Source organism: Podarcis filfolensis (genome assembly GCF_964270895.1).
Source record: "Podarcis filfolensis genome assembly, chromosome: 16".
NCBI lineage: Eukaryota > Metazoa > Chordata > Lepidosauria > Squamata > Lacertidae > Podarcis > Podarcis filfolensis.
The window spans coordinates 4,090,807-4,162,035 of NC_139620.1; the positions used below are offsets into that span (position 1 = coordinate 4,090,807).

The 71,229-nt window shown below is 46.7% G+C and overlaps 1 protein-coding gene and 4 long non-coding RNA genes across 6 annotated transcripts in view; 3 read left to right on the forward strand and 2 right to left on the reverse strand.

Moving 5' to 3' along the window:
- The first annotated feature begins 5,639 nt into the window (after positions 1–5,639).
- Positions 5,640–46,724, forward strand: LOC310751970. The gene is made up of 4 exons (XR_014542740.1): positions 5,640–6,262; positions 7,484–9,081; positions 44,485–46,196; positions 46,574–46,724. It is a non-coding gene; the product is annotated as an uncharacterized lncRNA (long non-coding RNA).
- LOC310752043 lies at positions 9,365–10,302 on the reverse strand. The gene is made up of 2 exons (XR_014542818.1): positions 10,259–10,302; positions 9,365–9,456 (listed from the first exon to the last, which is right to left on the reverse strand). It is a non-coding gene; the product is annotated as an uncharacterized lncRNA (long non-coding RNA).
- LOC310752005 lies at positions 16,205–33,775 on the forward strand. Its single transcript, XR_014542781.1, has 2 exons — positions 16,205–16,264; positions 33,658–33,775. It is a non-coding gene; the product is annotated as an uncharacterized lncRNA (long non-coding RNA).
- Positions 39,937–43,554, reverse strand: LOC310752020. The gene is made up of 3 exons (XR_014542795.1): positions 43,054–43,554; positions 41,983–43,001; positions 39,937–40,459 (listed from the first exon to the last, which is right to left on the reverse strand). It is a non-coding gene; the product is annotated as an uncharacterized lncRNA (long non-coding RNA).
- Positions 46,725–65,357: 18,633 nt separating the features above from the next.
- The window catches only part of TNFAIP8L2 (TNF alpha induced protein 8 like 2), a 10,701-nt gene continuing 4,829 nt past the window's right edge, over positions 65,358–71,229 (forward strand). Inside the window, exon 1 of one of the 2 annotated variants that reach the window (XM_083591595.1) lies at positions 65,358–65,753. The gene's annotated coding sequence lies outside the window, so the exon portion shown is untranslated. Of the gene's footprint in view, positions 65,754–70,174; positions 70,687–71,229 lie in introns of those variants that run through there. The other variant, XM_083591596.1, reaches the window with a different exon arrangement.

The following is a 71,229-nucleotide window of genomic DNA, read 5'->3' on the forward strand; positions in this document are numbered from 1 at the left end:
AACCCGTGGGAAAAACTGAGACCAGGATTTGGAGACCCCGTGTGCTTTGCATGGACTTCCAGGGAGTTTATCTTTGGGGATGTCACTGATGGGTACAGGACATGAGTAACTGACACACCACAGCACGTGGGTTTGGGGATTTTGGCAGCAGTGGACCAAGATCCAGGAAGGCAGAAGAAAAGTGAACAAGACACATCTGTGATGCTGCACTGAAGCTTTAATAGAGAAGCAGAAATGAGTGAACATTCTCTGTGATGAGCAGTTTAAGTGGGAGAAGAAAAATAAAAAGATCCCATTCCGAGTAAAGAGCACATTCGCTATTGAGATGATGCCGATTATGAGAAAACAAAATATCTAGCATAGTTTGACTCTGTTCTGTGTGAAAAAGTCCTTTCTGTCCAAATAACTGCCCCATAGTCAATCAGTTGCAAACCTCTTTGCTCCAGTAATCAATTTACTTAAAAGGAGCTTACCAAAAGCTGAAAAAGCTGAGCAGCCAAAGAGAAGAGATCTTCAAAATCACTGCGGGGAAAGCCCTACGCGCTGAGCCCTGTTATGCCGGTTCTCTCTGCACTTGGAGCGAATATCTTGGTTCAGCACCACTAATTTGGCTAAGTATAGCCCACATCCACTTTTTGGCCTGAATGTTCCTAGCCACTAAGTGCCCAATTAATTTTTGAATGGTCCTTGCCACTAAGTGACCAATAACCTTTTGAATGTTCCTTGCCACTAAGTGACCAATAACTTTTTGGAACACATTACATTGCAGTCGGATGGAGTCTCAGTGTCTAGGAACAGTCTGGCCAAAAAGTGGAGGTGGTCTATAGAGCCTGTGGGAATAAAGGTGCAGGGAGGTGGAGACCAGGAAAAACTGGAGGGAACAGACCAGGATTTGGAGACCCTGTTTGTTATTTATACTCATTTGGGGAAGATCAGAAGAAGGGAGCCAGGGGCTGAGGTGGTCTGAGAGGGTGCCCCCTGTGAAGGTCTGACAAGAGAAAGGTGACATAAGTGAGCTGAAGTGTCCAAGCAGCCAGGAGTACAGGGACAAGAAGTAATCCAGGCCCCTCTCATTTAAATAAAGTCCTTCCCTCTCTATCTACTCAAAGGCCTGCTCACCAATAATCTCTGCTACAAATGTAACAGCATAAAGGCCTTGAAAGGTTGACAGTCCCAGTCTATGGACAATCACGGAACATTGTCCTCCAAAGAATTCTGGGAAATGTAGCTCACCCCTCACAGAGCTATGATTCCCAGCACCCTTAGCTATCTATAGGGACCGGAGTCTTTTCAGGCAGAAAATGTGCTTCACCTGTGATTGCAACATCCAGTGTGTTCGTAGGTGCAAATTGAAGCCAAGTTAAAAGAAAGCAAAGTAGAGTCTGTGATGAAGGGGCCAGAGCACGGAGATCCCATCAGGTACTTCCTTCTCCCATAGCCACGTCATCACTAGAGTCAAAAGGAAATCAAACATGTTCCCAAGTGTGGCTCTGACCCTGGGTTCAGCTTGCTGCATTTTACAGGCTGCAACCTTTCTGCAAGAACTCAGTCCTCGACTCAGCTCTGTTCTCCATCTCAAATTCTCCTTTGTCTTCAAAACTGACTCTGGGTCCCATTTTCTGTGTGGCACAGTCTCCCCTCTCCCTGGCTTTCCTGATGTACCACAGGCCCTGATTGGCCGGAGGTTGCAGGTACTAGGGGGGAGAGTCAGCTGAGAGGAGTCTGTGGGAATAAAGGAAGTTGATGAGGAAGGTACAGGGAGGAGGAGACCAGGAAAAACCCGTGGGAGAAACTGAGACCAGGATTTGGAGACCCCGTGTGCTTTGCATTGACTTCCAGGGAGTTTATCTTTGGGGATGTCACTGATGGGTGCAGGACATGAGTAACTGACACACCACAGGACATGGGTTTGGGGATTTTGGCAGCGGTGGACCAAGATCCAGGAAGGCAGAAGAAAAGTGAACAAGACGCATCTGTGATGCTGCACTGAAGCTTTAACAGAGAAGCAGAAATGAGTGAACGTTCTCTGTGATGAGCAGTTTAAGTGGGAGAAGAAAAATAAAAAGATCCTATTCCGAGTAAAGAGCACATTCACTGTTGAGATGATGCCGATTATGAGAAAACAAAATATCTATAAACAGAGGGCTTTGTATTGGACAAGCACAAGTAAGGAAGGAAAGAAGTTGGTTTTCTCTAGACCTCCCTTTTGTCCTGGCCCAGCTTGCTAAGAAGTTCTCAGTTAGGAACTCCCTGGAAGATGTGCAGATCCTGAGGTTCTCCTTATTCAGACTCAGAGAACTGAGGGTTGCTGGGCATAAATGGAGGAGAGATAGCAGAGGAAGATGGGCAAGAAAACAGTAAAGGGACGGGGAATGTGGGCGATTCTCAGTAGGGTCCATATTGTGAGTGATATTGAAACTCTGCCTTCTCTGCAGAACATGAGGACATGAGCATCCATTGAAGCAGCAGGGACTGGGCAGAGGAGGGGGAGGAGTGGTAGAGACGGCCTCCCCATCTTGACCCTTCCAGGGAGAAGGAAGAGGAAGATGGTCTAGTTTTACAACAGGGGTTTGCGGGAGGTGAAAGCTCAGAGGCAGACAGTTTCTCTCTGCACTTGGAACAAATATCTTAGCTCATAGAATTAATTAGCCAAATTAGTGGTGCTGAAGCAAGATATTTGCTGCAGGTGCAGAGAGAACCGGCATAAAAGGGCTCAGCGCGTAGGGCTTTTCCACCAGCGCTTTTGAAGATCTCCTCTCTTCGGCTGCTCAGCTTCTTCAGCTTTTGGTAAGCTCCTTTTAAGTAAATTGATTACCAGAGCAAAGAAGTTTGCAACAGATTGACTATGGGGCAGTTATTTACTGGGGTTTCCCCCCAACATGCCTTCCTTCTTAGTTTCACATGGAAATCAGATTGGGGAAGAGACCTTCAGGTCTTTACTTGCAATTCCCTGTGCCACTGGCAGTGTTTTGGGCTCAGACAGAAATCCCACTTCTAATAGGACTTCTGAAATGTGGAGCTGGGCCCTCTCTGGGATGGAGTTAGAAGAGGGTGATCCTCCTAAGAGATCAGAACTGACAAGGGAAAGACGTCCCGTTCAGGATCTGGTTGTGCTTTGTTTGAAAGAGCAGCTCTGTGTAATGGGAAGATCCCTGGACCCATTTCCCCTCCTCTGGGAATCTCAGGCCAGTGCCCCATCCTCCTCTTCCTCTGAGAAAGGTGCTGTGCCATTGTCACAGGATGTGCCCACGTTGCATCTCAACGGGAGGACTGAGGAGCACTTTAGGCAGGGATGACACTTGCCTTTTCTTGGGTGAGGCAGGTCCGACAGGGAAAGAGGCTCAGCTGAACTCCTGGGACGTCAGTCCAACTCACAGCTTAGCAGGGCTGGGGAACCTGTGGTCCTCCAGATGTAAAACAACTCCCACCCCCTCTGGCCTTGGCCAATGTTGGCTGCTAGGGCTGCTGGGAGTTGTAGTTCCACAAGCTCTGGAAGGCTAACCCTCCCCATCCCTGCTGTAGAAACAACACTCCACTAGGGGGACCAAGAGTCTGACCCCAGAAGAGGAAGGATCCTGCAGGGCCAGAGTGTGAGAGAAGTCTCTCAAATTTCAGAGGGAGAGGGAGAAGGGTCAGAGAGACACAACTTGTCAAAAGGGGGAGGGGTCAGCATTTTAATGTTTTACCATCATTCACCTTACTGTACCAGGCCTATTTGCAACAATTTAAAAACTAATATTAAATTAATCTTGCATTTCTTTGGTTATCTGAGAGATAATGTCTGATTTCCCCCATTTTCATGTGCTTCTGAAAGCATCCTTGAAAATGTATCATTTCAGATTATCCATGAGTCTTGCAAGTGACGATTATGATGATGATGACTATGCGATGATGCAGCTACTTCTTCACTTACGAGTTGTTGACGAATATGGTAACGTTGGATAACGTTATACCCTTCGCAATGTAAAGCCCCAAACTGACACCTGAGTCAAGAAACCTGCGTATGGTTTGTGCTCTTGAGGGCCAGGAAGTCCGAAATGCTGAGCACCCACTACGCAAAACTATCTACGGCTGCCGACATGTCATCTTTGCTCTGTAACACATTCTTTCTCCTTGCAAATCTTCCTTCCTTCTCTGCTGAGTGTATCCTACATTTATGCCAAGCAAGCCTCAGTTCACTGAGTCAGAATTGGCAGAATATCTGCACATCTTCCACCAAGAGGCTCTTGCCTGGGGCCTTTTTGGCAGCCTGTGAACAATTTTATGAGTGTTTTGCTTTCCTTTAATCTCTTAATGTTGAATCTCTTCTCCTGCTTGACCTGTTGATCCCAGAGAATGTTCCCTCCTTCCTTGCTAACCATTAAAGCTTCACTGCAGCATCACAGAGGCCTCTTGCGTGTTTTTCTCCTGCTTTACTGGTTCTCAGCTCACCTTTCGTGAAGTGCAACTGGCAATCACAAATATGTCTCCTTGATATGTGTCTGATCCTGTCCAACACCCCTCTGTGCTGACCCCTATTAGCTTCTCCTGCCTGAAAGTCCCTGCCAAGACAGACACCGCTCAGTTGGAAGGAGGGATTCCCAGCTACTCCTTGGAAGCTCTTTCTGCAGTTCCAAGGTGTCCAGTCGTGATGAAGTCAGCAGAAAGAGGACTCTTCTGAGAGTACTTTTTACCCTTGCCAGGAATGGGGTTAGGGGGGTTGAGTTTAGTTTGCATTTAAAGGTGAATCTCTCCAATTCACAATTTACAAATTGACATAATAGCCCAAATATGTCACCCTTCAAAATACACACTTGTATGAAGGTGTGATGCTGTTCCCCAAGCAAGCAATATTTTGAAAGAAAGAAAAACCCATATGTCAAGATGAAAGAGTGCATAAAATGAAGAGATTAGTGAATTAGCTTAACATACAAATGTGGATTATATCAGTGGACTTTGATTGCAAAATTCCATGCTGAAATGTGGGGAATTGGGAGAATTTTTCACTGATGCCTATGAATTTTCACAAGGCTTAAAAAATAAATAAATCACAAACTGCTGTAGACATGAAGCGAGCTGAATTCACGTTTAGAAACAGTGAGAAACTGGGATATCTAAAATTGACAGGTTGAAGGGACAAGCATTCCTAAGCTGTTACCACAAGACCAGGACAATATTCAACCTCCACATACTATGTTCCGAAAGGTATTTTGCAGGTCAGGTTACAGCTTGGCTCGGGAAGCTGCTTTGCTTAATTTGGGCTCAGCTTCACCTTGGATGATGTTCTCTGTGTTCCTTTTAATGGCGTTCAGGGTGTTCTCTTGACTCCTTCAGGCTTCAGAAGCATCATCTGTGGAGCATAACCTACATACGGACGACTTCTTTTAAACACATCTGAAGCATCTTTTCCCCTTCATAGGACTCTGGGCACTGTAGACTCTTAGGGATGTTGGGAACGGCAGCACTGTGAGGGCAAAATGTTGTGTGACCATGGGAGAGACTGTCACAATATGACTCTGTTCTGAGTGAAGAAGTCCTTTCTGTCCAAATAACTGCCCCATAGACAATCAGTTGCAAACTTCTTTGCTCTAGCAATCAATTTACTTATTAAGAGCTTACCAAAAGCTGAAGAAGCTGAGGGGAAGAAGGGAGATCTTCAAAAGCGCTGGTGGAAAAGCCCTACGGGCTCAGCCCTTTTACGCAGTTTCTCTCTGCAGCTGAAGCAAATATCTTGCTTCAGCACCACTAATTTGGCTAATCATAGCTCATAGCGGAAATCACAGAATGTTTTCCTCCCAAAGAAATCTGGGAGATGTAGCTTACCCCTCATAGAGCTATGATTCTCAGCACCCATAGCCATCTATAGGTACAGAGTCCTATGGGGCAGAAAATGGGCTTCATATGCGATTGCGACAACGAGTGTGTTCATAGCTGCAAAGGCGTGAGCAGGGCTGAGTCAAGTAAATGCCCCAAATTACATTTAAAAGGAACACAATGAACATTACCCAAATTGAAGCTGGGTCAAAAGAAAGCCAAGCAGGAGGCTGACATGACCAATAACTTCTTGGAACACATTACATTGCAGGCGGATGGAGTTCCAATGGCTAGGGATAGTGGCCAAAAAGTGGGGGTGGGCTATACTTTGCCAAATTAGTGATGCTGCACCAAAGTATTTGCTCCAATTGCAGAGAGAACCTGCATAAAAGGGCTCAGCGCGTAGGGCTTTTCCACCAGCGCTTTTGAAGATCTCCTCTCTTCGGCTGCTCAGCTTCTTCAGCTTTTGGTAAGCTCCTTTTAAGTAAATTAATTACTAGAGCAAAGAATATAGCAACAGATTGACAATGGGGCAGTTAATTACCGGGTTTTTCCCCCCAAGATGCCTTCCTTCTTAGTTTCACATGGAAATCAGATTGGGGAAGAGACCTTCAGGTCTTTACTTGCAATTCCCTGTGCCACTGGCAGTGTTTTGGGCTCAGACAGAAATCCCACTTCTAATAGGACTTCTGAAATGTGGAGCTGGGCCCTCTCTGGGATGGAGTTCGATGAGGGTGAAAAGGGGGGTCTCTTCCTCCTAAGAGATCAGAACTGGCGAGGGAAAGACGTCCTGTTCAGGATCTGGTTGTGCTTTGTTTGAAAGAGCAGCTCTGTGTAATGGGAAGATCCCTGGACCCATTTTCCCTCCTCTGGGAATCTCTGGCCAGTCCCCCATCCTCATCTTCTTCTGAGAAAGGTGCTGTGCCATTGTCACAGGATGTGCCCACGTTGCATCTCAACGGGAGGACTGAGGAGCACTTAGGCAGGGCTGCTTTGCTCCACAAACACTTGCCTTTTCTTGGGTGAGGCAGGTCCGACAGGGAAAGAGGCTCAGCTGAACTCCTGGGACGTCAGTCCAACTCACAGCTTAGCAGGGCTGGGGAACCTGTGGTCCTCCAGATGTAAAACAACTCCCACCCCCTCTGGCCTTGGCCGATGTTGGCTGCTAGGGCTGCTGGGAGTTGTAGTTCCACAAGTTCTGGAAGGCTAACCCTCCCCATCCCTGCTGTAGAAATAACACTCAACTAGGGGGACCAAGAGTCTGACCCCAGAAGAGGAAGGATCCTGCAGGGCCAGAGTGTGAGAGAAGTCTCTCAAATTTCAGAGGGAGAGGGAGAAGGGTCAGAGAGACACAACCTGTCAAATGGGGATGGGAATCATTGAGACTTTTCCATTTTAAAATCACTGTTTTAATGTTTTACCATCATTCAACTTACTGTCCCAGGCCTGGCTGCAACAATTAAAAATCAACATTAAAGTAATCTTTTATAACTCTCGTTATCTGAACTGTCTCCTTCCTGGAGATGCATTCTTTAAGTCATTATAAAGGAATCTCAATATAAAAGCTGAAAAGTAAGGGGAACTGCCTCCTCCCTGTCTGACAAATATTTCTCTGGTTATGAGAGATAATGTCTGATTTCCCCTGTTTTCACGTGTTTCTGAAAGTATCCTTGAAAACGTATCATTTCAGAGTATCCAAGATTCTTGCAAGATGTCCAGTGTCAACAATGGAACTCCCTCTTCAGAGATGCCAGAGGAACCCCCCCGAATAGAGGATATTATAGCTATAATACAAAAATTCAGAGTCCATATCCAGCGGCCACAATTCCGTCGTTGAGGATTCACTTCTGCTGCTTCCTTTGTTACTTTGGATGGTCTCACATTTTGAACAGAATGCAAGGCAGTCATGTCACTCACCAGATGCGCCCAGTTGAGAATCATCTGCTTTTCTGATCCTAATGTAAAGCCCCAAAATGACACCTGAGTCAAGAAACCTGCGTATGGTTTGTGCTCTTGACGGCCAGGAAGTCCTAAATGCTGAGTGCCCACTACGCAAACTATCCATGGCTGCCAACATGTCATCTTTGCTCTGTAACACATTCTTTCCCCTTGCAAATCTTCCTTCCGCCTCTGCTGAGTGTATCCTACATTTATGCCAAACAAACCTCAGTTCACTGAGTCAGAATTGGCAGAATATCTGCACATCTTCCACCAAGAGGCTCTTGCCTGGGGCCTTTTTGGCCGCCTGTGAACACTTTTATGAGTGTTTTGCTTTCCTTTAATCTCTTAATGTTGAATCTCTTCTCCTGCTTGACCTGTTGATCCCAGAGAATGTTCCCTCCTTCCTTGCTAGCCATTAAAGCTTCACTGCAGCATCACAGAGGCCTCTTGCGTGTTTTTCTCCTGCTTTACTGGTTCTCAGCTCACCTTTCGTGAAGTGCAACTCGCAATCACAAATATGTCTCCTTGATATGTGTCTGATCCTGTCCGACACCCCTCTGTGCTGACCCCTATTAGCTTCTCCTGCCTGAAAGTCCCTGCCAAGACAGGCACCGCTCAGTTGGAAGGAGGGATTCCCAGCTACTCCTTGGAAGCTCTTTCTGCAGTTCCAAGGTGTCCAGTCGTGATGAAGTCAGCAGAAAGAGGACTCTTCTGAGAGTACTTTTTACCCTTGCCAGGAATAGAGTTAGGGCTGTTGAGTTGAGTTTGCATTTAAAGGTGAATCTCTCCAATTCACAATTTGCAAATTGACATAATAGCCAAAACATGTCACCCTTCGAAATACACACTTGTATGAAGGTGTGATGCTGTTCCCCAAGCAAGCAATATTTTGAAAGAAAGAAAAACCCATATGTCAAGATGAAAGAGTGCATAAAATGAAGAGATTAGTGAATTAGCTTAAAGTAGAAATGTGAATTATATCAGTGGACTTTGGTTGCAAAATTCCATGCTGAAATGTGGGGAATTGGGAGAATTTTTCACTGATGCTTATGAATTTTCACAAGGCTTAAAAAATAAATAAATCACAAACTGCTGCAGACACGAAGGGAGCTGAATTCACATTTGGAAACAGCGAGAAACTGGAATATCTAAAATTGACAGGTTGAAGGAACAAGCATTCCTAAGCTGTTACCACAAGACCAGGACAATATTCAACCTCCACATACTATGTTCCGAAAGGTATCTTGCAGGTCAGGTTACAGCTTGGCTCGGGAAGCTGCTTTGCTTAATTTGGGCTCAGCTTCACCTTGGATGAAGTTCTCTGTGTTCCTTTTAATGGAATTCAGGGTGTTTTCTTGACTCCTTCATGCTTCTGAAGCATCATCTGTGCAGCATAACCTACATATGAATGACTTCTTTTAAACACATCTGAAGCATCTTTTCCCCTTCATACAACTCTGGGCACTGTAGACTCTTAGGGATGTTGGGAACGGCAGCATTGTGAGGGCAAAATGTTGTGTGACCACCAGTATTATTGTGTGTGATTGTGTGCGGTAGAAGTCCTTGGTGAGATGTCCTGTGAATGCAGGGAGAGAGGAATGCACTGAGAATCGATTAAGCAGGGCCAGAATCAGGTCCGTGGATCTTCATTGCTCTTTGTGACCACAGACCCTTTTGGCTGGAAGTTCCAGGTACTTGGGGGCAGAGTCAGCTGAGAGGAGTCTGTGGGAATAAAGGAAGTCAATGAGGATTGTGCAGGGAGGAAGAGACCAGGAAAAACTGGAGGAAACAGACCAGGATTTGGAGACCCCGTTAGTTACTTATACTCATTTGGGGAAGATCAGAAGAAGGGAGCCAGGGGCTGAGGTGGTCTGAGAGGGTGTCCCCTGTGAAGGTCTGACAAGAGGAAGGTGACACAAGTGAGCTGAGGTGTCCAAGCAGCCAGGAGTACAGGGACAAGAAGTAATCCAGGCCCCTCTCATTTAAATAAAGTCCTTCCCTCTCTATCTACTCAAAGGCCTGCTCACCAGTAATCTCTGCTACAAACACTTGCAGGGTCATTGTAACAGCATAAAGGCCTCAAACGCTGACAGTCCCAGGAATCATGGAACATTGTCCTCCCCAAGAATTCTGGGAAATGTAGCTCAACCCTCACAGAACTATGATTCCCAGCACCCTTAGCCAGCTATAGGGACCGGAGTCTTTTAAGGCAGAAAATGTGCTTCGCCTGTGATTGCAACATCCAGTGTGTTCGTAGGTGCAAATTGAAGCCGAGTCAAAAGAAAGCAAAGCAGCGTCTTGCGCGAAGGAGGAGGCTGGCAGGACCAATAACTTCTTGGAACACATTACCTCTCCTAACTTTTAAGGCTCGACAGGTTCTGAGAAATGGAGAGTCTGGAATCCTTCTACTGATATGTCAGCCAGCTGCTGACCAGGAAACATCCCAGTCAGTGCACCTCTGCCTGTATGGCTAAATTCCTGCTTTCTGCACCAGACAAAGGAATTGCGTATATGCAGGGCTCACCTAAATATTGTTGCATGCCACTTCAATCTCGGAGCAGTGCCAGATTCAAAGGGGTATAAGCACTGAACTAGGGACCGTGTTTCCTTTGGAAATGAAGGACAGTGGAGACTTTATGACATATGGTTAATTTGCACATATATACCACCTGAGCTGATGATGGAGGGGCCTACAGTACAGACATCCCAACAGGTTCTTCCTTCTCCCATAGCCACATCATCGCTAGAGTGAAACAGAAATCAATCATGTTCCCAATTGTGGCTCTGACCCTGGGTCCAGCTTGCTGCATTTTACAGGCTGCAACCTTTCTGCAAAAACTCAGTCCTAAACTCAGCTCTGTACTCCATCTCAAATTCTTCTTTGTCTTCAAAACTAACTCTGGGTCCCATTTTCTGTGTGGCACAGTCTCCCCTCTCCCTGGCTATCCTGATGTACCACAGGTCCTGATTGGCCGGAGGTTGCAGGTACTAGGGGGGAGAGTCAGCTGAGAGGAGTCAGAGAGGAGGAGACAAGGAAAAACTGGAGGAAACTGACCATTTGGAGACCACATTTGTTCATACTCATTTGGGGAAGATCAGAAGAAGGGAGCCAGGGGCTGAGGTGGTCTGAGAGGGTGCCCCCTGTGAAGGTCTGACAAGAGAAAGGTGACATAAGTGAGCTGAAGTGTCCAAGCAGCCAGGATTACAGGGACAAGAAGTAATCCAGGCCCCTCTCATTTAAAGAAAGTCCTTCCCTCTCTATCTACTCAAAGGCCTGCTCACCAATAATCTCTGCTACAAACAATTACAGGGTCATTGTAACAGCCTAAAGGCCTCAAACGTTGACAGTTCCAGGAATCATGGAACATTGTCCTCCAAAGAATTCTGGGAAATGTAGCCCCTCACAGAGCTATGATTCCCAGCACCTTTAGCCATCTATAGGAACCAGAGTCTTTTCAGGCAGAATATGTGCTTCACCTGCGATTGCAACATCCAGTGTGTTCGTAGGTGCAAATTGAAGCCAAGTCAAAAGAAAGCAAAGCAGGAGGCTGGAATGACCAATAACGTCTTGGAACACATAACCTTAGAGTCGGATGGAGTCCCAGTGGCTAGGGGCAGTCTGGCAAAACCGTGTTTCAGTGATCTTGACCGGACCATCAGCCTCTGCGTTGATTTGTGTTCCTTGTGGCTAAGGATTCACTTCTGGAATACTACAAGGGCTACTCATGTTTTGAGAAAAATTCCTATACCTGATTTTGCAGACCCTACTGTAAAGAGTCCAACATATTTATCCTAAAAGAAGGGCCCCAATCTGAAATGTAATGTGGAAAACCTGGATAGAGATTGTGATCTCAGGGGCCAAAAAGTCAGAAATGCTCAGCATTCATGATCCAGATCCATCTTTTCTGATGTCCAGGGCTGCCAATGCTGAAACTTTCTTCTGCAACACATGACTCGGTCGTTCTTCCTCTGCTGCCTGTGTATGTTCCCTGTGCTGATGCCAAGCCTCCGTCTGTTTGATGAGTCAGAATTGGGGGACCCTCAAGGTCTGCCTTTTTAGCCAGCTGGGCTAAAGGAAAGGTCTGGGGAGAAACTTCCAGCCTTCCACTTTTCCAATACAACCACCTCCATTTATGGGTTCATTGGTTTCCCCGCATATCTCCCCTTTGAATGTGGAATTTCCCCTTCCTTAGTTTGGAATGTATTTGTTTCTCTTCTCCTACCTGAACTGTTGATCCCAGAGAATGTTCTCTCCTTCCTTCCTAGCCATTAAAGCTTCACTGCAGCATCACAGAGGCCTCTTGCGTGTTTTTCTCAAAGCTTACTATGTCTTCCTCCTCATTTCGTGAAATGCCCCTGGCCAGTCTCAAAGTTCCAGTGTGTCCAGTCCTGATGAAATCAAGAGAAAGAGGACTCTTCTGAGAATACTTTTTGCCCTTGCCAGAGATGAAGGGGTGGATCAATTTACCAGTAGCTTGCATTTCAAGGTGAATCTATGAAACTCACATTTTCCAAAATGATATCAGAACTGAAACACACTGCCCTCTGAAATGCACACTGGGTTTGCACGGCAAGGTCCCAGACTCTCCCGGGAAGTGGAATAAAGACACATGAAACAGTATTTTTGGTTAATGGGCGAAAAAGGCCACAACTTTATTGGTTACAGAATGTGAGTGGTATTGGCTTAGGCATTGGAAACCACATGACTATATCTGACTCCTGCCTGTCTGCAGGCGTCTTGGAAGGGTTAACCTCCAGTAGGGGGAGCCCTACTGATCCAGGGTCACTGCTAGGGGTCATGCCATGGCCCTAGCCCCCCATCTGGGGCTTCAGATGGAGACCACGCCCCCCGGATTCCTTTAACGGAATACCCTTGAATTAGGAGGGGTAGGTGATGGCCACTACCTCCCTTCACCTTCAACCGAATACTCCAATGCCTAATTGCCACTCAAGCCAAATGCTCACCTCCAATACCCTCACTCCTGCAACCAATTCCTAATACCCTCAGTCACACTGGCCAACCACACATCGTTTCCGTGATTGGAAAGATGCACGCCATTTTCTCGGTATAGGGTCACGTCGCTGGCTTTTATGGTGGGGTGCTCAATCACCCGACCCTTCAGCGCCACCACTCTTTGAGCAACCGCTCAGTTCACAAGTTTCCTGGCCCTGTTAACAGCAGCTGGGCGATGACTGTTGCACCATACGTGCCTCTCCAAAAGGGCCGACCGAAAGAATGTAATGTCCGGGAAAAGGGAGGCCAGCTCATCAAAGTCCTTAAGGATATTCCAAATCAAGTCCATGCCTTTTCGAAAGGCCAAATCATTCTCGCCCAGCTGCACAACCAACGCCTTGGGAGGACCAATCAAAGCGGCTCTTGCTTTCACTGTTGGCAAGAACTTGTCCCAACGCATTCCCCTCCGTACGATCCAGGAAACTCTTCCATCTTTGGGTAATCCTAATCGGTACCCCAGGGAATGGGAAACGGCTTTAGCAGTGTAAAAATGCAGATCCAACCAGCTGTCAGGTTTGGTAGTCTCTCCCACACAAGACGCAGCCTCTGAAAGTTTTATTACTTCGGTTTTATTCAGCAATTCAAGGGTTCAGCGGTCTGAGCTTCATTAACTCATTCGTCACCCTCAGAGTCAGTTGACGGAACTAGTTTCTTTTTCCGGGTGAAGCAAGTTACAGTGGACGCTCGGGTTGCGAACGTGATCCGTGCGGGATGCACGTTCGCAACCCGCAACATTCGCAACCCACGTCTGCACATGCGCAGGTTGCGATTCGGCGCTTCTGCGCATGTGCAAAGCGCGATTTAGCACTTCTGCGCATGCATGACCGCCGGAACCTGGAAGTAACCATTTCTGGTACTTCCGGGTTTCGGCAGTCCGCAAGCCAAAAAAACGCAACCTGAAGCGGCTGTAACCTGAGGTATGACTGTATTCTCCACCTCTTCTCCCTCCTTTTTCCTGTCATGCGCTTTTCTGCTAAATGACTCAATCACCAACTTTTCGGAGTCTCTGGTCCTACTTTCTCCTCTCTCTCCTCTGTTGCATCCTGTTCTTTCAGCTCTGTGTTACTTTCAGAACTGCCAGGCTGCATTCCTGAGTGAGATAGCCTTATCTCACTTTCACTGGGCAAAGGAATCAGGTTCCTACTACTCTCTGGCTCTTCCCCCTCCCCTTGTGATGATTCCTCTCCCTCTGTCAGAAAGGGAACGTCTCTGACACCAGCTTCCCATGTTCAGGAAATCACCTGGGAACTCAGCCATTAGCCAAAGAGGAACAGAAAATGCTGGTACCCCAGGAAAGCCAGAGAGAGCGAGGCCTCCGTGCCAAATGGAAAGCGGGAGGGACCCCTCCCTCAACCCAGGGTTAGTTTTGAAGACAGAGGAGAATTTGAGATGAAGTATAGAGTTGAGGGACGCGGGTGGCGCTGTGGGCTAAACCACTGAGCCTCTTGGGCTTGTCGATCAGAAGGTTGGCGGTTCGAATCCCCGCGAAGGGGTGAGCTCCCGTTGCTCGGTCCCTGCTCCTACCAACCTAGCAGCTCGAAAGCACCTCAAAATGCAAGTAGATAAATAGGTACCGCTCCAGCGGGAAGATAAACGGCGTTTCCATGCGCTGCTCTGGTTCTCCAGAAGCAGCTTAGTCATGCTGGCCACATGACCCAGAAGCTGTACGCCGGCTCCCTTGGCCAATAAAGCGAGATGAGCACCGCAACCCCAGAGTCAGTCACAACTGGACCTAATGGTCAGGGGTCCCTTTACCTTTTATAGAGTCGAGGACTGAGTTTTTGCAAAAAGGTTGCAGTCTGTAAAATGCAGCAGGCTGGACAGAGGGTCAGAGCCACACTTAGGAGCATGTTTGAATTGAGCGGTGATGTAGCTATGGGAGAAGGAAGAACCTGTTGGGATGTCTGTGCTGTAGGCCCCTCCATCATCGGCTCAGGTGGTATATATGTGCAAATAAACCATATGTCATAAAGACACTGCAGTCTCCACTGTCCCTCGTTTCCAAAGGAAACACAGTCCCTAGTTCAGCGCTTGTACCCCTTTGAATCTGGTGCCGCTTAGAAATTGTAATGCCATGCAACAATATTTAGGTGAGCCCTGCATATACGCAATTCCTGAGTTTGGTCCAGAAAGCAGGAATTTAGCCATGCAGGCAGAGGTGCTCCTGCCTGGGACGTGTCCTGGTCCTCAGGTGGGTTTTGAAGCAGCCGGGTCATGGCAAAGTGATGTCTTTGCCCCCAGAAGTGCTCAATGTCTTAAAGAACTGCCAAGGTGACTGCAGATCCCAGAAGAAGGTTGCAAGAGAGGCTATATTGGGCATTGAGGCTGCTGCTCAGGTGCAGAGGAGACACAGGGAGCCCACCTCTCAAGCTCGCTGCTGCCCCAAAACCCACTCCCATCCTGCGCATTACACAAGGGCAATATGCTGTACTTTTGGCCCAGGAAAACTGGTTGAGTTTAATCTGTCGAATTTGCTTCTCTCTGTTCCCCATTCTTTTAAAATGAAAATCCGGCTCCCTACAGGTCTGCAGCAGTTTTCAATTTTTATAAACCTCCTTGTGAAATTTGCAGATTTCTCCTGCAAGTAAAAACATTTTGACTAATATACAAAATTCCCCTGGTACAATACATTATTGTATGCTATCTGTGTTGAAAGGTCTCTTTAAATTCGAAGGTTCATTATTGTTCCACAAGATGTGTATTTCTTTAAGGGCCAGAGCAAATAACGTGACCTAGTTTTACAGCTGTGAAGCAGTATAGCAGGTGCTGTTAAGTTATGTTAATTAAGCTGTTGGGTATAGTATATAAAGAGCAGCACCTAGCTCTCTCAGTACTCATGTTTATTGATATATTGTAAAAGGAGTTTGTGTTTTTGTTATTAAAACCTAGCAAAAGTTATTTTTGCGTTCCTTGTAATGTGTGGTCTTCCCAACATGCCTTCTGCATCGCAAGATGCACTAATCTGCACTAATACTTATCCCTTAACAGGTGCTCTTTTTTAAATAAATAATGTTTGGATGGGGAACTGCATCACAGATTCAAATAAGTGCAAATTCCGGAGGGTGGCTGTGAGTTAGATAGATTCGCTTTTAAATACAAACTGAAATGACCTTCTGCCTTATTCCCAGTTACGGTTAAAAGTACTCTTTGGGTTGAGCTCAACAGGACTTCAGAGCCTGGAATGGCACAAACGGTGGCTGGGAATTCCTCCATCTCAAGCGCTGCCTGCTTGGCATGGACTTCCTGGGAGCTGGTCTTTAGGGATATCACAGATGGGGGGTCAGGACACGGGTCATTCGCACGTCACAGGACACGGGTTTGGGGTGAGGCTTTGGGGGTTTTGGCGACGGTGGACCAAGCTCCAGGAAGGCAGAAGACAAGACACATCTGGGATGCTGCAATGAAGCTTTAATAGAGGAGAAGAAAGGAGGGAACCTTCTCTGTAGTCAGCAGTTTAAGCGGGAGAAGAAAAATAAATAGATCCCATTCTGAGTAAAGAGCACATTCACTATTGAGGTGATACAGATTGTGAGAAAACAAAATATCTCTAAAGAGAGGTGGTCAAGCACAAGCAAGGAAGGAAGGAAGGAAGGGTGGTTGGTTCTCCCCAGACTTTCCTTTTGTCCCGGCCCAGATGGCTAAAAAGTTCCCATTTAGGAACTCCCTGGAAGATGTGCAGATCCTGAGGCTCTCCTTATTCAGAGAACGGAGGGTTGCTGGGCATAAATGGAGGAGAGACAGCAGAGGAAGAAGGGAGATGTGCAAAGGAACAGTCAAGGCCAACTGAGCAAAGGTGAGGCATTGGCAGCTGCAGGTGTCAGAAAAGATGAGCACCTGAGACCATCTTTGCTTTGGATCCCAGATGCTCATCATTCCTGACTTCCTGCCCTGAAAAGAAAGCAAATCATATCCAGGTTTGTCATCTCAGTTTTCCGCTTGGAGCTTCCCTTTAGGATGGGGAATGTGGACGATTCTCAGCTGGGTCCGTATTGTGAGTGAAACTGAAACTCTGCCTTCCCTTCAGAACATGAGGTCACCTGGAGCATCCAAGGAGGCAGCAGAAGGGAATCCTCAGAGAGGAAGAGGTTAAACCCGGATAACGTATGTTCCTGTTGGAGATATGACAGTAATAGTAACAGTTCCATCCATGGGTGGCAATTGCTGCAGCAGAGAGGGGCTGATACTGAACATCTTGGAGGAAGCTTTGAAATCTGAAATGAGACATTTTCATAGAATGAAAATATGTGGATTCTTAAGGGAATAAGAGTTTGAATTAACGTTGTATAATTGCTGTAGCCTGGCCTGGGACATTAGGGTGAATGAGGCATAATAAATTCAATAAGGATTTTGAAATTGGAAATGCTAAAAGATTCTACCTCCCCTCCCCGCCATTTTGACCCTTCTTCGCTTTTCTTCTCAACTAAAAATTCCCCCAAACTGCAAACATTCTGCAATTTTTTGAGGTTAGGAGACCAGATCTGTACCCAGCATTACATTCAGAAGACAGGGAGCTCCTTTTAATGCGTCTGACCATCTAGCAGAGGGTTGTCCAGTGTGGTGTAGTGGTTAAGGGCAGTAGTCTCGTAATCTGGGGAACCGGGTTCGTGTCTCCGCTCCTCCACCTGCAGCTGCTGGGTGACCTTGGGCCAGTCACACTTCTTTGAAGTCTCTCAGCCCCACTCACCTCACAGAGTGTTTGTTGTGGGGGAGGAAGGGAAAGGAGAATGTTAGCCGCTTTGAGACTCCTTCGGGTAGTGATAAAGCGGGATATAAAATCCAAACTCCTCCTCCTCGTCGTCCCTCAAGCAGGAATGGGGAACGCTTTGAATCTGAACTACAAATCTCAGCAGCTGCAGGAAGCAGAGGAGACGAGGGCTGTAGTTTGGCAATGTCTGGAGGGCCAGAGGTTCCCCACCTCTCTTCACCAGAAAGAAGGATTCCCTTTCCAGGGTTTCAGGGGAGCACCTGGCTCTGCCAGACCTGCCTCATGCAAGAAAGGGTCAGTGTGGCCGGAACAAGGCAGCCCTGAGTCTCAGTAATCCAGTCGAGATGCAACAGGGGCAGCAGGTCTGACCATGGCCAGAGCAGTTTTCTCCGGAAAGACAGGGAACAGGGACTGAAATATACTCAGAGTCGCAAAGTGATTTCATGCTCTTTATTCAGCTCATAGTGGTGAGGAGGATGAATGAAAGTCCCCTCAAAGTATCTGCTTTATATACATTACTTACACAATGGGCTGCACATGATTAGCTAATTCCGGAATTCTACTGTAAGCCAATCAGGTTGTGGATTCACTTCTATCTGGAGCATGATTGGGTGGTTCCTGCCAACCAATCATACTGCTGCATTGTTCTAGGACCAATCAGACTGCTGCATTCTGAATCCTATTGTTCTAGGACCAATCAGACTGCTGCAGTTTGGATCCTATTCAACTCAATATATAACAGGGACACTAGGCAAGGTTTTGCAAAACCACTCAGGATCACGGCTGCTGACTATCTGTTTTTCCTGAGCTGGCTCCATAATAATAATAGGAAGAAGAATAATTTAGTATTTGTACCCCGCCCATCTGGCTGGGCTTCCCCAGCCACCCTGGGCGGCTTCCAACAAAGATTAAAAATAGATTAAAATGTCACACATTAAAAGCTTCCCTGAACAGGGCTGCCTTCAGATGTCTTCTAAATGTTACGTAGTTGTTTCTCTCTTTGACATCTGATGGGAGGGCGTTCCACAGGGCGGGCGCCACTACCGAGAAGGCCCTCTGCCTGGTTCCCTGTAGCTTTGCTTCTCGCAATGAGGGAACCGCCAGAAGGCCCTCAGAACTGGACCTCCAGCCATGAAAGTACCCAGTTTCGCATTTCTAAAAGCCCCAATACAACTCTAGGTTAAAATTTTCTGTTGAGCCCTAAACAATCCCAGTAGCACAACTCCTTGGATGTAGAGATTTGAGTTCTTCTTCCCAAAACTGCTTCTTGTCTCTCAATTGACAGCTAATTGAGTCAAACCAAATTTCAAAATTATTCTGTTCCATAATCAAACACTTCCTTCCTTCTCTCCTCTAAGAAGAAATTCAGTTAAAGACAACTTACCAAGTGATGGAGAAGCCGAGCAGCGGAAGACAGGAGATGTTTCAAGGCCCTGGTGGAAAAGCCTTTTATACAGTTTCCCTCTGGACTTTTCGGGCAACAGTTTGGCATGGCGTCACTAATTTGGCTAAGTATACCCCACCTCAGTCAAGTCTAGACTTTACTAGAATGCTCCAGGCCACCCTCTCAGACCATGTAACCCAATTGTAAGATGTTATCTTTCATGTCAGGCGACATCTTGGCTCACAAACGTAAATATAAAGATCTGATTAAAAAGAAAAAGCTTCAGGCCCCAAGGGGGGAGTGGCAACGTTTATTAGAGGCCTCTTGAAGGAAAGACTCAGCCACTTTTTGGAAAATAGTTGCGAAAAGTTGGCAAGACTCCCCGATTGAAATTGATTATACTATACCAGTTGGGATTGGGGAGACTTCCTTTCTATCCTTATATACATCAAATCAACATCTGCAGGCCACGCCCCCAGCTCCGAGTGATATTGGCGCCGAATGGCCCCCAGTAGCAACAGAAGAGATCTATAGGCTCATCCAATCCCTTAAACCTGGAAAAGCACCCGGCGTAGACAATCTTACACCGGAACTCCTTAAGGCTAATGTTGAATGGTGGGCCCCTGTGCTAGCTGCCCTATTTACCAGCATAGATCAATCGGCCACTTTCGCTGAGGACTGGGGACTAGCAATCATCATCCCTTTATTTAAGAAAGGGAACCGATCAGATCCGGCTAATTACAGGCCAATCAGCCTCCTAAGTATCATTAGCAAATTGTACGCTGCCCACCTATGCGACAAATTAGTGAACTGGTTGGAACAAGACCACATTCTTTCAGAAGCGCAGGCTGGTTTTAGGGCAAATCGGTCAACTTTAGACCAGGGCCTTGTTCTCCAACATCTTGCGGAGAAATATACATCAAGAAAAGGAGGTTCCCTATACGTGGCCTTTATAGATTTCAAATCTGCTTTTGATTTAATACCGAGGGACAGGCTTTGGGGAAAGCTAAGCGCCGCAAATATAAACAAACGCCTACTGTATCTCATCCACAGTCTATATGAAAATACACGGATCCAGGTAAGGTGTGACCGACAGGACCATCTATCCAAGGAAATCCAAATCCACCAGGGGGTCAGGCAAGGGTGTGTCCTTGCGCCTACTCTATTTAACTTCTATATCAACTCGCTAGTAGGAAATATGGAGAAAGAAAATGCCCATCCCCCCAAATTGGCTGGTACGCCCCTCCCAGTCCTTTTATATGCGGATGACACAGTCTTAATGTCTTTTTCTTGTGTTGGATTAAGAAAACGTTTGAGATCTCTTACCAAATATTGCAGCATCGAACAACTAACCATTAACTACAACAAATCCAAAGTTATGGTGTTCTCTAAAAAAAGGAGGAGGCATAAATGGAGAATAGACAATCGCTCAATAGAACAGGTAGCAACCTTTAAATACCTGGGTGTAATCTTCCAAGAAAGGGGCTCCTGGCGCTTTCAGATTAATAATACTATTGCAAATGCAGAAAGATCTACCAAAGCGTTAATAAGATTCTTCTATGGGAAAGGGGGCCAACACATACCGGCAGCCTCCCAGGTCTTTGCTGCCAAAATACTATCACAATTGTTATATGGATCCCAGATCTGCAGCTTTAAAAACCTTGCTCTCTTAGAGGCATTCCAAACTAAGTTTTTCGGCAGCCTGCTGGGGATCCCCTCTTGTGTATCCAACATAGCGGTCCGTTTGGAGGTTGGACAAATTCCTATCAGTACTCGGATATGGATATTGAAGATCCACTATTGGCTAAAGCTTATTTTCTTCCTGGTTGGGCTGGCACCTTTAACCTTACTAGATACCTACCAATCCAAATGGAAAGCTACACTGCTGGAAAAGCTTAAAGGCCTGGGGATCCCACAGCAGACCCTGATAGCGACAGGCTTCGAGAAAGCTAGGACTACAATTCGCCAGCGTATTTGGGATGTAGAATTACAATGCCACATGAGCGAAATGATTAAACATCCAGCAATAAGGGACCATGGGAGAGGTTTCTCTCCAGCTAACTATCTGTCAGGTCTTCAGGTACCTAAATACAGACGGTCTTTTACCCTCGCCAGATTCAACGTTCTCCCTTCTGCCTTACTTCAGGGCAGATTTGAGGGTAAACCATACACAGCACGGGTCTGCCCTTGTGGCTCGTTGGAAGTTGAAACTGCTTCACATGTACTATTACGTTGTCGTTTCTATGAGGATATACGTTTGACTTTTATTACACCTGTTTTGCAAAAGTCCAGGAAAGAATCGGAACACCATAGTTTAAAACTACTGCTAGAGGACAAGAATCCCAAGACTACATTAAATGTAGCTAAATTCTGTGCGTCTGCAATCAATCGCAGGAAGCAAGTGGTATTCCATAGTGACTAAACCCCTAAATGTTATTTACGCTAATAATTAATTTTAATTTTTATATTTAAATCCTTGTTATATTCATATTGTCTTTTGTATTTCTGATATATATTTTTATGATCTGTGATATTGTGTGTGTTGATGCCGGTCTGTGACCGTATTAATAAATTCATTCATTCATTCATCTTGGCTCAGGAAACTGCTTTGCTTTGTTTTGGCTCAGCTTCTTCTTGGAAGTTCTTCGTGTTCCTCTTTATGGGATTTGGGGTTCCTCCTTCTCCTCATGGCCTGTGAAGGCATCCCTGCCCTGGACTGGCCAAGAGGGAGGGAGGGAGCACTCTGAGGAGGACAATGTATGGAAGGCACCTGCCTCTCCTGCTGCATCTTCCTCACGTTGCCTTCTCCCACCCTAGGCCCACCAACACGCACCCATCTTGGGCACCAGGGAGACACGCTCCGCCACTGCTCTTGAGGCTTCGTAAACTCACAGGAACTGCCATGATGGCCACAGCATAAGTATCCACCTTCCTTTTGGAACATATTATCCCTTGAATGGGACGCGGGTGGCGCTGTGGGTTAAACCACAGAGCCTAGGGCTTGCCAATCAGAAGGTTGGCTGTTCGAATCCCCGCCACAGGGTGAGCTCCTGTTGCTCGGTCCCTCTCCTGCCAACCTAGCAGTTCGAAAGCACGTCAAAGTGCAAGTAGATGTATAGGTACCACTCTGGCAGGAAGGTAAACGGTGTTTCCGTGCACTGCTCTGGTTTGCCAGAAGCGGCTTAGTCATGCTGGCCACATGACCCGGAAGCTGTACGCCGGCTCCCTCGGCCAGTAAAGCGAGATGAGCGCCGCAACCCCAGAGTCTGCCACGACTGGATCTAATGGTCAGGGGTCCCTTTACCTTTACCTATCCCTTGAATAGATCAGAATCTTAGTTCAACGTTCATCGTGCCTCTGTCATTGAGATTCAGCTCACGGGCGTCTCGCCCATAGAGGCAAGTGGCGCGGGGCACCAGGGCACCAAGTTCTGGAGGGCGCCAGGGAAGAGGCAGAGGCTGGGCACGGCGCCTCCAGGCATGAGCTCGCTGCCCTTGCCCGCCTCACTGAAGCAGCGCCATGCCCAGAACCTCGGCCACTTCCCCACCGGAGGAGTTGCCCTCCAGCCACTGCCGGCCTCTTCCAGCCGCACAAAGCTGCCGACAGTGCTGTAAAAAGGTTGGCAACTCTGGGAAAGGGGGGTGGGGTGTGCCGAAGGGATCTTTGTCCAAACAGGACAAATAGCTAAACCTGGCTTTACAAATGTGAGGCTGAGGAGTCAGGTACCCTTGAATGAGATGAATCACATGCCTCACAGAATCCACATACAGTGGTACCTCAGGTTAAGTACTTAATTCATTCTGGAGGTCCGTTCTTAACCTGAAACTGTTCTTAACCTGAAGCACCACTTTAGCTAATGGGGCCTCCTGCTGCTGCCGCGCCACCAGAGCACAATTTCTGTTCTCATCCTGAAGCAAAGTTCTTAACCCAAAGTACTATTTCTGGGTTAGAAGCACATGTAACCTGAAGCGTATGTAACCTGAGGTACCACTGTAGTGTAATCTACTGTAGCTGGAAGTGCCTGACATTCATGAATCTCTATATAAGTATGAACTTAAGTTGATGGGCTCCTGCTGCTTTGAACCAAAAGCCTTTGCAAAAGCAGGAAAGCCAAAGCCTTATTGCGCTGTTGGAGAAAATGTCTTGAGGGCTTTAAGTGCAAAGGTGGAATGTTCTGGAGCAGGCGGTTTGCCTTCAGGAGAGTCGATGGAGAACATTCCCTACTTGGAGCCAATTAACTCCCTTTCATTTCAGGTAATTAAAAGGCTAAGGGCGGCCACCCTGTTGCAATTAGGAATTAGGACTAGAAGTTATGGCTTCTAAAATGTCGTCATCATCAGGCCCAACAACAGCAACACAACATTTTAGAACTTGTACCATCACTTCTGTATGGAAGAAACAAATCTGGGTAACAGGATCGGACAACAAATGGTCAGGGTATCTGTTGGACTTCAACCTTCAACAAATTAAATGTCATCCTATTTATCAAAACCATTTCAAATAAAAATAATAATAATGGGATAAAGGTACCAGCTTAAAAGGCTGTTTAGAAAAGGAGCTTCTGCTCTAAAACGGCATGTAGTTTCCCCCTTGTTGTTGTTGTTGTTTAGTCATTTAGTCGTGTCCGACTCTTTGTGACCCTGGACCAGAGCATGCCAGGCACTCCTGTCTTCCACTGCCTCTCGCAGTTTGGTCAAACTCATGCTGGTAGCTTCGAGAACACTGTCCCACCATCTCGTCCTCTGTCGTCCCCTTCTCCTTGTGCCCTCCATCTTTCCCAACATCAGGGTCTGTTCCAGGGAGTTTTCTCTTCTCATGAGGTGGCCAAAGTATTGGAGCCTCAGCTTCAGGATCTGTCCTTCCAGTGAGCACTCAGGGCTGATTTCCTTAAGAATGGATAGGTTTGATCTTCTTGCAGTCCATGGGACTCTCAAGAGACTCCTCCAGCACCAGAATTCAAAAGCATCAATTCTTCGGCGATCGGTCTTCTTTATGGTCCAGCTCTCACTTCCATACATCACTACTGGGAAAGCCATAGCTTTTACTATACGGACCTTTGTTGGCAAGGTAGTTTCCCTTCATGGATCACTCCCCTTCATGGATCACTGCCTGGCCATGGTGAAGGGGCTTGAATATCTCAGAGAAGCTATGAGCTCTGCCGTGCAGGGCCACCCAAGATGGACAGGTCATAGTGGAGAGTTTTGACCAAACGTGATCCACCTGGAGGAGGAACCGGCAAGCCACTCCAGTATCCCTGCCAAGAAAACTCCATGGACAAAGACAACAGTTTCCTTCTTACAGAACTATAATTCCCAGCACCCTTATCAATCTAGAGTTCTTTCGGGGGTGAAATCTGCTTGAAAGGTGTAGTGTGCATGTAACTGTCATGACATCACCTCCAAATGTGGCGCTTCAGAAGCATGAAGGATTTTGGGACGGGTGCGGGGTAACTAAATCCCATTGAAAGGAACTCAAATTACATCCCAGATGAAGCTGAGCCAAAATAAATCAAAGCAGCTGCTTGTGCCAAGGAGGAGCCTGGCATGAAAGATAACATCTCTGAAAACATTACATCAAGAGGTGTCTTAATGGCTAGGAACATTCTGGCCAAATTCTGAGCTGTGGTTGGGTATACTTAGCCAGATAACTACCGCCATGCCAAACTATTAGCTTCCAGAGCCAAGAGGAACCATAGAGAAGGGGTCACCTCCTGGCTGGGCCCCTGGGACTCCTTTGCGCCCAGAAGGAATTTCACTCAAATTTGAGCTTGCACTTCTCATTAGACTCTGAGAAACGTGCAGCTGGCTACACTAATGTAGCATATGTCCATAACCAACAGTCCGCTTGGACTACTGCAATGTGCTCTACGTGGGGCTACCTTTGAAGGTGACCCGGAAACTTTTGGAGAACTAAGAATCCCTTGGGTAGAGAGGGAACCTTCTTCTCTGAAGCCAAAATGACATGGACAAGAATTGACCAAATCTGGATTACTAGAGGACTGGCACCTAAGACTCGAAAAGTGGAAATTTGCCCTAAAACTTGCTCCGACCATAACGCTGTGAAAATGGAGATGAAATTAACACCAACCGGTTCCTTCAGATGGAGGATGAATGACACCTTGTTTAGAGATCAAGAGGTTATCAAGAAGGCCCAAAAAACCTTGAGAGACTATTTTGAGATAAATTTGAACACCACCATTGAAAAAAGAGTAATCTGGGACGCAAGCAAAGCAGTTATGAGGGGGTTTCTGATTCAACAGAATGCAATAAAGAAGAGAGCTCAAAATGAGAAAAAAGATAAAATTTTGGAAAAAATAAAAGAGGGTGAGAAGAAACTGAGAGCGAAACCAAAGTCACAAGAGATTCTGAGAGATATAAAGTTATATCAAGTGCAATATATGAAGATGATGAATCAGGAAATCGAATGGAAAATTAAACAAATGAGACAAAGGACATTTGAATCGGCTAATAAATGTGGAAAATTGTTAGCCTGGCAAATGAAAAAAAGGCAAAAGCTCAACACTATTACTAATTTGGAAGTGGAAGGAAAGAACATTCAGAATCCAGTGGAAATTAGAAAATGCTTCCAGAGGTACTTTAAACAGTTATATACACAAGGGCCACAGAAAGAGTTTGATATAGACCAATTTTAAAAAACAAATGGACTACAAAAAATCTCTCAAGAAAATAAGTTAATGCTGAACTATAAAATAACAGTTACAGATAGGTAGCCGTGTTGGTCTGCCATAGTCAAAACAAAACAAAAAATTTTCCTTCCAGTAGCACCTTAAAGACCAACTAAAGTTGGTCTTTAAGGTGCTACTGGAAGGGGAAAAAAAATTTTTGTTATAAAATAACAGAACAGGAGGTGGAAGGTGCCATCCAGAATATGCAGTTGGGCAAATCTCCAGGGCCGGATGGCTTAACCTCAAAATATTATAGATCCTTGAAGGATTGGATAATGCAACCACTAAAGGAGGTCTGTAACGAAATTTTGGAGAGGGGAAAAGCGCCAGAGTCGTGGAAGGAAGCTTATATTACACTTATACCGAAAACTGAGTCTGAAAAGACACAACTTAATAACTACCGCCCCATATCCCTGCTCAATGTGGATTACAAAATATTTGCTGATATTTTGGCTAAAAGATTAAAAAAAGTATTAGTGGAAGAGATACATAAAGACCAAGCCGGCTTTCTCCCAGGTAGACACTTGTCTGACAACACGAGGAATATAATTAACATTTTGGAGAAGTTGCAAGTGAACATTAATACTAAAGCAGTTTTAATCTTTGTAGATGCGGAGAAAGCCTTTGATAATATTTCTTGAAGTTTTATGAAGAAAAATCTTCAGGGGATGGGGGTTGGTCAAGGGTTTGAAAATGGTATAAGTGCAATTTACTCAGAACAAAAGGCTAAATTAATTGTTAACAATGTGGTGACAGAGGGATTCAAGATAGAGAAAGGTACACGACAAGGCTGCCCAATTTCCCCATTGCTTTTTATTTTGGTCCTGGAGGTTTTGCTAAATATGATTAGAAGGGACCGTCTGATTAAAGGTGTACAGGTCGGAGCCAAACAATACAAACTGAAAGCTTTTGCAGATGACTTAGTTTTGACGTTACAGGAGCCAGAATCTAGTACTAAAAGAGTATTAGAATTGATTCAAGAATTTGGTCATGTGGCAGGATTTAAGTTGAACAAGTTAAAAACTAAAGTTCTTGGAAAAAAACTTAACACCGTTTGAGAAAGAGAGGTTTCAGAAGGAGACAGGCTCAACATTGGTTAAGAAAGTAAAATACCTGGGGGTTAATATGACTGCTAAGAACTTAAACTTATTTAAAGACAACTATGAGAAATGTTGGTCAGAAGTGAAAAAGGACTTAGAAATATGGTCGAATTTGAAGCTTTCCTTGTTGGGTCGAATTGCTGTTATAAAGATGAATGTATTGCCAAGAATGTTATTTTTGTTCCAATCATTGCAAATTTTGGACAAAATGGATTGTTTCAAGAAGTGGCAGAGAGACATTTCTAGATTTGTCTGGCAGGGCAAGAAGCCCAGAATAAAATTTAAAATACTAACTGATGTAAAGGAAAGAGGTGGATTTGCCCTGCCAGACCTTAAACTTTATTATGAATCAGCAGCATTCTGCTGGATGAAAGAATGGCTGCTTCTTGAGAACACAGACATTTTGGATTTAGAAGGCTTTAATAACGTTTTTGGATGGCATGCATATCTGTGGTATGACAAGGTCAAAGCACATAAAGCGTTTAAAAACCATATTGTCAGGAAAGCATTGTTTAATGTCTGGATAAGATATAAAGACTTACTTGAAAATAAAACCCCAAGGTGGTTGTCACCGATGGAAGCAAAGGCTCAGAAAAAGCTCAATATGGAGGCCAAATGGCCGAAATATTTGGAAATTTTGGAGAAAGAAGGAGACAAATTGAAATTGCAGAGTTTTGAGAGTTTTGAGAAATTAAAAGATAAAGTGTGAGACTGGCTTCACTATTATCAAATAAGGGAGGCTTACAATTTGGACAAAAAAATTGGCTTCCAGGTGGAAAAATCAAAATTGGAAACAGAACTGTTAGATCCCAAAACAAAGATACTTTCTAGAATGTATAACTTGCTGTTAAAATGGAACACTCAGGATCAAACGGTTAAATCTGCTATGATTAAATGGGCACAAGATGTTGGACATAATATTATGTTCACTGACTGGGAACGGTTGTGGACCACAGGTATGAAATTTACGGCATGTAATGCCCTAAGAGAGAATATTATGAAAATGATATACAGGTGGTACATGACACCAGTCAAGCTTGCAAAAATCTATCATTTGCCTGATAATAAATGTTGGAAATGTAAAGAAAACGAAGGTACATTCTTTCATCTTTGGTGGACGTGCCCAAAGATTAAGGCTTTCTGGGAGATGATCTATAATGAAATGAAAAAGGTATTTAAATATACCTTCCTGAAGAAACCAGAGGCCTTTCTCCTGGGCATAGTCGGCCAATTGGTGCCAAAGAAGGATAGAACTTTCTTTATGTATGCTACAACAGCAGCAAGAATACTCATTGCAAAGTATTGGAAGACACAAGATTTACCCACCCTGGAAGAGTGGCAGATGAAGGTGATGGACTATATGGAACTGGCGGAAATGACTGGCAGAATCCGAGACCAGGGAGAAGAGTTGGTGGAAGAAGATTGGAAGAAATTTAAAGACTATTTGCGGAAACATTGTAAAATTAATGATTGTTAAAATGATGTTGGATTGAAATTAAGTGGCATTAGCAACAAGGTTAATAAGAATATGTAAAAATGGATTGATAACGGATGAAAATATATAGTTACAATATGTTGAGATATAGAGTTAAGATAAATGAAAGAGGGTAAGGATTTGCTGAACTGGCTATGTGAACGGGAATACAAAAAAGGGAGGTGCGAGGAGGTCAGGGAAATAAGCAAATGAAATCCAAGATATGAAAAAAATTGATTTGTTTTTAATTTTTCCTATTTACTTTTTCTGTATTTTGTATTTTCTTTTTTTTCTATGTATTTTTGTATTTTTTGTATTTTTCTTTTTTCTCTTGTTCTCTTTTTATTTTGTAAATTTTTGCTTTTTGTAAAATTCTAATAAATATCTTATAAAAAAACAAAAGGAAGGTGACCTGGAAACTACAACTAATCCAGAATGCGGCAGCTAGACTGGTGACTGGTGACGGCTGCCGAGACCACATAACACCGGTCTTGAAAGACCTACATTGGCTCCCAGTATGTTTCCGAGCACAATTCAAAGTGTTGGTGTTGACCTTTAAAGTCCTAAATGGCCCAGTATACCTGAAGGAGCGTCTCCACAACCATTGTTCTGCCTGGACACTGAAGTTCAGCACCGAGGGCCCTCTGGTGGTTCCCTCATTGCGAGAAGCAAAACTACAGGGAACCAGGCAGAGGGCCTTCTCAGTGGTGGCGCCCGCCCTGTGGAACGCCCTCCCATCAGATGTCAAAGAGATAAACAACTACCTGACATTCAGAAGACATCTGAAGGCAGCCCTGTTCAGGGAAGTTTTTAATGTGTGACATCTTAGTGTATTTTTGGTCTTTGTGGAAGCCGCCCAGAGTGGCTGGGGAAACCCAGCCAGATGGGCGGGGTACAAATAATAAATTACTTTTATTATTATTATTATTTCTTGTCTGTGTCAGGGACTGGAGTGTCTTCCCTCCCCTTCAAAGCCAGGAGGCCCCTTTGATACGTGGACTACCCCATGGGCCTCTTGTGAAGATCAAAAGAGGAGCTGAAGGAAACGTACACACGGGAAACCCGTGCACGTTAAGGAAAGCCATTCAAGAGCTGATTCCTCACGATGCAGCTGCAAGGCACTTTGTGACTGCCTTGGCAGTGTTGCTGGGCAGAACTGGCACAGTCAGGCTGGGTAGGTAAGGGGCTCAGAGTACAGCATTCAAGGGCAGAGAGCGTAGAGCACTCTGGAGAGAAGCATTGGAGCTGAGGCCTTTGAGGAAGAGTTGCAGGACTCCATTGCAAGAGAATTGCAAGAGAACTCTTGCCTTGCAGACTTTGGCGCAGCAAGGGCTTCGTAAGCAAAGAAACCGTCCAGGCTCAGAGAGGGAAAGCTGGTTGTAACATCTTGTAAATAAATGCGTGTGTGAAAGGAAGGAAAGAAGGAAGGAAGGAAGGAAGGAAAGAAGGAAGGAAGGAAGGAAGGAAGGTGCAGCTGGGCACTTTTGTGGGTGGAAACAGATGAGGGTGAAGAATAGGGATCTCTTGCTTCCAATAGAGCAGAACTTGCAGCCTGGCTGTGTGTGTGTGACCTGTTCTGGATCTGGTTGGCCTATGTATGAAAGATCAGGTGTGCAGCATGGGAGCTCCTTGGGCCCATTCCCCCCCTTCTTCTGGGGTGCTCCATTCATGGCTGCTGTCCTGGCTTGCTTTGCAAAGCTTTGGCCAGTGTGGTGTAGTGGTTAAGAGCAGTAGACTCGTAATCTGGTGAACTGGGTTCGCTTCCCCGCTCCTCCACATGCAGCTGCTGGGTGACCTTGGGCCACTCACACTTCTCTGAAGTCTCTCAGCCCCACTTACCTCACAGAGTGTTTGTTGTGGGGGAGGAAGGGAAAATAGATTGTTAGCCGCTTTGAGACTCCTTCGGGTAGTGATAAAGCGGGATATCAAATCCAAACCCTTCTTCTTGGCCGGTGCCCCCGCTCAGAGCTCTGCTTCCCAGCACCCTTAGCAATCTGGAGGGGCCAGTGTCCTTTGAGGGAGAAAATGTGATTCACCTGCGATTGCAACATCCAGTGTGTTCGTAGGTGCCAAGTCATAGGTCCTAAAGGAGGATTGAGTCAAGAATATGCCCCAAATTCCTTTAAAAGGAATGTGAAGAACATTACCCAAGGTGAACCCGAGTTAAAAGAAAGCAAAGCGGTGCCTTGAGAGAAGGAGGAGGCTGACAGGACAGCTAATTTATTGGAACACATGACATTACAGTCGGATGGAGTCTCAGTGGCGAGGAACGTTCAGCCCCAAAAGTGGAGGTGGCCCATACTTAGCCAAATTAGTGATGCTGCACCAAACTATTTGCTCCAATTGCAGAGAGAAACAGTATAAAAGGGCTCAGCGCGTAGGGCTTTTCCACCAGTGCTTTTGAAGATCTCCTCTCTTCGGCTGCTCAGCTTCTTCAGCTTTTGGTAAGTTCCTTTTAAGTAAATCGATTTGTGACGTGGGTGGCGCTGTGGCCTAAACCACAGAGCCTAGGGCTTGCCGATCGGAAGGTCGGTGGTTCGAATCCCCGTGACTGGGTGAGCTCCCGTTGCTCGGTCCCTGCTCCTGCCAACCTAGCAGTTCGAAAGCACATCAAAGTGCAAGTAGATAAATAGGTACCGCTCCGACGGGAAGGTAAACGGTGTTTCTGTGTGCTGCTCTGGTTCGCCAGAAGCGGCTTAGTCATGCTGGCCACATGTACGCCGGCTCCCTCGGCCAGTAAAGCGAGATGAGCGCTGCAACCCCAGAGTTGGCCACGACTGGACCTAATGGTCAGGAGTCCCTTTACCTTTAAATTGATTCATAGAGCAGGGAAGGTAGGAAGTGATTGACCACAGGCAGTGCTTTTTTCCTGGGGGGAAGCAGGGGGACACATACCCCTAAACATTTAGTGAATCTAAAGGGAGAAGAAATTTTTAGTTTCTTCTCTAGCACGGTGAATCGTCACTTCAATTGCTGCCCCCGATGGCGGCCTTATTTCCTGTCACGGTGTTTCCTGAGGCTCAGACGGAATGAGAGTACCCTAAATATTTTTTACAATAAAAGCACAAGACTATGGGGCAGATATTTATTGGGGGCTGTTCTTTTCAACATGCCTTCCTAATTAAATCCACATAGAAATCAGATTTGGGAAGAGGCCTTCAAAGGTTTACATGTAATTCCCTGTGCCGCTGGCAGTGTTTTGGGCTCAGACAGAAATTTCACTTCCAAGAGGGCTTTTAAAAAGTGGAGCTGGCACTTTGGGGAATGGAGTCTGATGAGGGTGAAGAATGAGGATCTCTTCTTCCTAAGAGATCAGAGCAGGGAAGGGGGAGATTCCCTGTCCTGGATCTGCTAGGATTCTGTGTGCAAGAGCAGGTGTATGGCATGAGAGCATCCCTGGATCCATTTTTCCAGCCTTGGCCTTTTTGGGGTGAGGCAGGTCTGGCAGAGAGAGATGCTCACCTAAAACTCTGAGAAGGGAATCCCATTCAAGGCTGAGCCCCGTGCCCTTGAGGTCTTGCCAAACTAAAACTCCCAGTATGGTGTTGTGGTTATGAGCGGTAGACTCGTAATCTGCTGAACCGGGTTCGATTCCCTGCTCCTCCACATGCAGCTGCTGGGTGACCTTGGGCCAGTCACACTTCTCTGAGGTCTCTCAGCCCCACTAACCTCACAGAGAGTTTGTTGTGGGGGAGGAAGGGAAAGGAGAATGTTACCCACTTTGAAGCTCCTTTGGGTAGGGATAAAGCGGGATATCAAATCCAAACTCTTCTTACCATCTCCCCTGGCATTTGGCCATGCTGGCTGCCGGGGCTGCTGGGAATTGTAGTTCCATAAGTGACGGACGGCCGATGCTTCCCCTCCCTGCTGTTGGGTCAAGGCTCTTCTTGATGGTCTAAAGGAAGAGGAAGTTTCTTGCAAGCCCAGCCTGAGAAGAACGCTGGATTTCAGCACAGGCAGGGAGAGAAGGAGAACAGGCACAGAGAGCTGGCCTCAGGGTTTTCTATACCAATAATAATAATAATAATAATAATACTTTTAAGTTACTACCTGTCCTTGCTTAAAATAATGCCCAACAGTCAAATACATTTTCATCTGTTTGGCAATCTGAAGGCTAATGACTAATTTCCCTCTGTTTCCACATATTTGTGAACATATGTCTTAAAAATGATTTATTTCAGATACTCCAACCTTCCTCCAAGATGTCCAGTGCCAACGTTGGAGCAAGTCTTATGATTCCCATGATACTACGCCCTGGATCGACATCTCCATTTTTTACAGGTTTTCGGGCCCAGTTCTACTTCCCAATGTAAGAGGCTTTCGACAGCGGACCAAACACCCTCAGAAGTTTGTGGACTCTGCTTCATTGGAGATTTTTAAGCAGAGGCCGGATGGCTTTTCCGGGGTTGGACTGGAATTACCTTTGGGTAATTCCAACTCTACAATTCTATGATTCTACAATTCTATGATTCTACAATTCTATGATTCTGCACCACAACAAATCTGAAATGTTTTTCTTAGGAGAAAGTGTGTATAAAAATGAGTATATTAGGGGGGGGAACCACAAGACTCACGCAAGATTTTAGCTAAGGTTTCTGTTATGTAATCAAGCCACCAATTCTATCATGTGGGGGCCACCTTATCTAAATTACATAATTCGATATTCAAACTATTGGTATTAATGTATTACAAATTGGTATTGTTGTAACAAGTCTATTACTGGATTGTGATTGAAAACTAATAAAAATTATTATCAAACACCCTCAGAAGTTTGTGGACTCTGCTTCATTGGAGATTTTTAAGCAGAGGCTGGATGGCTTTTCCGGGGTTGGACTGTGTAAAGTGAATTGGGGTTGCTCGTGCGTAAGGGGGCTGCTGCTCTAGGCAATGTTGTCTGGCTAAACCTTTCCTTGGCTGCACAGCACTTTCTCCGTGGCTGTGTCAGTCACTGGCAGAATCCGTCAGTGGGTGTTTCCTAAACTTCTTCCAACATAAAAGCTGCTTGACGCCAAGTCTCCGCCTAAATTCCCTGCGTGGAAGTCTTCTGCGCAGAGTGGGCGTGGCCAGCGGAGGTCCTGGGCTTTCCCCACTGGTTTCTGTGGAAGAGTCTTGGAGCCATCTCTCCGAAGTCCTTCCCTGCTCCCCTCTCTTCCTGGTGTCACGCCCATTCCCTTCCCCAAAGGAAGTGTTCTCTCTCTCCCTGCTGGTCCCTTCTCCTGCATCGTTGGGGAGTCTTACCTCCACTCTTGGCTCCGATGGCAGTTCCCTGACAGACTGAAATTACCTTTGGGTAATTCCAACTCTACAATTCTATGATTCTACAATTCTATGATTCTGCACCACAACAAATTTAAAATGTGTTTCTTAGAAGAAAGTGTGTATAATATGACTTCCTGGGAGTTGGTCTTTGGGGATATCACTGATGGGGGGGTCAGGACACGGGTCATTCACACATCACAGGACACGGGTTTGGGGTGAGGCTTTGGGGTTTTGGTGACGGTGGACCAAGTTCCAGTAAGGCAGAAGACAAGACACATCTGGGATGCTGAGGTGATATTGAGGTGATACAGATTGTGAGAAAACAAAATATCTCTAAAGAGAGGTGGTCAAGCACAAGGAAGGAAGGAAGGAAGGAAGGAAGGAAGGAAGGAAGGAAGGAAGGAAGGAAGGAAGGAAGACGGGTAGTTGGTTCTCCCCAGAATTTCCTTTTTTCAAAAAAAAATATTTTCCACTGTCAAACAGCTCTTACTGCCAGAGTGTTTTTCCTGATGTTTAATCGGAATCTCCTTTGTTGTAACTGGAATCAATTAATTGCAACAGTGAGGGAGGCTGTGCTTAGCCCTTTAATATCCTGAAATTAAAGAGACCAATTGGACTATAATTCAGGGTTTGACCAAGACTTTTGGCATGAATTAGTGAATGTTCTCTGTCAACTCAGCAGAGCTGAAGGAACACAACCTGTTTAACAATATGCTGCCTTCTCTGGTTCAACCCTCAAGGCTTTTAAACACCTGAGCAAGGCTTTTACGTTCCAGATTCTGCAAATGCCTTTGGCTCACAGCAGCAGTGTGCTTCCGGAGGACTCCAAAACTCACATAGAGCAATTCCAACCACAATAGATATTATCATTTTGATTCAGCAAGGCATTTGATTCATCTCAGTCAGGGATACCCATTCCCTCAGCCTCACCTTGATAAACCCAGATTTATCTAATCCACTTTTTGGATTTTCTGCCACCCGCACCAGTTTCCTCCAAATGCAGTTGGTGAAGAAGGCTTAGGAATGAGCTGAACCCCATTGCTAGAGACAAGATGAATTTTGAACTCTGGTTCTGCTCTATTAAATGGAGAAAGGTAAAGGGTAAAGGGACCCCTGACCATTAGGTCCAGTCGTGGCCGACTCTGGGGTTGTGGCGCTCATCTCGCTTTATTGGCCGAGGGAGCCGGCGTACAGCTTCCGGGTCATGTGGCCAGCAGGACTAAGCCGCTTCTGGCGAACCAGAGCAGCACACGGAAATGCCGTTTACCTTTCTGCCGGAGTGGTACCTATTTATCTACTTGCACTTTGACGTGCTTTTGAACTGCTAGGTTGGCAGGAGCAGGGACCGAGCAACGGGAGCTCACCCCATCACGGGGATTCAAACCGCCGACCTTCTGATCAGCAAGTTCTAGGCTCTGTGGTTTAACCCACAGCGTCACCCGTGTCCCAGTATTAAATGGATAGCATGTACCAAAAAGATGGATACCTCTAACTGTGGCTTTCATGGCAATCCCTGAGAGTTTCTGAAGTCACTCTCTCTCTCTTTAATACAGTGGCGTAGCGTGGGGGGTGCAGGGGGGGCCGGCCGCACCGGGCGCAACATCTGGGGGTTAGGGTTAGGGGGCGCAAATCCACGGGTTAGGGGGCGCAAATTACTTGCCTTGCCCCGGGTGCTGACAACCCACGCTACGCCACTGCTTTAATATATAAACTTTATCAAACAAGAAAATATCTTAAAATACACACAAAACAAACATACAGTACAAACATTCTATAAGAAAAAAGAACCTAATTACATATAGAATAAAAAAATAGTAAAAGAAAAGAAACGTCCGACTAAACCCATTGTACTATTTTGCATTCAATTCTTATTACACAGTTTCTTATTCATATTTTTCTATATCTTAGTTTAAACTTTATCTAATATGACAAGACTCATTTGATACTCACAGTGCTACAGTTCCCAGCGCCCTTAATGATATACAGCGCCCAGAGTTCTGCGAAGGGGAAAAGGTGCTTCAGATGTGTTTTAAAGATGAAGTCCGCACATAGCAGCCATCATTTATGCTCCAAATATGATGTTTTAGATGCATGAAGGATCCAGGAGAACACCCCAAATTTCATTAAAAGGAACATGAAGAACAGCTTCAGCCAAGGTGAAGCTGAGCCAAAATAAAGCAAAACAGTGACCTGAGCCAAGGAGAAACCTGACATGCAAGGCAACATTTTGGAACATAGAATGGGTTAGATGGTGACGGAAGATGGCCAGGAACATTCCGGCAAAATCTAGAGTAAACTTAGGTGGGTGTATAGTTAGCTAAATGAGTGACGCCACGCCAAACTGTTTGCCTGAACTCTCGGGAGAAACTGTATAAAAGGGCTCACCACATACGACTTTTCCACCGGCGCCTTGGAAGATCTCCTCTCATCTGCCGCTTAGCTTCTCCCACTCTTGGTAAGTTCTGTGCAGGCGATTCCTTAATTTGACTTATTGTAAATGGATGTACATCTCTGGATTTTATTTTATCAGGTTTTAATTGACTTGCTGGATCTGTAATTGAATTGGTAATGGCTTTTAGTCAAACACAATCAGTCAATGACTGGTGAGTTGTCTTCAACTGAATGACTTCTTAGAGCAGGGAAGGAACTGATTGTTTGACTACGGAGCAGAGATTGAGTTGGGATCTGTTCTGGGAAGAGACTCTCAAATCACAAGATCCAGTGGGTGGTGCCCTGGCATTTTTTAGGGCTCAACAGAAAAATCTACACAAATTTCGACTTTTGGGTGTTTAGAAATCTGAAGCAGAGTGCAATGGGAGCGAAGAATGAGGATCTCTTCCTCCTAAGAGATCAGAACTGGGAAGGGGAGATGTCTAGCTCTGGATTTGTTTGGACTGTGTTTCAAAGAGCAGGTGTGCAGTATTCGAGGATGCCTGGAACATTTTTTTCTCTCTCTGGGATGCTCAGATTGTGGCCGTGGTCCTGAGTGGTTTTGCAAAGCCACTTCCGACATCAGGAGGAGGTGTGGTGCGGGCTCACGGCCCCAACACTCGGGCGGTGAATCCTCAATCGGCGTGGCCTGGGTCATTTAAGGCTGGCGCGGCCCCGGGATCTCCCCTTTTTGACCACGCAGCTGATTCGGTTTCCCACCCACCCACCCTTTCAGGTGTCCCTTCTGACCTTGCTGTGGACTTTGGTTGGTCGCCGTTGAGAGGTCTGGTAGGAATTTTTTCCACTTGGCGAATTGGCACCGGCCATTTGGTTTTTCGCCTACCTCGTAGCAATTGGTAGGGGTATTATTATGTAGATGTGTTGGGGGGGAGGAGTGCCATCACCCCCCCCCCAAATATTTAAGGGTAGTGCGGTAAAGGATTCCGGGGGGCGTTGCCTCGTCCGAAACCTATGGAGGCCAGGGCCTAAAGCACGCCCCCCGAGCGGTGACCCCGGGGGAGTTCCTAGTTGATGTGCATCACAGGACTCCTCCTGCTCGCGTTAACCCTTTCCGGTTTTCATGCTAACAGGCTGTAGCCGGATAGTCTGATAGGACCAATGCCTGAGCCAATACCGCTCTTACTTGTAACCAATAAAGTTGTGGCCAATTTTTGTCCATTAACCTAAAATAATGGTGTCCTGTGTCTTTATTGCAAATGGTGGGAGGCGGGAATCGCATCGCAAAACCTTGCCTAGTGTCCCTGTTCCCTGTCTTTCTGGAGAAAGCTGCTCTGGCCATGGTCACACCTGCTGCCCATGTAGCATCTGAACCGGATTTTTGAGGCTCACTCTATGCAGGGCTGCCTTGTTCCAGCCACACTGACCCTTTCTGGCATGAGGCAGGTCTGGCAGAGCCAGGTGCTCCCTGAAACCCTGGAAAGGGAATCCTTCTTTCTGGTGAAGAGAGGTGGGGAACCTCTGGCCCTCCAGACATTGCCAAACTACAGCCCTCGTCTCCTCTGCTTCCTGCAGCGGCTGAGATTTGTAGTTCAGATTCAAAGCGTTCCCCATTCCTGCTTGAGGGACGAGGAGGAGGAGGAGGAGGAGGAGGAGTTTGGATTTTATATCCCGCTTTATCACTACCCGAAGGAGTCTCAAAGCGGCTCACATTCTCCTTTCCCTTCCTCCCCACAACAAACACTCTGAGGTGAGTGGGGCTGAGAGACTTCAAAGAAGTGTGACTGGCCCAAGGTCACCCAGCAGCTGCATGTGGAGGAGCGGTGACACGAACCCGGTTCCTCCAGATTACGAGACTACTGCTCTTAACCACTACACCACACTGGACAACCCTCTGCTAGATGGTCAGACGCATTAAAAGGAGCTCCCTGTCTTCTGAATGTAATGCTGGGTACAGATCTGGTCTCCTGACCTCAAAAATTATATTGGAGCGTGGAAAAGGGCAGCCCTAATGATCAAGGTATTGCAGCAGCAACTCTCATATAAAGAAAGTTTGGAGTTTTGGGGTCTTTTTAGTTGAGAAAAAAAACGAAGAAAGGTCAAAATGGTGGGGAGGGGAGGTAGAATCTTTCAGCATTTCCTATTTCAAAACCCTTATTGAATTTCTTATGCCTCATTCAGCCTAATGTCCCAGGTCAGGCTACAGCAATTAAACAACGTAATTCAAACTCTTCTTTCTTTAGGAATCCACATATTTCTGACAGTATCTATGAAAATGTCTCGTTTCAGATTTCAAAGTTTCCTCCAAGATGTCCATTGTCGTCTACGAACTGGAGCTGCAATCGCCAGACATGGATCAACCTGTTATTATGACTTTCACCATTCCATCAGGAATATTCGATACACTGGTACCTCGGGTTTCGTGCACCATGAGTTACGGAGATCGGTACTTTCACTGAAACTGTTCTTAACCTGAAGCACCACTTTAGCTAATGGGGCCTCCTGCTGCTGCCGCACCGCCGGAGCACAATTTCTGTTCTCAGCCTGAAGCCAAGTTCTCAACCTAAAGCACTATTTCTGGGTTAGCGGAGTCTGTAACCTGAAGCCTATGTAACCCGGGGTACCACTGTATCTGGGTTTAACCTCTTCCTCTCTGATGATTCCTTTCTGCTGCCTCCTTGGACGCTCCAGGTGACCTCATGTTCTGAAGAGAAGACAGAGTTTCAGTTTCACTACCAATACGGTCCCAACTGAGAATCCTCCACATTCCCCATCCTAAAGGGAAGCTCCAAGCGGAAAACTGAGATGACAAACCTCGATATGATTTGCTTTCTTTTCAGGGCAGGAAATCAGGAATGATGAGCATCCGGGATCCAAAGCAAAGATGGTCTCAGGTGCTCATCTTTTCTGACACCTGCAGCTGTCAATGCCTCACGTTTGCTCAGTTGCCCTTGACTGTTCCTGTGCACATCTCCCTTCTTCCTCTGCTGTCTCTCCTCCATTTATGCCCAGCAACCCTCCGATCTCTGAGTCTGAATAAGGCGAGCCTCAGGATCTGCACATCTTCCAGTGAGTTCCTAACTGGGAACTTTTTAGCCATCTGGGCCAGGACAAAAGGAAAGTCTGGGGAGAACCACCCACCAGTCTTCCTTCCTTCCTTCCTTCCTTCCTTCCTTCCTCCTTCCTTCCTTCCTTCCTTGCTTCCTTCCTTCCTCCCTTCCTTCTTCCTTCCTCCCTTCCTCCCTTCCTTCCTTCCTTCCTTGTGCTTCACCACCTCTCTTTAGAGATCTTTTGTTTTCTCACAATCTGTATCACCTCAATAGTGAATGTGCTCTTTACTCGGAATGGGATCTATTTATTTTTCTTCTCCCGCTTAAACTGCTGACCACAGAGAAGGTTCCCTCCTTTCTCCTCCTCTATTAAAGCTTCACTGCAGCATCACAGATGTGTCTTGTCTTCTGCCTTCCTGGAACTTGGTCCACCGTCACCAAAACCCCCAAAGCCTCACCACCAACCCGTGTCCTGTGATGTGTGAATGACCCGTGTCCTGACCCCCCATCTGTGATATCCCTAAAGACCAGCTCCCAGGAAGTCCATTAAACTCCCAGGAAGTCCACTGTTAAAGCTTCAGTGCAGTATCACAGACATGTCTTGTTGATGGGAGTGGGTTTGGGGGCAGCAGCGAGATTGACAGGTGGGCTCCCTGTGTCTGTTCTGCACCTGAGCAGCGCAATATGGCCTCTCTTGCAACCTTCTTCTGGGATCTGCAGTCACCTTGGCAGTTCTTTAAGACATTGAGCACTTCTGGGGGCAAAGACATCACTTTGCCATGACCCGGCTGCTTCAAAACCCACCTGAGGACCAGGACACGTCCCAGGCAGGAGCACCTCTGACTTTTTGGGCCCTGAGATCACAATCTCTATCCAGGTTTGCCACATCACTTTTCAGACTGGGGCCCTTCTTTTAGGATAAGTATTTTGGACTCTTTACAGTAGGGTTCGTGAAGTCAGGGATAGGATTTTTTCTCAAAACATGAGAAGCCCTTGTAGTATTCCAGAAGTGAATCCTTAGCCACAAGGAACAGAAATCAACACAGAGGCCGATGGTCCGGCCAAGATCACCAAAACACCAGAAACTTCTGTATATACTTCTTTTTTTGATAATAATTTTTATTAGTTTTCAATTACAATCCGTTAATAGGTTTGTTACAACAATGCCAATTTGAAATACATTAATGCCAATAGTTCAAATACCGAATTATATAATTTAGATAAGGTGGCCCCCACATGATAGAATTGATGACTTGATTACATAACAGAAACCTTAGCAAAAATCTTGCGTGAGTCTTGTGTGTTTTTTTCACTAATATACTCGTTTTTATAACAGTTTCTCCTAAGAAACACATTTTAAATTTGTTGTGGTGCAGAATCATAGAATTGTAGAATCATAGAATTGTAGAGTTGGAATTACCCAAAGGTAATTCCAGTCCAACCCCGGAAAAGCCATCCGGCCTCTGCTTAAAAATCTCCACTGAAGCAGAGTCCACAAACCTCTGAGGGTGTTTGGTCCGCTGTCGAAAGCCTCTTACATTGGGAAGTAGAACTGGGCCCGAAAACCTGTAAAAAATGGAGATGTCGATCCAGGGCGTAGTATCATGGGAATCATAAGACTTGCTCCAACGTTGGCACTGGACATCTTGGAGGAAGGTTGGAGTATCTGAAATAAATCATTTTTAAGACATATGTTCACAAATATGTGGAAACAGAGGGAAATTAGTCATTAGCCTTCAGATTGCCAAACAGATGAAAATGTATTTGACTGTTGGGCATTATTTTAAGCAAGGACAGGTAGTAACTTAAAAGTATTATTATTATTATTATTATTATTGGTATAGAAAACCCTGAGGCCAGCTCTCTGTGCCTGTTCTCCTTCTCTCCCTGCCTGTGCTGAAATCCAGCGTTCTTCTCAGGCTGGGCTTGCAAGAAACTTCCTCTTCCTTTAGACCATCAAGAAGAGCCTTGACCCAACAGCAGGGAGGGGAAGCATCGGCCGTCCGTCACTTATGGAACTACAATTCCCAGCAGCCCCGGCAGCCAGCATGGCCAAATGCCAGGGGAGGTGGGAGTTTTAGTCTGGCAACACCTCAAGGGCACGGGGCTCAGCCAGGAATGGGGTTCCCTTCCCAGAGTTTTAGGTGAGCATCTCTCTCTGCCAGACCTGCCTCACCCCAAAAAGGGCAAGTGTGACTGGAAGAAGGCTGGGAAAAGGGATCCAGGGATGCTCTCATGCCATACACCTGCTCTTGCACACAGAATCCTAGCAGATCCAGGACAGGGAATCTCCCCCTTCCCTGCTCTGATCTCTTAGGAGGAAGAGATCCTCATTCTTCACCCTCATCAGACTCCATTCCCCAAAGTGCCAGCTCCACTTTTCAAAAGCCCTCTTGGAAGTGAAATTTCTGTCTGAGCCCAAAACACTGCCAGCGGCACAGAGAATTACATGTAAACCTTTGAAGGCCTCTTCCCAAATCTGATTTCTATGTGGATTTAATTAGGAAGGCATGTTGAAAAGAAAAGCCCCCAATAAATATCTGCCCCATGGTCTGTGCTTCTATCGTAAAAAATATTTAGGGTACTCTCATTCCGTCTGAGACTCAGGAAATACCGTGACAGGAAATAAGGCCGCCATCAGGGGCAGCAATGGAAGTGACGATTCACCGTGCTAGAGAAGAAACTAAAAATTTCTTCTCCCTTTAGATTCACAAAATGTTTAGGGGTATGCATCCCCCTGCGACCCCCGAGGTAAAAAGCACTGCCTATAGTCATTCACTTCCTACCTTCCCTGCTCTATGAATCAATTTAAAGGTAAAGGGATGCCTGACTGTTGAGTCCAGTTGAGGACGACTCTGGGGTTGTGGCGCTCATCTCGCTTTACTGGCCGAGGGAGCCGGCGTTCGTCCACAGACTGTTTTTCCGGGTCATGTGGCCAGCATGACTAAGCCGCTTCTGGCGAACCAGAGCAGTGCAGGGAAACGCCGTTGACCTTCCCGCCGGAGTGGTACCTATTTATCTACTTGCACTTTGACGTGCTTTCGAACTGCTAGGTTGGCAGGAGCAGGGATCAAGCAACGGGAGCTCACCCCGTCACGGGGATTCGAACCACCGACCTTCCAATCGGCAAGCCCTAGGCTCTGTGGTTTAGGCCACAGCACTACCCGCATCACAAATCGATTTACTTACCAAAAGCTGAAGAAGCTGAGCAGGAGAAGAGAGGAGATCTTCAAAAGCACTGGTGGAAAAGCCCTACGCGCTGAGCCCTTTTATACCGTTTCTCTCTGCAATTGGAGCAAATACTTTGGTGCAGCATCACTAATTTGGCTAAGTATGGGCCACCTCCACTTTTGGGGCTGAACGTTCCTCGCCACTGAGACTGCAATGTCATGTGTTCCAATAAATTAGCTGTCCTGTCAGCCTCCTCCTTCTCTCAAGGCACCACTTCGCTTTCTTTTAACTCAGCTTCACCTTGGGTAATGTTCTTCGCGTTCCTTTTAAAGGAATTTGAGGCATATTCTTGACTCAATCCTCCTTTAGGACCTATGACTTTGCACCTAGGAACACACTGGATGTTGCAATCGCAGGTGAATCACATTTTCTCCCTCAAAGGACACTGGCCCCTCCAGATTGCTAAGGGTGCTGGGAAGCAGAGCTCTGAGCGGGAGCACCAGCCAAGAAGAAGGGTTTGGATTTGATATCCCGCTTTATCACTACCCGAAGGAGTCTCAAAGCGGCTAACAATCTCCTTCCCTTTCCTCCCTCACAACAAACACTCTGTGAGGTGAGTGGGGCTGAGAGACTTCAGAGAAGTGTGAGTGGCCCAAGGTCACCCAGCAGCTGCATGTGGAGGAGCGGGGAAGCGAACCTGGTTCACCAGATTACGAGTCTACCGCTCTTAACCACTACACCACACTGGCCAAAGCTTTGCAAAGCAAGCCAGGACAGCAGCCATGAATGGAGTACCCCAGAAGGGAGGAGGGATGGGCCCAAGGAGCTCCCATGCCGTACATCTGATCTTTCAAACATAGGCCAACCAGATCCACACCACGACACACACACACACAGCCAGCCTGCAAGGTCTGCTCTGTTGGGAGCAAGAGATCCCAATTCTTCACCCTCATCTGTTTCCACCCACAAAAGTGCCCAGCTGCCCCTTCCTTCCTTCCTTCCTTCCTTCCTTCCTTCCTTCCTTCCTTCCTTCCTTCCTTCCTTTTTTCTTTCTTTCCTTCTTTCTTTCTTTCTTTCTTTCTTTCACACACGTATTTATTTACAAGATGTTACAACCAGCTTTCCCTCTCTGAGCCCGGACGGTTTCTTTGCTTACGAAGCCCTTGCTGCGCCAAAGTCTGCAAGGCAAGAGTTCTCTTGCAATTCTCTTGCAATGGAGTCCTGCAACTCTTCCTCAAAGGCCTCAGCTCCAATGCTTCTCTCCAGAGTGCTCTACGCTCTCTGCCCTTTCCCACTCTGAAGGCTGTACCCTGAGGCCCTTACCTACCCAGCCTGACTGTGCCAGTTCTGCCCAGCAACGATGCCAAGGCAGTCACAAAGTGCCTTGCAGCTGCATCGTGAGGAATCAGCTCTTGAATGGCTTTCCTTAATGTGCACGGGTTTCCCGTGTGTACGTATCCTCCAGCTCCTCTTTTTATCTTCACAAGAGTCCCATGGGGTAGTCCACGTATCAAAGGGGCCTCCTGGCTTTGCAGGGGAGGGAAGACACTCCAGTCCCTGATACAGACAAGTAATAATAATAGTCATAAAAATAATTTATTATTTGTACCCTGCCCATCTGGCTGGGTTTCCTCAGCCACTCTGGGCAGCTTCCACAAAGACCAAAAATACACTAAGATGTCACACATTAAAAACTTCCCTGAACAGGGCTGCCTTCAGATGTCTTCTGAATGTCAGGTAGTTGTTTATCTCTTTGACATCTGATGGGAGGGCGTTCCACAGGGCGGGCGCCACCACCAAGAAGGCCCTCTGCCTGGTTCCCTGTAGCTTTGCTTCTCGCTATGAGGGAACCGCCAGAAGGCCCTTGGCACTGGACCTCAGCATCCGGGCAGAACGATGGGGGTGGAGACGCTCCTTCAGGTATACTGGGCCGAGGCCGTTTAGGGCTTTAAAGATGAGCACCAACACTTTGAATTGTGTTCGGAAACGTACTGGGAACCAATGTAGGTCTTTCAAGACCGGTGTTATGTGGTCTCGGCAGCCGCCCCCAGTCACCAGTCTAGCTGCCACATTCTGGATTAGTTGTAGTTTTTGGGTCACCTTCAAAGGTAGCCCCACGTAGAGCACATTACAGTAGTCCAAGAGGACTGTTGGTTATGGACATATGCTACATTAGTGTAGCCAGCTGCACGTTTCTCAGAGTCTAATGAGAAGTGCAAGCTCAAATTTGAGTGAAATTCCTTCTGGGCGCAAAGGAGTCCCAGGGGCCCAGCCAGGAGGTGACCCCTTCTCTATGGTTCCTCTTGGCTCTGGAAGCTAATAGTTTGGCATGGCGGTAGTAATCTGGCTAAGTATACCCAACCACAGCTCAGAATTTGGCCAGAATATTCCTAGCCATTAAGACACCTCTTGATGTAATGTTTTCAGAGATGTTATCTTTCATGCCAGGCTCCTCCTTGGCACAAGCTGCTGCTTTGATTTATTTTGGCTCAGCTTCATCTGGGATGTAATGGGATTTAGTTACCCCGCACCCATCCCAAAATCCTTCATGCTTCTGAAGCGCCACATTTGGAGGTGATGTCATGACAGTTACATGCACACTATACCTTTCAAGCAGATTTCACCCCCGAAAGAACTCTAGATTGATAAGGGTGCTGGGAATTATAGTTCTGTAAGAAGGAAACTGTTGTCTTTGTCCATGGAGTTTTCTTGGCAGGGATACTGGAGTGGCTTGCCGGTTCCTCCTCCAGGTGGATCATGTTTGGTCAAAACTCTCCTCTATGACCTGTCCATCTTGGGTGGCCCTGCACGGCATAGCTCATAGCTTCTCTGAGATATTCAAGCCCCTTCACCATGGCAAGGCAGTGATCCATGAAGGGGAGTGATCCATGAAGGGGAACTACCTTGCCAACAAAGGTCCATATAGTAAAAGCTATGGCTTTCCCAGTAGTGATGTATGGAAGTGAGAGCTGGACCATAAAGAAGACCGATCGCCGAAGAATCGATGCTTTTGAATTCTGGTGCTGGAGGAGACTCTTGAGAGTCCCATGGACTGCAAGAAGATCAAACCTCTCCATTCTGAAGGAAATCAGCCCTGAGTGCTCACTGGAAGGACAGATCCTGAAGCTGAGGCTCCAAGACTTTGGCCACCTCTTGAGAAGAGAAGACTCCCTGGAAAAGACCCTGATGTTGGGAAAGATGGAGGGCACAAGGAGAAGGGGACGACAGAGGGCGAGATGGTGGGACAGTGTTCTCGAAGCTACCAGCATGAGTTTGACCAAACTGCGGGAGGCAGTGGAAGACAGGAGTGCCTGGCGTGCTCTGGTCCAGGGGGTCACGAAGAGTCGGACACGACTAAATGACTAAACAACAACAACAACAAGGGGGAAAGTACATGCCATTTTAGAGCAGATGCTCCTTTTCTAAACAGCCTTTTAAGCTGGTACCTTTATCCCATTTTGGGGGGGGGGGATTTGAAATGGTTTAGATAAATAGGATGACATTTAATTTGTTGAAGGTTGAGGTCCAACAGTTACCCTGTACATTTCTTGCCCGATCCTGTTATCCGGATGGTACAAGTGCTAAAATGTTGTGTTGCTGTTGTTGGGCCTGATGATGACGACATTTTAAAAGCCGTAACGTCTAGTCCTAATTCCTAATTGCAACAGGGTGGCCGTCCTTAGCCTTTTAATTACCTGAAATGAAAGGGAGTTAATTGGCTCCAAGTAGGGAATGTTCCTCATCGACTCTCCTGAAGGCAAACCGCCTGCTCCAGAACATTCCACTTTCGCACTTAAAGCCCTCAAGACATTTTCTCCAACAGCGCAATAAGGCTTTGTTCCTGTTCCAAAGCCTCGAGAGCAGTGGTGGAGCGTGTCTCCTGGTGCCCAGGACGGGTGATTGTCGGTGGGCCTAGGGTGGGAGAAGGCAACGTGAGGAAGATGCGGCAGGAGAGGCAGGTGCCCTCCATACATTGTCCTCAGACTGCTCCCTCCCTCCCTCTTGGCCAGTCCAGGGCAGGGATGCCTTCACAGGCCATGAGGAGAAGGAGGAACCCCAAATCCCATAAAGAGGAACACAAAGAACTTCCAAGATGAAGCTGAGCCAAAACAAAGCAAAGCAGTTTCCTGAGCCAAGACGTCGCCTGACATGAAAGATAGCATCTTACAATTGGGTTACATGGTCTGGGAGGGTGGCCTGGAGCATTCTAGTAAAGTCTAGACTTGACTGAGGTGGGGTAAAAGGTAAAGGTACCCCTGCCCGTATGGGCCAGTCTTGCCAGACTCTAGGGTTGTGCGCCCATCTCACTCTAGAGGCCGGGGGCCAGCGCTGTCCGGAGACACTTCCGGGTCACGTGGCCAGCGTGACGAAGCTGCTCTGGCGAGCCAGCACCAGCGCAGCACACGGAAACGCCGTTTACCTTCCCGCTATAAAGCGGTCCCTATTTATCTACTTGCACTTAGGGGTGCTTTCGAACTGCTAGGTGGGCAGGAGCTGGGACCGAAAGACGGGAGCTCACCCCGTGGCGGGGATTCGAACCACCGACCATGCGATCGGCAAGCCCTAGGCGCTGAGGTTTTACCCACAGCGCCACCCGCGTCCCACTGAGGTGGGGTATACTTAGCCAAATTAGTGACGCCATGCCAAACTGTTGCCCGAGAAGTCCAGAGAGAAACTGTATAAAATGCTTTTCCACCAGTGCCTTGAAACATCTCCTCTCTCCTGTCACTCGGCTTCTCCATCACTTGATAAGTTGTCTTTAAGTGTTTAGGGCTCAACAGAAAATCTGCACTAATTTTAACCTAGAGTTGTATTGGGGCTTTTAGAAATGTGAAGCTGGGTACTTTCATGGCTGGAGGTCCAGCTGAGGTCCAGCGCTGAGGGCCTTCTGGCGGTTCCCTCATTGTGAGAAGCAAAGCTACAGGGAACCAGGCAGAGGGCCTTCTCGGTAGTGGCGCCCGCCCTGTGGAACGCCCTCCCATCAGATGTCAAAGAGAGAAACAACTACCTAACATTTAGAAGACATCTGAAGGCAGCCCTGTTCAGGGAAGTTTTTAATGTGTGACTTTTTAATCTATTTTTAATCTTTGTTGGAAGCCGCCCATAGTGGCTGGGGAAGCCCAGCCAGATGGGCGAGGTACAAATAATAAATTATTATTCTTCCTATTATTATTATGGAGCCAGCTCAGGAAAAACAGATAGTCAGCAGCCGTGGTCCTGAGTGGTTTTGCAAAACCTTGCCTAGTGTCCCTGTTCCCTGTCTTTCTGGAGAAAGCTGCTCTGGCCATGGTCACACCTGCTGCCCATGTAGCATCTGAACTGGATTTTTGAGGCTCACTCTATGCAGGGCTGCTTTATTCCAGCCACACTGACCCTTTCTGGCATGAGGCAGGTCTGGCAGAGCCAGGTGCTCCCCTGAAACCCTGGAAAGGGAATCCTTCTTTCTGGTGAAGAGAGGTGGGGAACCTCTGGCCCTCCAGACATTGCCAAACTACAGCCCTCGTCTCCTCTGCTTCCTGCAGCTGCTGAGATTTGTAGTTCAGATTCAAAGCGTTCCCCATTCCTGCTCTGGGGACGACCCTCTGCTAGAAGGTCAGATGCATTAAAAGGAGCTCCCTGTCTTCTTCTTTTTATAATAATTTTTATTAAATTTTCCATTATAAAAATTCAGCATATCAAACAATTTTCACAAATTTCAACTTTTTAGACTTCCATCAGCTTCTCTGCCAATCATCCATATATTTTTTTAAAAAAATTCGCATTTTCTGAATTTAATATTGCCTTTTAGTATACCCTTACTATCCTGTTTCTTTTTAACAAAGCTTCTGTCGCAAAGCTTCTTTAAATCCCACTAGCGTTGTTTGTTCGTCACATATACGTTTCAAATATTTTGTAAATTTTCCCCAGTCCTCGATGAACTTGTGATCCCGTTGATATCTGATCTTCCCAGTTAATTTGTCCAATTCTGCGTGGTCCATAAGTTTCATTCTCCACTCCTCAAGGGTCGGTAGTTCCTCCTGTTTCCATTTTTGGGCCATTAATATTCTCGCTGCTGTAACTGCGTATTGGAAAAGTTTGTAGTCCTTTCTATTTATCTCACTTCCTGTTATTCCTAACAAAAAGGCTTCTGGTTTCTTTACAAATGTATATTTCAACATCTTCTTCAACTCATTATATATCATTTCCCAGAAACCCTTCACCTTCTTACATTCGCACCACATATGATAAAAAGATCCTTCTTTTTCTTTACATTTCCAACACTTATTACATGTTTTAAACATTTTTGCTAACTTAACCGGTGTAATATACCATCTATTTACCATTTTCAGAATATTCTCCTTTAACGAGGAGCTCCCTGTCTTCTGAATGTAATGCTGGGTACAGATCTGGTCACCTGACCTCAAATAATGTATCAGAGAGTGGAAAAGGGCAGGAAGAATGATCAGGGGGATGGAGCTATGAAGAGAGTTTGCAGTGTTTGGGAGTTTTTGGTTTTGGGGGAAAGTGAGTAAGAGTCATGATGATAGAAGTTTATAAAAGCAGGCAGGGCATGAGGAAGTAGAACAGAGAAAGGTTTTTCTTCCTCTCTCATAACATTAGAATTCCTGGACAGCCAATCAAGCTGAAATGTTGGAAAATTTGGACAGAAAGGACTTATTCACACAGAACAGAGTCAAACTGGGCAAGTCTTTCCCATGGGAGGCAGTGAAGGACAATGTGATGGCCTGGGATTCAGACTCAGAGGCTGAACCTGAAGAATCCCAGCCCGCACAGGAGTCCCCGCCTCCAGAACCAGCTGAGCCGGGGCTGGGGCTGAGCCTGAAGGGTCCTCACCTGTGCTGGGTCCTCAGGTGCAGGCACCAGCCGAGTCTGCTCTGGCCCCTGAGGGAATGGAGGACCCATTGCCTGCAGGTGCTCCTCTCTCAGCCCCGTCAGGGGAAGAGGAGGTTGCCTCTGGGTCCGGTAACCCTCCAGCCTCTCCTGAGCTGCAGAGGCTCAGGGCAGAGAGCGGAGGGAACTAAGTTCCTGCAGGAGGAGTGCTCGCCTCCAGGCCAGGAGGGGCGAGTCACCTGTGGACCGGGGCCGCCCTATGTCTCGGGGCAGATAAAAGCCAGCCAGCCCCAGTCCCAGGTTGCGGGAGCAACATTGTTGGTAGCCTGTTCCTGCCTGCACCCTGTCCTGCTCTTCTGCCAGAGTTCCTGACCCCACCTGACTCCCTGCTTTGGACCCAGCTTCAGCTTTGACGAACAGCCTCCATACCGCACCAACGACCTCGGACTGGACTCGGACCTCGCCTCTCGGTTAGCCCCCAAGATCAGCACAGACAGCAACTGGGATGGCTTTCAAAGAGGATTAGAAAAAATTTTAAAAGAGGAGGAGGAGGAGGAGGAGGAGGTGGAGAGGGCAATTGATGGCTACCAGTCACCAATGTTATGCTTTCCCTGCACAACTGGGGCCAGCAATGCTTCTGAACATTAGTCGCTGGAAACCACAGCAATTAAGCAATGTTAATTCAAATTCTTATTTCTTTAGGAATCCACATATTTCTGAAATTATCTATGAAAATGTCTCATTTCAGATTTCAAAGCTTCCTCCAAGGTGTCCAGTATCAGCCCCTCTCTGCTGCAGCAATTGCCACCCATGGATGGAACTGTTACTATTACTGTCATAACTCCAACAGGAACATATGTTATCCGGGTTTAACCTCTTCCTCTCTGAGGATTCCCTTCTGCTGCCTCCTTGGACGCTCCAGGTGACCTCATGTTCTGAAGAGAAGGCAGAGTTTCAGCGTCACTGACAATACGGACCCAACTGAGAATCGTCCACATTCCCCATCCTAAAGGGAAGCTCCAAGCGGAAAACTGAGATGGCAAACCTGGATATGATTTGCTTTCTTTTCAGGGCAGGAAGTCAGGAATGATGAGCATCTGGGATCCAAAGCAAAGATGGTCTCAGGTGCTCATCTTTTCTGACACCTGCAGCTGCCAATGCCTCACCTTTGCTCAGTTGCCCTTGGCTGTTCCTTTGCACATCTCCCTTCTTCCTCTGCTGTCTCTCCTCCATTTATGGCCAGCAGTCCTCCGTTCTCTGAATAAGGAGAGCCTCAGGATCTGCACATCTTCCAGTGAGTTCCTAACTCACTGTTGGGATACTGCCAGGGAGATATGGCCCATCATGGCCCCCACGTCGCCTCCGGACGATCCATCGATCTCCCGTAGATACAGTATCAGCAATTAGCGACACGAGCTCCAGAAAATAGCTTGCCACATTCCAGAACTGATGCACGCTCTATCAGCAGAATTCACACAGTGAAAGATGCACAGCAGGAGAGCATTTTTCCAAGTTTATTTAGCGTTGGTCAGAACAAAGAAAAAACATGACTGCCTGCTTGCGTGTTCAGGCACCGAGAGAAACGAAAGCAAAGAAAACATAAACTTCCTGTGAACAGGAAATACGCAGACTCTGTGACTCACAAAGCCTGCTCCCTTTTAAGGTGGAACGGAAATATCCTAACATCCTCCCCCTTTCCGTGTAACCTGTAGTACCTGTGGTTCAACCCAATTGCAACCTCTGTACATAAACCTTAAGTTGTTCTCTGTTAACAACCTTAGACAACAGATCAGCAGGAATTTCATTTCCTGGCATGTAGGACACCTGAATGAGTCCTTTCTGAATACACTCTCTTGCACGATGTAACTTAATCTGCAAGTACTTGGTTCTTTGCTTGCAACTCTCTGAGTTCAGCAAAGCCAAACAGGATCTATTGTCTTGATACACTTGTATAGGACATTTCACAGAAACTCTGATGTCCTTAAACAGTTGCATCAACCATTCACAATCCATGAGTGAAAATGACAGAGCATTGAGTTCTGCTTCACAGGAACTTAGGCTAACTGTCGTCTGCTTCCTGCACAGCCAGTCAAACAGACAGTGGTTGTACATGTAGCATACTCCAGAAGTGCTTGTACCATCCGTGGTGTCACTTCCAAAACTAGCATCTGCAAAGATTTCAAGACCTCCAGTCTTCTGACTGGTGAACCTCAGCCTGTAGTGCATAGTCCCTTTCAAATAACGGGCTATGCGCTTCAGAGCTTTCCAATCCTGAACAGTAGGATTGTTAGCATGTCTGCTAAGCAGGTTAGTGCTTACAGCTATGTCAGGTCTTGAACATCTAGCAATGATCCAGAATGCGGCAGCTAGACTGGTGACTGGGGGCGGCCGCCGAGACCATATAACACCAGTCTTGAAAGACCTACATTGGCTCCCAGTACGTTTCCGAGCACAATTCAAAGTGTTGGTGCTGACCTTTAAAGCCCTAAACGGCCTTGGTCCAGTATACCTGAAGGAGCGTCTCCACCCCCATCATTCTGCCCGGACGCTGAGGTCCAGCGCCGAGGGCCTTCTGGCGGTTCCCTCATTGCGAGAAGCAAAGCTACAGGGAACCAGGCAGAGGGCCTTCTCGGTAGTGGCGCCCGCCCTGTGGAACGCCCTTCCAGCAGATGTCAAAGTTTGGAACCCTGCCTGCTAGACTCCTTGCCTTTTGGAGCAACCTTCACCTTGTTCTCTGCACAAGATACACATTTCATGTGAAATTTACAGGGTTTGATGTTCAAACCCTCAACCAACCCAGGCATCTTGGCCAGCGCCTGCCAAGGCATGTGACAAAATCTTCGATGTGCTTCATGAATGCATCCTGCATGAAGAACTTTGTTAGTTTGTGCAACACAACAAGAATCAACATTAGACACAGCAACAGCATTGTCGTCATAAGTTAAACAGAACAAACCATCTATAAACTTTGAATGCAAAATGTCCTCTTTGCCTTTCCTGATGACACAGACGCTCCTCTTGAAGGAAATCTCAAAGCCACGCCCAGTCAGCTGTGGGACACTGAGCAAATTGTCTGCAGCACCTGGAACATAAAGTACATCTTTGATGGTTGTGTGCAGACTTGCCAATTTTACAGTCCCTTCTCCTGCAATTCGCAACGTCTTTCCATCAGCCAGGTGGATCTCACCATCTTGAGGTTTGAAAGAGATAAACAGGTGCTTATCTGCTGCCAAATGGCGGGTGCATCCTGAGTCTACAATAAATCTGGCCTTGGCCTTTGGAGCAGCTTTTCCAGCAAGCAAAACCTTGTTTTCCACCGGCGTGGGCTTTCGCTGCTTGCCCCCCCGCTCCTGGCCATCAAACTTGCCTTTAGCCTTTGGTGAAGCAGTGCCAGCAAACAAAGCCTTGTTTTTCCCTGGCTTGGGCTTTTCACCCCCCTTCTGCTTCGGGCCATCTGCAGGCTTCTTCCTTTGTTTATTTCCAGTCTTTGGACAAAACTTCTGAGTGTGACCTTGGGTCCCACAGTTCCAGCACTTCACAGCTGCCAACGCTTTGGCTCCCCCTGGAGGCTGGAATGCTGTCCCACATTGCTCCCCCTGAAGCGCACAAGCCGATTCAGCTGCATTTCTCCTATCATATTCGTTTTGCAAAGTCGCCAAGACCTTTGTAGCAGTGAGGTCTTGTGCAGAGAGGGTCGCCAGCTGACTTGCCACGGCATGGTAGCTTTCATCCAGGGAGTCCAGGATGAGAATTGCAAACAGTGACTCAGGCGTATTGAAACCTCTCTGAGTCAATTCCTGTCGGAGATGCTGCAAATGTAAAACGTGGGCTCTAAGGTCTTCCCCTGGCTCCAAACGCTTCCTGTGCAGCTTTCTGAAATAAAGCAACACAGACCCGGCCTCTTGTCAGAGATGACAGGCTCCTTTGTCCTCTTCCAAGTCTAAATGCACTCACTATCTTAAATTCTTCCTTCCCCAAGTCCTGTTGCCAAAAATCTGTAAATTCCTGTGTGAGAAAGTCAGCCAGATTATCTTTCTCACGTTCTGGTACAGCCCTGATTCTTAAATTTCTTTGTTTCTCTTTCAATTCAATCATGGACAGTGTCAAACCGTGGTCCTCCAATTGCTTATATACTGGTGGTATCTTCTCTTGAGTAGCAGTTGCAATATCTTTTGCTTCTTCAGCTATCTTTCTGGTCGAAGCAGATTCCTGTAATAGTTTTTCAATAGACTGTGTATTGGTATTCACCTTCTGTCCCAAATTATTAATACTTGTAGTTTTTCAATAGACTGTGTATTGGTATTCACCTTCTGTCCCAAATTATTAATGCTTGTAGTATTCAGATCAATTTTAACTGATGCTTCCGCTACTTGTTTATTTGTCTCAGCTACATGCTTAGCTAAGTTTTCCAAGGATTCATTAATTTTTTCAAGTGCATGTGCCAAAACGTCTTCGGACGACATAACTTTTGATTTGACCTGTGGAGGAGCAGCCCCTGATGTTCCAGATGCTCCAGATGTTGAAGCCCTTCGCTGCTGCGCAGTGTCTGCCCGATAGTGTCTGCCAGACCTAGTAGTCTTTTCCTGCGCCAACTCTAACTTTCCTCTCCCATCTGCCATAACACTCTCATGAGAATCCAAGGTCAATCCCACGGTTGAAAGTTTGTTTTGAAAAGGAATTTCCTATAACCCAGTTGTAGCAATGTCAATCCTCCTCTAGGGGGACACAGTAACAGCCAGAGCTTGCAACTTTTAAAAACAAATATAGTCCTTATGAGTCCCCCAATTCACAAAAACAACAGTTTCAGTCCACTTAGACAGTTACTTTAAAACCAGGAGAAGTCCAGAAACACTGTATCTCTTTTGCAGAGCAAAGTCAAAAGTCCTCTGCTTACCGATAGGCTTTCCACTGAGCGGCTTTCCTTGTCTAGGGGCAGTCCGTTCCCAGGTTTTAGGCAGCGGATTTTAGCTTCCTTTTCCTCTTGTTTTTTCAGGTAAATACACCTCAAACTTTCCCCCCTCCTCTCCTGCAATCTGGAGGGGAGACCACTTTCCTGATGTTAAGATTTAAGTCTTTTTCCAAAACGTCTTTCCAAGTTTCCGCTTTACAGTCTCTTTTTTTTTTTTTATAATATTTTTATTTTTTCCATATAAACACAACATACATAAACATACAAAGACAAAAACAAAACAAAAAACATGTACCATTTCATATCCTAATTTCTTATACCTTTCTTCCCCGACTTCCTCATGCCTCCCTTTTCTGTATTCCAAATTCTTATCGATTGCTCAGCAAATCTTCCCTTATTTTAATTTAAATTTAGACTAGTCTTCCTTATTCTCCTTGTCTTAACCATAGCTAATAGTAACCATTTACTTTCCAGTCCAACATCATTCTAACTTTCATTAATTTTGTAATATTTCTTTAAATAGTCTTTGAATTTTTTCCATTCTTCTTGCGCTGCTTCTCTTCCCTGGTTTCGGATTCTGCTCGTCATTTCTGCCAAGCCCATGTAGTCTATCACCTTCATCTGCCATTCTTCCAGTGTGGGTAGCTCTTGCGTCTTCCAGTACTTCGCAATGAGTATCCTAGCTGCTGTTGTAGCATACATAAAAAAAGTTATATCCGTCTTTAACACCCCTTGGCCGACAATACCCAAGAGAAAGGCCTCTGGTTTCTTGGAGAAAGTATATTTAAATACCTTTTTAAGTTCATTATAGATCATTTCCCAGAATACCTTAATCTTCGGGCAAGTCCACCAGAGATGAAAAAATGTACCTTCAGTTTCTTTACATTTCCAACATTTATTGTCAGGCAAATGGTAAATCTTTGCAAGCTTGACTGGGGTTATGTACCACCTATATATCATTTTCATAATGTTTTCTCTTAAGGCATTACATGCCGTAAATTTCATCCCGGTGGTCCACAACTTTTCCCAATCAGCAAACAAAATATTATGACCAATGTCCTGAGCCCATTTAATCATGACCGATTTAACCGTTTCATCTTGTGTATTCCATTTCAGCAGCAAATTGTACATTTTTGACAAATTCTTAGTACTGGGTTCTAACAGTTCTATCTCCAATTTTGATTTTTCCACCTGGAAGCCAATTTTACTGTCCAGTTTAAACGCTTCATTTATTTGATGATAGTGCAACCAGTCTCTCACCTTCCCTTTTAATTTCTCAAAACTCTGCAATCTCAGTTTGTCCCCTTCCTTTTCCAAAATTTCCCAGTATCTTGGCCACTTGGACTCCATATTTAACTTTTTAACTGCCTTAGCTTCCATTGGCGACAGCCACCTTGGAGTTTTATTTTCCAGCAAGTCTTTATATCTAACCCAGACATTTAATAGTGCTTTTCTGACAATATGATTTTTAAAACTTTTATGTGCTTTAACCTTGTCATACCACAAATATGCATGCCACCCAAAAATATTGTTAAAACCTTCCAAATCCAAAATGTCTGTGTTTTCAAGAAGCAGCCATTCTTTCAGCCAGCAGAAAGCTGCCGCTTCATAGTACAATTTAAAGTCTGGCAGGGCAAACCCCCCTCTTTCCTTTGAATCCGTTAATATCTTAAATTTAATTCTGGGCTTTTTGCCCTGCCAGACAAATTTAGATATGTCTTTTTGCCACCTCTTGAAACAATCCATTTTATCAATTATTTGCAATGCTTGGAACAAAAACAACATTCTTGGCAATACATTCATTTTTATAACTGCAATTCGGCCTAACAAGGAAAGCTTTAAATTGGACCAAATCTCCAAATCTTTTTTCACTTCTCTCCAAGTTTTTTCATAATTATCTTTAAACAAATTCACATTTTTAGCTGTCATATTTATACCCAAATATTTCACTTTTTTAACCACAGTCAACCCTGTCTCGTTCTGAAACCTTTCTTTTTCTATCTGTGTCAAATTTTTCTCCAAAACCTTTGTCTTAGACTTATTCAATTTAAATCCTGCCATTTGACCAAACTCTTGAATTATTTCCAAAACTCTTTTCGTGCTAGCTTCTGGCTCTTGCAATGTAAGTACTAAATCATCTGCAAATGCTCTCAGTTTATATTGTTTAGCTCCGACCTGAATCCCTTTAACCAACTGGTCCCTCCTAATCATATTAAGCAAAACCTCCAAGACCAATATAAAGAGTAGTGGGGAGATAGGGCACCCCTGACGTGTCCCTTTTTCAATCTTGAACTCTTCTGTAACCACATTATTTACAATTAGTTTCGCTTTCTGTTCAGAGTATATTGCACCTATACCATTTTCAAACCCTTGGCCTACCCCCATCCCCCGGAGGTTCTTCAACATAAAACTCCAAGAAATATTATCAAAGGCTTTCTCGGCATCCACAAAAATCAAAACCGCCTTGGTATTTATATTCACTTCCAACTTTTCCAAAATGTCAATTATATTCCTTACATTGTCCGACAAATGCCTTTTCGGGAGAAAGCCCGCTTGGTCCCCATGAATCTCCTCCATCAACACTCTTTTCAGTCTCTTTGCTAAAATATCAGCAAAGATTTTATAATCCACATTCAATAACGAGATGGGTCGGTAGTTTTTAAGTTGAGTCTTTTCAGTCTCTGTCTTTGGTATAAGTGTGATAGAGGCCTCACTCCACGTATCAGGTGCCCTTTTCCCCTCCATAATCTCATTACAGACTTCCTTCAAAGGCTGTATCAGTCCTTCCTGCTTTACAGTCTCTTTGCTTTAATCTGTTTACAAGAAGGGAAGGCAGACTTCCTGTTTATACCTTCCCGCTTCGGTGTTGAATTGACTTATTCTTACTCCTTTTAAATCCAATTTAATCCTACTCACGGGAAGTTACTTTCAAAGTCCAATTGTCCCAGGAAAAAGTCAGCGCTCTCCGATAACGGCTGTGTGGCTTCACTCCGCGGAAGAAGCAGTCGACTCTCAGCACCGCGCCGCTCACCCCGTCCCGCTCCGGAGCCCTTAAAAGGGTCCCTTCGCAGATTGGGGGGGCGCAAATGGTGCCCGCCGAGTCCCCACGTTCACAGGCTTCCCCCGCCTGTGATTTTTAAAGGGCCCCCGCTTTGCGCAGCGGTAAGACCCGATCCCGCGGAGCTGGTCCCTCCGAGACTCAGAGGGAATCTGCCATTAATCGATGGCACTGACCCGGAAGTCCCACTGAAACTGTTCTTAACCTGAAGCACCACTTTAGCTAATGGGGCCTCCAGCTGCTGCCGCACCGCCGGAGCACAATTTCTGTTCTCATCCTGAAGCCAAGTTCTTAACCTGAGGTACTATTTCTGGGTTAGCGGAGTCTGTAACCTGAAGCCTATGTAACCTGAGGTACCACTGTATCTGGGTTTAACCTCTTCCTCTCTGAGGATTCCCTTCTGCTGCCTCCTTGGACGCTCCAGGTGACCTCATGTTCTGAAGGGAAGGCAGAGTTTAAGTGTCACTCACAATACGGACCCAACTGAGAATCCTCCACATTCCCCATCCTAAAGGGAAGCTCCAAGCGGAAAACTGAGACAAACCTGGATATGATTTGCTTTCTTTTCAGGGCAGGAAGTCAGGAATGATGAGCATCCAGGATCCAAAGCAAAGATGGTCTCAGGTGCTCATCTTTTCTGACACCTGCAGCTGCCAATGCCTCACCTTTGCTCAGTTGCCCTTGACTGTTCCTGTGCACATCTCCCTTCTTCCTCTGCTATCTCTCCTCCATTTATGCCCAGCAATCCTCCGTTCTCTGAGTCTGAATAAGGAGAGCCTCAGGATCTGCACATCAACTGTACTACTGTAATTCGCTCTATGCGGGGCTGCCCTTGAAACTGTCCCACAAACTCCAGCGGGTGCAGCATGCTGCAGCGAGGCTCCTCCTGGGGTCCCTGCCATGGGAGCATATTCACCCAGTGCTTTACCAGTTGCACTGGCTCCCGGTGGAGTATAGGGTCAGGTTCAAGGTGCTGGTCTTGACCTTTAAAGCCCTTTGTGGCTTAGGGCCCTCGTATTTACGGGACTGCCTCTCCTGGTCTGCCCCGCAGAGGACCTTAAGGTCCATGAATAACCATAGTTTAGAGGTCCCGGGCCCTAAGGAAGTCAGATTATCCTCCACCATGGCCAGGGCCTTCTCAGTGATAGCACCGACCTGGTGGAATGCTCTGTCCCATGAGACTAGGGCCCTTCAGGATTTAACCTCCTTCTGTCAGGCCTGTATGACAGCAATTTTGCCTGGCCTTTAATTTGAATTCAGCTTGAGCTTTTATTTCCCTTCCCTTCCCCTCCCCTTTTATGAAGACCCCACAGCTAACTCTCCCCTGACCTCCTCGCTGGTCTAAGTAGGACTAATTCAGCCAGCTAGCCCTGGTGATTATCTAATGCTTATTAGATGGATTTCCCCTAAATTGATTTCTGAACTTTGAATTTTTATTGTTATTCATGTTTTTATACTGTATTTTATGCTGCTTTTACAAATAAGTGTTTTAAATTTGTTGTTAGTCACCCGGAGCCCTGTTTTTGAACCGGAGAGGGCGGGGTATAAATAAAAATTCAGATATTTTTTTTTAAAAAAAATAATTTGCTCTTTTTTGCATTTTATTTATTTATTAACATTTAAATATCATAACTAATGTCTCTCTTCTTTGCAATATTTCATATATTCCTCCTTACAAAACTTGTCCTACTAGCGTAATTTGTAGATTACAGTTCCTCTTCAAATAGTTCGTATATTTCTTCCAATCTTCTGTGAATCTCTGGTGCCGCAGGTTTCGAATCCTTTCTGTCAGGGATAAAAGACTTTTTATGCACGCAACAACAGCAGTGAGAATACTACCAGCCCAGAGATGGAAGGAAGGGGAGGTAACAACAAAAGAAGAATGGCAGACAAAACTGATGGAATACGCAGAGATGGCGAAGCTGACGGGGAAGATTCGAAACCAGGAAGATCGAGTATTTTTAAAAAGCAGGAGTAAATTCTTAATTTCTTTAAATACCACTGTAAACAGTTAAAATCATTGGCAGGGATGCAATGACACTTGTAATGTGGAATTCACTACGGTAATTATGGATATACAACAGATGGATAATGGTAAAAGAGGCAGAAAATTTAATCTTAAATATGGAACCCGCGGAGGGAGGGAGAGGAAGTCTGAAGGTTCAAAAGAACCTTTTACTTTAAGGTTTGAAACGGTTAAAGTTAAAATGTATAAAATTGTGTAAAACCAATTTGAAAAATTATTTGAAAAAAGATATACAGTGGCACCTCGGGTTAAGTACTTAATTCGTTCCGGAGGTCCATTCTGAACCTGAAACTGTTCTTAACCTGAAGCACCACTTTAGCTAATGGGGCCTCCTGCTGCTGCCGCGCCGCCGGAGCACGACTTCTGTTCTCATCCTGAAGCAAAGTTCTTAACCTGAGGTACTATTTCTGGGTTAGTGGAGTCTGTAACCTGAAGCGTCTGTAACCTGAGGTACCACTGTATATCTGGCCATCAGTTCAGGATCCTTCTTCCTACCTCTGATGAAACGGTTTCAAGAACTTGCACCATAATAAATTGCGCCAGCCTCCAGGGCGCCACAGGACTCTTTGATGTGACTGCCGCAGCTGACTTAATGCCACAGCGTCTTCTGTGAAAGGAATTTCAGGTGGACCGTGAAGGCAAACTGCATTCCAACGAAACTTTTGAGAGTTTCAATATTGCCTTTGAGGCGCCTTTGTTGCTGCCGGACAGGCTAGGTGGGTTTCAAGCTGCCTCTTTCAGTCATGTTTTTTCCCCAGATGGTTGAATGAGGCTATTGCTCTGTATCTTTCTGTTTGCTTCCGCTTATCCTGCCCTGAAACTCGACAGTTCCTGTCACCCTCAGCCATCTTACGTGAACGTAGGAACCTGCCTTAAACTGAGTCACCCCATGGGCCCATCTAGCCCTGGGTTGTCTACACGGGCTGGCAGCATTTCTCTGAGACCGGTAGCCAGGGATAGCATCCCCTCTGACCAGAAGGCACGGGGTGGGAACGGGACGCGTGAGAAAAACTGGGGCCAGCGTGAGATCATGGTCCCCCAAAGATGCACGGCGCCCTGAAAGCACACATTTGTGGGTGCTGTGCAAGATCTCGCCCCTGAAGAAAGCACTTTGTTCAGGGTGAGATTGTGAGACCCAAAATGCCCCCTAGTCTCTCGGTTCAGCCTCCTCCAGCCAGCAGTCAAGATGGTTATAGCTTCTTCTTCCTTCTTGTTCCCAGAACACCTTTAGATTTCAAAAGGGACGCATTTTCCTGTGACATCCTGGGAAGCAATATAATAATAATAATAATAATAATAATAATAATAATAATAATACAGTGGTACCTCAGGTTACATACGCTTCAGGTTACAGACTCCGCTAACCCAGAAATAGTGCTTCATGTTAAGAACTTTGCTTCAGGATGAGAACAGAAATCAGGCTCCGGCAGTGCGGCAGCAGCGGGAGGCCCCATTAGCTAAAGTGGTGCTTCAGGTTAAGAACAGTTTCAGGTTAAGAACAGACCTCCGGAACGAATTAAGTACTTAACCCAAGGTACCACTGTAATAATAATAATAATAATAATAATAATAATAATAATAATAATTTATTATTTACACCCTGCCCATCTGGCTGGGTTTCCCCAGCCACTCTGGGCGGCTTCAAACAAAAGATTAAAAATACATTAAAACATTAGTCATTAAAAACTTCCCTAAACAGGGCTGCCTTCAGATTGGGGGGGGTGTGGCTTTTTGCATTGCCAAAGGCTCAGCACCTGACTCCCCATTATTTCTCAATGGCTCTGCAGTTAGCTAGCCTGGCCAGTCTGGTTTGCATAAGCTAACCCGGGAATTTCCTGTCTGGTGCAGTTCTGCAGCTTCCTGTCCCAAATATTATTAATTTCTACCATTTATTAATTTCTACCATTCGCTAACAAACTCTGATACCCTAGATCTATGATAATATATAGATGTGCACACTGAGGAGGAGGCACATTTCCATTCGCTGTTTCTACACGGGATGGAAAGCCAAGAAGGGCCAGCCAGCCAGCCAGCGGTGCAACAGGCACCCTCCCCTGAGGGTGCACCATTCTGCAGCAATGCATAGACCCAGCCATGTAAATGGGCGCAGCAGAATCTGAACAGAAAAGAGGAAAGGGCAGTGGTTGCTCGTGCAGGGGTGCGACGGGGAACCTCTTCTGTGGGTGGCCTCCACTTTTGGCTCTGCAGAGCCTTTAACAATGGCCTGGAGGAGCCTGGGGCCTTCCATCTGCTACTGAACTCCCAGTCCCTATCAAAACCCCTAGCCACTGGCCAATAGGACTGATGGGAGCTTTGGGGGGGGCAGGGTCAAACGACTTCCGCATCTGGCTCAACAGTTTTGTGGAACACTCCGCATCGCATTTCTGAAATCTGGGGTCTGTCTTTGCTTTGTAACTCGCTCTACGTGGGGCTGCCCTTGAGACTGACCCAGAAACTCCAGCGGTTGCAGAATGCCGCAGCGAGACTCCTTACGGGGTCCTTACCGTGGGATGACATTCACCCGGTGCTTTACCAACTGCACTGGCTCCCGGTGGAGTACAGGATCAGGTTCAAGGTGCTGGTTTTAACCTTGAAAGCCCTATACGGCCTAGGACCCTCGTACCTACGGGACCGCCTCTCCTGGTATGTCCCATGGAGGACCTTACGGTCTTCAAACAAAAACATCTTGGAGGTCCCGGGCCACAGGGAGGTTAGGCTGGCCTCAACCAGAGCCGGGGCTTTTTCGGCTGTGGCCCCGATCTGGTGGAACGCTCTGTCCCAAGAGACCAGGGCCTGCGGGACTTGTCATCTTTCCGCAGGGCCTGCAAGACGGAGATGTTCCACCAGGCCTTTGGCCAAGGCACAGTCTCATCCCCTCTCTTCTTCTGTAATCCTCACAGAACTCTAGCCCAATGGTTGCCATTAATTTGATTTTGAATTGATTTTAGAATGAATTGATTTTAGAATGTTGTGTTACTCTTATTGTTGTTAGCCGCTCTGAGCCCAGCTTTGGCTGGGGAGTAAAGGTAAAGGTAAAGGGACCCCTGACCATTAGGTCCAGACGTGACTGACTCTGGGGTTGCGGTGCTCATCTTGCTTTATTGGCCGAGGGAGCCGGTGTACAGCTTGTGGGTCATGTGGCCAGCATGACTAAGCCGCTTCTGGCGAACCAGAGCAGTGCACGGAAATGCCGTTTACCTTCCCGCCAGAGCGGTACCTATTTATCTACTTGCACTTTGACGTGCTTTCAAACTGCTAGGTTGGCAGGAGCAGGGACCGAGCAACGGGAGCTCACCCTGTCATGGGGATTCGAACCGCCGACCTTCTGATAGGCAAGTCCTAGGCTCTGTCGGCTGGGGAGGGTGGGATATAAATAAAAAAATCATTATTAATTATTATTATTATTATTTCGCACAGCTGCCAATGGCTCTCTCCTCTGCTGAGATGCCCCACCTTCTATATTTTGCATTTTCTGCAGTTCCGATGGACTGATTAAACAAACACAGCCCCCACCGGAATAGCCTGCCGCTTTATGAAGTCTCCGCTCAGCAAAACTTCCCCTTATCTGCCCCTCACTCGTGGCTTCCTCTTGGCTTCTTGTGGTTTTGCTGGGTGCCTCCTCTATGCAGTCGCAACCACCACCACGCATTTCCACGCCAAGCATTAGAAGGAGTCTTATTTAGAAACCCCAAAGCTATCTGCCCAATCAGCAAAGATCAGCCAGAAGAAGAAAGGGGGTGTAATTGCCCCTGTGATTTGGGGGTGAGCATCCGCCGCCGCTCAACAGGTCTCCTCTTCAGCACAGTGTGGGAGAAAGTGTTTCCATCCCTTTTAAAAGATTTATCTGCATTTTTCGGTGCTCAGAAAAATAATCAGCCTCCCTCCTTTCACTCGTCCATCACGGAAACTTTCGATTTCCGGGAGGGGAGGACAAGACGTCTTCGGAGAGAGTAAAACGTTCAATCAATCAATCACGCTGCTTCTGCTTCTATGAAGCGAAACAGCTACTGAATCAAACCCCACGCCAGCCAGACAAGGTGGGACACATTTGTTAAGGTTTCGGTCATGCTTTCAATGCATTTCCTGTTGTTGTTTTTCTGGTTTTTAATTATGGTTTATGCAAACTGCCTTGAGGTGGTGGTTTAGGAGGCGACGAATAAATGGAGAAACAGAGAAATCGTTGCAAGTGAAGAGTCTGCCTGCTGGATCGGGGCCGAAGACACATCTCATCCAGCACCTGGTCCTCTGAAGTGGCTAAGCCCACCAGGAGGACTGGAGGACCTTAAAGGTCATCCAGATAACCAAGGCAGGGTTTTTGCGGGCTTCAACATCCTTGACCAACGGTCCTTCAGACGCTGCTGAAAAACTAGGGCTGTGCACACAAACACACACACACAATCCAATTTGGGGCCAGATCCAGCGCTTTGGAGCAGCCCTGATGCGACCCTGGGCCAACCTAACACAACCCCTCTCTGGCCAAATCCTGGGCTGACCCAAATTGCATTGGGATGTGGGATTTGGCCGAACCCAACGCAATTTTCCCTAACGTAATGCATTTCTGTATGCGAGGTTCATTCATACTTAAGGATTTAAGTTCCCTCTTTACCCCTGGAGACCTCACTGGAGAACTGCGTTGCAAAATTCAAAGTGCAAAACTCATTACTTAGCTGGGGGAACTGCGTTGCAAAATTCAAAATGCAAATTTCAAAGGCTGGTTGCATTTCTGTCTTGTTTTGGAAAGTGGAAATAGTTTCAGCCTTAACTCCAAAGTGAGGTCCCCGTTTGCACTGTGCACACCACATTAACAGTCGTTCCCAAAGAATCCTGGGAATTGTAGTTTGTTAAGAGCGCAGCTGAGAGTTGTCAGTAGACCCCCCCCACACACACACACATTCCCCTCACAGAGCTACAATTCCCAGAGTGCTCCAACAACCAATCTCTCTTCCCAGGGAACTCTGGGAAATGTAGGCCTGGGAAATAAAATAGGGCCCTTAACAAACTACAGTTCCCAGAATGCTTTGGGGGAAGCCATTGCTGTTTAAAGGGCTATCATCATGCTGTAAATCTATAGCTGAATCTGATTTCTGCCTCCTCCTTACTGTCATTGGGCATTATCTTCACCAACCTGGTTAACCTCCTCTGGTTACACTAAGGGTGTTCAACGTCCTTCTTCAAATGAGGCTCCCAAAATAATACCCCAGTGGTGGGCTGACCCCTTCCTAGGAGGTTGGAGGGGAGTAAGAGTCCCAGGCCAGGGACTCTTACTCCCCTCCAAACCCTCCTTTCTCCTCCAAACCCTCCTTTCCCACGAGGTCATTGGCTGAACCCCATTTTTGTCACACACACCAAACTGCAACCAAACTCTCAGAGAGAGAGAGAGAGAGAGAGCTCTCAGAGAGAGAGAGAGAGAGAGAGAGAGAGAGAGAGAGAGAGAGATTATTCATTCATGCTCAGCCCTTGAAGCCCTCGCCTTTCTCTCACCCACCCCTTTCTTACCGTCAAACTGAGATTGTGTAAGCGGCTTGCGGGCAGAGACTTGTCGCTTGGCCCATGTTCGGCCTTCACCTCTTCCTGTCCCCTCCCCTCTGCCGCATTCCAACGTCCAGCATAGATTGTCAACTGCCTGAGGGCAGAGATCCTGCTCCCTTTCCTCCTCTTTCCTTTTCCTTACGAGACGCCGTAAAACAGGGAAATATATGGCGGGGCGCCGTATAAAAGCACTTCGGAACTCCTGCCCATTGACACATCCGGCAGGCCCCTTTTCAGCACCCGCTAAAAGCATTTTTCTTCAGACAACGCAACCCTGTGGATGTGTGCGTTTCGCCTGCTTTCTGTTTATCAGTGCAAACGCTTTCGAGTGTTTGTTTTTAGCTGTTTCCGACCCACAATTTTGTTGTCTCCTTCTTTCCGCTACTGTGGGTCCCCAGATGTTGTTGGACTACAACTCCCATCATTCCTAGCCAGCATGACCAGTGGTCAGGGATGATGGGAGTTGTAGTCCAACAACACCTGGGGACCCACAGGTTGAGAACCGCTGCACTATGTGATGAAATACCGTATTTTCCCCGTGTATAAGATGCCCCCATGTATAAGATGACCCCTACTTTTTGAGCCCACAATTAAGAAATAAATTTATTTATATATTTAATTGCAACATTCCGTGTACAGTCATATATCGGGATGAAGTAGCTTCAGCTTAAGCATTTTTGGGTTGCGCTCCACAGCGACCCAGAAGTAACGGGGCGAGTTACTTCTGGGTTTCGCCGCTCGCGCATGTGCAGATGCTCAAAATGACGTCACGCGCATGCGCAGAAGTGGCAAATCGCGACACGCACACACAGAGACATGGGTTGCGTTCGCTTCAGGATGCGAACAGGGCTCCCGTTCGCATCCAGAGGTACCCCTGTATAAGACGAAGCCCCAATTTTAAACTTAAAAAAAATGGGGGGGAATAGTATTATACACGGGAAAATACAGTAAATAAATGCACCAAATGCTCTGCCTAATCAGATGCCGATGCCGCCAAAGCACTGTACCGGCGTCCCCGTGGGCGCCAGCGACGCAGAGAAAAACACACACACACACGAACGCTCAGGTATGCAGGTTAGGCCTTGTCTGGTCAAGTCTAGAGCCGAACCTCCCAGCAGGAGAGGGTGGGGAAGCCTCCGGGCTACAGATGCTAACACAGCAGAGGCGCAGGTCACAAACTATGCAGACGGTCGAGGCAGCCGGCCAGTCGCTCTGCTCCCTGGGCACCTTTCAACAGGCAGCTGTGCTTTCCGCCTCTGAAGAATGAAGCTGAGATCCGTCAGCTGACGCAGGGCGGGCCTGTCACTCGAGGAAGTCTCCCCGAGGCCACCCGACAGCCTCGCTCCTGCCTGCTGGGTCCGGGCTGCTTCTCCTTTCGCTCCTCGAAGCCTGGCGGAGGGCCGCTCGCATGACCTGCAGAGCATTGTGGTCCCACGGTGAGTGAGGCGCGCTTTGAGGGCTTAATAACAGAGGTGCTTCAGAGCAAGGGACAGAGAAGGCAGGTCTGTTTGGGCAAGGGGACGGCCGCCGGTCTCTTTTCTGTTTTCAACAAACGCTGAGCATTCGTGCTGCTCCCGGGCGAGCCGCAACAAGTCGGCGGGGTTGAGTCACCAGGGCGGCGAGAGAACGAAAAACCGGGAAGTGTGTCCGCAGGTTAAGATCAGGGAAAACTTCGGCCCCAGAAGCTAAGCTTCTAAGTCAGGGCTTTTGCTTAGGGCATGCTAAGCTTTCAGAGAGAACCGCAGCGCCCCTGGGCATGGGCAGAGTGCGTCGCCACCCCACGCTGAGTTAACAGGCCTCAGGCATTTGAGGCTGGGCACATGGGAATTAATGCGCCAAAGGCCCATGAAAAGCCCGAAAGAATCGTAGAATTGGAACGCCAAGGGTTCACTAGTCCACCCCCTGCAATGTTGAAACTCAGCACCACTGGGAAAGCTAGTCTGAGTGGTTATCGTCCTTTAAGATGAGACCATGTGGGGGCAGAATGTAGAAAGCGTTTGCCAGAGGGCATCTTCTGGGGCTGTGAACATTTGGCCACAATGCTATCCCAATGGAGAGAATGGTTCTGGGTGCATGGCTGAGTGCCTTACTTTCTTTGGAGAGTGTACAGCAGGCGCTAGTCCTCAAGGCTTGAAAATGCAGCTGCACAAAGGTGATTCATGGGTGAGGCACAGATTAGCCTTTTTTCTGGTTTCCGGTACCTTTGGCAAAGGGAGCAGGCCACAGTTTTCCAACGTGAGGACAGCTTGCCTCAGCCCTGTAAGAACCGCGTTGCCGTATCAGACCCAAATAGTTCCATCTTGCTTTGCATCCCGGTTCCTGACACTGTGGACAGCCAGGTGTCTCCCTGAGAAAGCCCCCTGCCACTATTTCTCCCCGCTATCAAATGTTCAAAAAGGTAGCCTATCCCTGTATATGGAGGTTCCTGTAGACAGATGCAGCCTCTCCAAGAATCTGTGCAACCCTTTCTTTGAACGGCAGACTAACCTAGCAGCCGCCACCCCGTCATGTGGAAGGAAGTTCCACAGGTCAACCACAAGTTGCCTTTTAGGGCCTCCCGCCAATCAAATTCCCTCGGCAAAAAACCCTAAATTCCACGCTTGCGAGACAGGGAAGTCCACCCTCACCCCCTTCTCTCCCCGTGCTGTTCCCAATTTCAAAAGCTTCGCTCGCATTTCCCCATCGACGCCTTTCAAGTTCCGCTTTTCTCCTTTTCGCTGAGATGGAGGAAATGTGGAAAAACAGTTTCGCCTCGCAGTTTTGCCTGTTTCTGCTTCTGTTGCCACTAACCTGAGCATGGACTTGAGGAGACAGCTGGGAATGGGGGACCCTCATTTTATGTCGCCTTGCTGTGACTCTAGCTGAGTGACCCAGCCCTCATAGAATGAGAGGAACGTACGAGGGCTGCACCTGTTGGATTTCTGCCTGCTGCTCAGCTACCCAGACCCTGCCAGGATACAGTGGGGGGGTGGCACACCTAGAGGAAATGGCTCTCCTCCCAGATATGCCTTCTGAGGGCTTGCGCCTGCGTCCACACACCGTCAAGGATGTTTATTTCAGTAACCAGCAATTAAGACACACTCATTTATTATTACACGGAGCCAGGAAGCCATTAAGTGGCAAGGCTAAACTGCGGCTCGTCAGCCAGCTAATTAGCATCCTCCTCTTGGAACAGAGGAATCATTAAAAGGGGACAGGATATGTAAGCGGCAAGGATGTAGCTGCAAGAATCTTTTTTGTTACTCGTTTTTGTTTTTTTCCTTTGCAAACCACACAAGGATCTGGAACACAGGAAGAAGAGAGCGTGATGCCTTTGTCAGAGTCAGGCCGGTGGGGTTCATCCAGCTGAGTGTTCCTCACACTTACTGGCAGGTGGTCTCCAGGGTTTCAGACAGGGGTCTCTTACCTGGGTATGCCTTTTGGGACCGTCTGCCTGCAAAGCAGAGATATAATTTATTATTATTATTATTATTATTATTATTATTATTATTATTATTATTATTATTAATATTTATTTATTTATTTATTTATTTATTTATTTATTTATTTATTTATGCCCCGCCCATCTGGCTGAGTTTCCCCAGCCACTCTGGGTGGCTCCCAATTGAGTGTTATAAACAATACAGCATTAAATATTAAAAACTTCCCTAAACAGGGCTGCCTTCAAATGTCTTTTAAAGATAGGATAGCTGCTTATTTCCTTCACATCTGGTGGGAGGGTGTTCCACAGGGTGGGCGCCACCACCGAGAAGGCCCTCTGTCTGGTTCCCTGTAACCTCACTTCTCGCAATGAGGGAACTGCCAGAAGGCCCTCAGTGCTGAACCTCAGTGTCCAGACAGAACGATGGGGATGGAGACGCTCCTTCAGGTATACAGGACCTAGGCCGTTTAGGGCTTTCAAGGTCAACATGAACACTTTGAATTGTGCTTGGAAAAGTACTGGGAGCCAATGCAGATCTCTCAGGACCAGTGTTATGTGGTCCCGACGGCCGCTCCCAGTCACCAGTCTAGCTGCCGCATTCTGGATTAGTTGTAGTTTCTGGATCACCTTCAAAGGTAGCCCCACGTAGAGCGCATTGCAGTAGTCCAAGCGGGAGATAACCAGAGCATGCACCACTCTGGCGAGACAGTTCGTGGGCAGGTAGGGTCTCATCCTGCGTACCAGATGGAGCTGGTAGACAGCCACCCTAGACACAGAATTAACCTGCACCTCCATGGACAGCTGTGAGTCCAGAATGACTCCCGGGCTGCGCACCTGAGCTACTATCCTTTCCTTTGAAATGAATAAGATTCCAGTCCTGATGGTTCTGAATAAGGGTTGGTTTAAACTGGGGGGAAAGAAGTTGCTTTCTGCTGAATTAGACCATTGGTTCATCTCACTCAGTGTTGTCTGCACTGACTGGCAGCAGCTGTCCAGGTTTTCAGACAGGAGACAATTCCAGGGATTGAACCCAGAAGCTTCTGCATGTGAATCATGTACTGCACAACAGTCGTACCTTGGAAGTCGAACAGAATCTGTTCCAGAAGTCCGTTCGACTTCCAAAAAGTCCGGAAACCAAGGCACGGCTTCCGATTGGCTGCAGGAAGCTCCTGCAGCCAATCGGAAGCCACGAAAGTCGTGCCAGATGTTCAGGTTCCAAAGAACGTTTGCAAACCAGAACACTCACTTCCGGGTTTGCGGCGTTCGGGAGCCAAAATGTCCGAGTACCAAGGCACTCAGGGTCCAAGTTATGACTGTACTCCCTTTGAAATACAGTAGTACCTCAGGTTAAGTACTTAATTCGTTACGGAGTCCATTCTTAACCTGAAACTGTTCTTAACCTGAAGCACCACTTTAGCTAATGGGGCCTCCTGCTGCTGCCGCGCCACCGGAACACGATTTCTGTTCTCATCCTGAAGCAAAGTTCTTAACCCGAGGTACTATTTCTGGGTTAGCGGAGTCTGTAACCTGAAGCGTCTGTAACCCGAGGTACCACTGTAATGCTAGGTTCCCAATCCTTGTCAAGGGCTGACTTAGGAAGCAGCTACAGTGGTACTTCCAGTCGCGGACAGGATCCGTTCTGGAGCTCCAGTCAGATCCCGAGGTTTCTGCAACCTCAGGGACCGCTTCTGTGCATGTGGCAAAACCCGGAAAAATACTTCCAGGTTTGCTGCGTACATATCCCAAAGGATACGTAACCGGAGGTGAACCTAAGTAGAGGTACCACTGTACTTTGACCATTGAGTTCTGCAGCTTTCCTTCAAAAATAAAATAATGTTCCAGTCTTCATTGTCCCCATATAAGGGGCTGATTTAAACAGCAATGTCGGAAACTGCCTTAAGTCGAGTTTGGACGGCCATCTGTCTCGGGTGCTCTACGATTCTACGAAGTCCAACCACTGACCCGTTTAGAGATGTCACTGGGGATTGAGCTTCTGCATGCAAAGCAGGTGCTCTAACCACTGAGCAGTGCAGCCCTCCCCTTCAAGGATCCAAGAAGCATGGCAAGGTGTGGTGTGAGCAGATTGTAAGGGACTACATTTCCCTACGACTAAAGACTAGAGGCTCTCATCATGCCAGCCACCAAAGTTTTCCTTGCAAACAGGGACCTCGACTCTGCCTTTTCCCGGAGCTGATGATTCTCTCGCTCAAGATGTTCATCCCAAAAAAAGAAAGTACCATATTTTTTGCTCTATAAGACTCACTTTTTCCCTCCTAAAAAGTAAGGGGAAATGTGTGTGTGTCTTATGGAGCGAATGCAGGCTGCGCAGCTATCCCAGAAGCCAGATCAGCAAGAGGGATTGCTGTTTTCACTGCGCAGCGATCCCTCTTGCTGTTCTGGCTTCTGAGATTCAGAATATTTTTTTTCTTGTTTTCCTCCTCCAAAAACTAGGTGCGTCTTGTGGTCTGGTGCGTGTTACGGGGCGAGAAATACGGTAATTGGGCAGAGGGGCAGAGCGAAAGGTCAGGAGGGCTCTATTGTGTGCCGCTCAACCACCACCTTGAAACTCTGAAACAGACTTCAGGAAGGAGCTGAGCTTGTTGGCTTGCGACAGAAGGATAAAAACAGGAAACCCCAGTGCATCTGTGGGGGTGGCGAGGAGAAGAGAAGGAAAGGAAACGCTGACTTTTAAAAATATATTCCGAAGCATCGTGAGAAGGCAGGGCTGCAACGGTGCCTGGCAGATCCCCCTCGCACGCTGGTTTTAAAAAGAAGAGGAGACAGAAAAAATCAGCTTTGCGCTGCAAGCCGCATTTGGCTATTTGGCGGTGCGCTGGTTCACAGGAGCGGAAGGAGAGGCCTGTTCCGTCGCGGTGTAGGCGCACGAAGACTGCCACGACCCCACGTTCTGCGCTGGGCATCCCTGAACATCTCACCCGATTGAGGAGGTACGGAGAGACCAAGCAGAGATTAAATCATTGCAATTAAATTTTTAAAAAAGAGTTAAGGTAGGTTCGGTTCCCAGAGGGATAGCCACGTTCGTCTGTCTTTCTGCCAAAGCAGCGGCGTCTTAAAGCAAGATTTATCTGAGGCCCACTTCCTCACAGTGAGCAAAAACCACAGGCACGTCATGTGCAGAAATGCAGAACTGCCCCGGTTTGCCACATCACTCCGAGACTCTCAGATTTAGCTTCTTCTTCCGAACCCAGCTGGCATTTTGGGTCCGTCGTTCATGCCCAGCATCAACTGCCTTGTTCCTTATCTGAGCATGCAAAGATACCTTCCTGCGGTCAGTTCCGCAGATGTTGGCTGCTTCCAGTGTCCCATAGATGGATGAGAATATTTTTTCTCCACACCCGCCCCTCTGGCAGAAACGCACGCATACACCCTTCCTTTATTGCAGGAATGCGGAATATACAGTGGGCGTTTGGGTTGCGAACATGATCAGTGCACGTTCGCAACCGGCAGCGGTGCGTCTGCACACGTGTGGG